Raw genomic sequence first — 72,089 nt, forward strand, 5'->3', positions numbered from 1 at the left:
CCGTGTCCTGTGGTCAGATGAGACAAAGATAAACTTGTTTGGCTCAGATGGTGTCAACATGTCTGGTGACAGCCTGGTAAGAAGTGTCTTTTCTCAATTGTGTCTTGCTTACAGTCAAGCATGGTGGTGGTAGCATCATAGTCTGGGGCTGTAGAGTGCTGCTGGTACTGGAAAGCTGCTAGTTATTGAGGGAACCATGTATTTCAGCATGTTCGGTGACATTCTGAAGTAGAACATGATGCCCTTCCTTAAAAAACTGGACCAAACGGCAGTTTTCCAACATGAAAATGACCCCAAACAACTGCCTTGCTGAAAGCAAATGTGATGAAGTGGCCAAGTATGTCTATAGACCTGAAATGAACACTGCACCTGTGGGGCATCCTCATGCGGAATCTGGAGAAAGACCATCCAGCATCACTGTGATATCATTATGGAAGAGTGGAAGGGAATCCCAGCAACAACCTGTGCAGCTCTGGTGAGCCCACTAAGGGAGTCATCTAAGGGAGTTTTTCATTGCAACACTTGCCATGGCTTGCTCATCAGGGATAAATACACATTGTTCACCTTAACTGTTAAAATCTGTAAAGCTGCTCTGAGACAATGTCCGTTGTGAAAGTGCTATAGAAATAAACTTGACTTGACTTGAGCCCAGGAGGATTAAATCCTGAAATGTGAGAGGTGTACTCACTTTTGTGAGATACTGTATAACTATACAGGGAGTGCAGAATTATTAGGCAAATGAGTATTTTGACCACATCATCCTCGTTATGCATGTTGTCTTACTCCAAGCTGTATAGGCTGGAAAGCCTACTACCAATTAAGCATATTAGGTGATGTGCATCTCTGTAATGAGAAGGGGTGTGGTCTAATGACATCAACACCCTATATCAGGTGTGCATAATTATTAGGCAACTTCCTTTCCTTTGGCAAAATGGGTCAAAAGAAGGACTTGACAGGCTCAGAAAAGTCAAAAATAGTGAGATATATTGCAGAGGGATGCAGCAGTCTTAAAATAGCCAAGCTTCTGAAGCGTGATCATCGAACAATCAAGCGTTTCATTCAAAATAGTCGACAGGGTCGCAAGAAGCGTGTGGAAAAACCAAGGCGCAAAATAACTGCCCGTGAACTGAGAAAAGTCAAGCGTGCAGCTGCCAAGATGCCACTTGCCACCAGTTTGGCCATATTTCAGAGCTGCAACATCACTGAGTGCCCAAAAGCACAAGGTGTGCAATACTCAGAGACATGGCCAAGGTAAGAAAGGCAGAAAGTCGACCACCACTGAACAAGACACACAAGCTGAAACGTCAAGACTGGGCCAAGAAATATCTCAAGACTGATTTTTCTAAGGTTTTATGGACTGATGAAATGAGAGTGAGTCTTGATGGGCCAGATGGATGGGCCCGTGGCTGGATTGGTAAAGGGCAGAGAGCTCCAGTCCGACTCAGACGCCAGCAAGGTGGAGGTGGAGTACTGGTTTGGGCTGGTATCATCAAAGATGAGCTTGTGGGGCCTTTTCGGGTTGAGGATGGAGTCAAGCTGAACTCCCAGTCCTACTGCCAGTTTCTGGAAGACACCTTCTTCAAGCAGTGGTACAGGAAGAAGTCTGCATCCTTCAAGAAAAACATGATTTTCATGCAGGACAATGCTCCATCACACACGCCCAAGTACTCCACAGCGTGGCTGGCAAGAAAGGGTATAAAAGAAGAAAATCTAATGATATGGCCTCCTTGTTCACCTGATCTGAACCCCATTGAGAACCTGTGGTCCATCATCAAATGTGCGATTTACAAGGAGGAAAACAGTACACCTCTCTGAACAGTGTCTGGGAGGTTGTGGTTGCTGCTGCACGCAATGTTGATGGTGAACAGATCAAAACACTGACAGAATCCATGGATGGCAGGCTTTTGAGTGTCCTTGCAAAGAAAGGTGGCTATATTGGTCACTGATTTGTTTTTGTTTGGTTTTGAATGTCAGAAATGTATATTTGTGAATGTTGAGATGTTATATTGGTTTCACTGGTAAAATAAATAATTGAAATGGGTATGAATTTGTTTTTGTTGTTGCCTAATAATTATGCACAGTAATAGTCACCTGCACACACAGATATCCCCTAAAATAGCTAAAACTAAAAACTACTTCCAAAAATATTCAGCTTTGATATTAATGAGTTTTTTGTGTTCATTGAGAACATGGTTGTTGTTCAAATTAAATCCTCAAATAAAATTAATCCTCAAAATACAACTTGCCTAATAATTCTGCACTCCTGTATATATATATATATATATATATATATATATATATATATATATATATATATATATATATATATATATAACTTGGGCATCTAATCTTATCCTCAAAGATGTTCAGGGTGACTGCAGGTTTTCATGCAACTAAACATTACTTATATCTGTATTCCTTATTCTTTAATTAGGATTAATCAACCATGAATCCTTTGTCACTCTCACTAACATACAAAAGTTTTGATTCACATGAGATGCAGACCTAATGGCCTATCATGATGATAATTATTTTACCTGGAGTAATCATCATCTCATTGGATTTCATGCAGGTACTTACAAGGCCCAAAGCTATTTCACAGCCCCACAAGGTGCAATGTGTGCCTTTTTTATTTTCTGCCATTTACTAGCTCTCTCTGTGTATGTGTGGTGTGTGTTTATACAGCTTTTCATATTACTGCTGTATTGATGACAAGTAATTCATCTACCCCTTCCGACAATTTCCACATATCTCGGCGAGTCTGGCATCTTATCATCTGAAACTAAATCCCGGAAAAGCAGAGCTGCTCTATGTCCGTGGAGTTGTGTCCTCACATCAAATTCTTGCCATCCCTCTGGAGAACAGTCTGAGCACGCATGAAACCTTGACTTAGCTCTCTGCTCACATCTCTTGTCCACTTTTTCTTTTACAACATCAGCAGGTTCAGTCTTATTTTTTCTCCACAGTGTCCGTTCAGGCCCCTTGTCATTTTGAGATTAAAACTATGACAACTTGCTCCTGGCAGGTCTTCCCCTGTGCACGATCAGACCACTGCCACAGAAGGCAGCTGCATACATTCTGTCATACTCCTATATCACCCCATCACTGCAGTCCATCCAATGGTATCTCTTATCCCCTGGCAGATCATTTAAAGCAATTATGCTCACCAAAATAGACATGAACAGACTGATTTATCAAACCTCAGCCAATGGTACATTCTTACAAGTCACACATACAACTCAACTTTACTTCATCCCTTAGGAGATAATGTAGATATGCATTAGTGCTCTTCTTTGTAATATCAATTCAAATAACTGACTGGTGATCTCTGGTGATGAGATTTCTAGTAGTTCCTAGAATCGCAAAGTCCACTAAAGGTGGTGGAGCATTCTCACATTTAGCTCCTAAATTTTGGAATAGTCTTCCTGACAGTGTTTGGAGCTCAGACACACTCTCCCAGTTTAAGTGCAGATTAAAAACTCACGCATCACATATCATAACCTTGTGCTCCAGTACATCTGATGACATGCACATTATCAACTTATGCTTGTTAATATTATGAACAGCAGCTATGCTTATTCCTCTCCACTGCTTTTCTTTCTTTACCCATCCCGAGGCATCCTAAGGTTGTGCCAGTTCCAGTGGTGTCCCACCTCATGAAGATTGTGGACCTTTAAAGGAGTAGATGCCGACCCTGCAAACATCCCGAACCATCCAGAGACATTCCAGCAATATTTGGATCCCACTTCATTTAGAGTTTGTACATTGGACCTCTTTGACTGTTTAAAGGCTCTGGAATAGAGAAGCTGGTGTTGGATTTTTGATGATTGCAAATGTTAAGCTAGTTTGTGAGGTGCTTAGGAGCTCCTGATTCTATAATCTCAAATGACTTTATAAGACTGTAGAAAGGACATTACTCATAATATTACATTTCAGTGCCCATGTTAGTTCTCACTCCCCAGTGTTCTGTATTGTTTAAAGACTATAATCACACTCTTGGGGATGAGTTCCCCTTTTGAGTCTGGTTTCCTCTCAAACTGCCTTATAACATCTAAGGCAGTTTTTCCTTGCCACACTTGCCATGTCTGCTCATCAGGGATAAATTCACATCATTCATCTTAATTCAATAAATATGTAAAGCTGCTTTGAGACAATGTTCGTTGTGAAAAGCGCTATAGAAATAAACTTGACTTGATCTTCAAATGAAAACTGAATTACCACCTTTTCACCAATCCTTAAACATATTGTAAATAAATGTGTTTCTGTACTTTCTTCAAATTTTTCTGCAAGGTTTTGTTTTGTTTTTGTTCATGGTGCCTTCCAAACCCTTCAGTTTCAGCCACTTGAGCTAAATATGTCTGCAGTAATGCTGATGTAAACACACTTGGCTTTGTTTGGCCAAGTATATGTGATCATTGCTACAGTACAGTGTTCATCCATACATGAAATAGCTTTGCTCTCGTTTCCATGCACTCACAGTGACCCAGAACTGATGTGACCTATATAAAGAATCTTTGTCACAGACACTTTCAAAAGTCAGGCAGTGGAATTTGATGGGGAAAGAAAATATTATAAACATTTTCATTGTATTTGTTTCTCTTTGGCTCATAATGCAAAATGGCTTTCTCTTTTGGCTTTCAAACATGCACGCATACACACACACACACACACACACACACACACACACACAATACATTAATTGCCGTAATGGCAAGTCGCTTTGATGTAACAACAATTCTCTCGTTCCCTGTGTACCTGTAGGGATAAAATGTGAAGGATTGGAAAAACAGAGAGAATTCTCTCTTCTATAGGACAAGAGAAAAATGCAGAGAGAGAGAGAGAGAGAGAGAGAGAGAGAGAGAGAGAGAGAGAGAGAGAGAAAGAGAGAGAGAGATAGTGCGAGACATCCTAATCACTTTGTAGGATTTACAGCACTAACAGCGCTGCCCTCTTTCAGTGCAACATAATTACTATTTCACATTTCATTACAGAATCAAGCAAATAAAATGCCTGTGTGTTTGTGTGTGTGTTTGTGAATGTGTGTGTTTGTGTTTGTGTGTGTGTTTGTGTTTGTGTGTCATCGGGATGGAAAGCAGTTTCAGCTAAACGATGTAATAGGATTTCAAGAGACATGTTCACCATTAGCAGGGAAACAAGCCCTCAGGACAAGGATAACTACATAAGGGTGGAAGATGTTGCCCCAACCTATGTCCTCTAGAAAAGAGTTTTATGGCACCTCTCTGATAAGCACCAATGGTGTTATTAGATTACATTTATGGCGAAGTATCACGTTTAAAATTTATGAAAATGTTAACCTTTAAATTATAGCTTCCTAGTGAGTATAAGGGAGATGTGTGTGCATGTGTATTTAGACAAAAAGTAAAGAAAAAAAAAAAGAAACTTCTTTTACACACAATACAAATTTTCAACATTAGTGACTGATGAAACCTTAATGAAATAGACAGTAGCTGGTACTTATCATTTTTATTTTTAGTTACAAATATATTAGAGCTATTTAGTAGCTCTAATGTCCCATTTAGTGGAAATCCATTTCTCATTAAAAAGGTTATTGTGTAGCATGCATTAAGAAAATTAGCTCAGTACAAATAGTTAATTCATTACCTAATTAAATAGCAAATGTCACAAGCCTATATTTACATTTACATTTATGGCATTTAGCAGACACTTTTATGCAGAGCAACATAGAAAAAATGCTTTGAAGCCTCTATCAATGCTTAAATCACACTGGTTCAATAGGTTGCAGACTTAGGAAACTGTCAGCCTAAAACCCTTGGGAGGATTTATAGTACAAATTTTTTTTGTTAAATACATAAATGCATGAAAACAAACAGGAAAAAATATGTACTAGTTTACTAGTGTACTAGTAATAAAGTGTTTCAGGAAGGGGAAGGTCTTTACCCATCATTTAACCTTTTAGCCTTTGCCACAGATTTTGGGACTCACAGCTAAAAATGCCCTACCTAACTTTAAATGTTTTCAGTTCCTGATAAAAATGTGCTACATACACAATTTAAATGTCTTTTAAAAGAAGACACTCAAAAAGATAATACATTATAATGGCCAGTGTCTCAGCTGTTCGGACATCTAGGGGAAATTCATTCCACCACCTCTGTGCCAGAACAAGAGCCTTGATGTATAACTACCTCTCACCTTAAGGGATGTGGGACCAATTGAACAGTGCTAGAAGATCTGAGGGAGCATGGTGCAGTGCAAGGAGTGATAAAAGCTTTCAGGTTAAATGGTTTATAAGTGGGTTTATTTGATGATAAAATTTAGTGACATTTTTGGCAACATATTTTATCCTATTTTGACAAAAACTTCCAAAAATTAATAAATAAATAAAAAGCCACTCAATTTGGAATATCTAAACTCTGATCTCTGTCTTCTCAACTCCAAGTTTCACATCGACACAACATGTCTGCCTACAGCCTCAACAGTAAACAAATTAGCACTTAATTTTCCACCTCCTTTATGTGACGAGGAAGTAAAAGCTAAATCCCACTGACAGCACTATTAGTGAATGTATTAAAACATTAATGAAAGTAAGCCAACATGAAAGATGTTAAAACTAAACAGTCAATTTATAATCATTCCCAAATAAATCTATATTTGATGTTAATTATGATTCATATTATTTTTATTCTTCTTCTTCTTCCTCTACTTTTTATTCTTCTTCATCTTAGTATTATTATTATTAGTAGTAATTGTATATTTTAAGAAACCTAATACTATGATTGATATTATGTTAAGGTGCTGCAGTAATGGAACAAAAAGCTGTCTAAAAGAGGAGAGTATTTGGCAAAAGGTCCAAAGAATTCACGTAGTTACTATGACAACCTCAAGATGACTACACAATATATTTAAGCAATTAGCACAAACTGGTTAATTATTGTTATTATTACACACCTCTGTTGCAGACAAATTGGTAGATGTAGACAAAAACGGCAAATGTGATTTTATGTTACTGACTGAAGTGAGTTTCATAAACAGGCCCAATTTCATTTAAGAGCCATTTGCAATGCTACATAATGGTCTATTCAAAAAATAAAGTATATCACATTCTCTCACTCACTTTTATCACCAAACATCACAGCACATTTCATATAAGGCATTGAAAATCGATTCCAGATGACTGAAGCGGAGCACCTAGAGTAAAACAACCTTTTATTGTATTCCGTCATGTTCCATTCCACTACTACAGCTCAATTTCGAAACTACGTCTCCCAGAATGCATCGGGGAAATCAAAAAGTTTCACGTTAACACAGACTAGAGGTGAATTGCCTCACTGAGGGGGGGAAGAAATCCCAAACAGTCACAGATGGAAAATTGGAGGTCAGTCTAATAAAACAGGTTGAAAGATGCGTGAATGGACCTTTGGCTAATTAAAGGTAAAAATGTCAAGTTTTGGAAAGGAAGATAGGGATGTGTCTTTGAAGTTAAAGTGAAGGAGAAGTGATAAATCGTATCTAGAATTAAAGTGGCTCATGGGTTCTCTCTGAGAGAGAGAGAGAGAGAGAGAGAGAGAGAGAGTGAGAGAGAGAGAAGAGAATCACATATTATTGCTTGATTTCCTCTCCGTGGTTGATCCCCCCCAGACCAACAAACCCTATATGAAACCGAACAGTAAAACAGGAAGACAAATGCACACAAACACAAGTGTCATCATATACATAACCATTGTGTATAAGACCTTGCTATGCATTTAAATTAGTGCAATTTTTTATTTTGTAAGAAGAAGAAAAAAAACATTTAACCTTGGTGCTTCAGCAAGGAAATTATAAAATACCTGCATTTTTATACACGGAGGAAAATTCTAAGAAGTACACCTGAAATGAGATTTATATACTTAATTGCTACACAATACCACATTTGTAAGCACACGTGCACAATTAGCCATTTATTTGCACTTTAGACCTGATTCTTTAATACTCAATAATTTGCTTTCACTTCAGCCTCTGTTTTCCTCACATTCATGGCAAACATTGTATTTAATATTTGAAGTGATTATTCAAGAGGCAAGTTATCAGATGACACAGAGGAAGGAAGTAAAAACAATAAGATAAAGAAGGTATCTCTGTGTGTATAATTAGCTCTTCCAGGCAACTTCAGATCTCAGAGCTTCATCTGTACAGTAATTGTGAAAGAGACTTGGAGTCCTGTGGAAAGATCTGGAATGCCCTGATTATCAGTCACTCCTGATTACCAGTGCTGGCAAAGACTCTTCGATCTATCAATACTGTAGCTTTCTATTCTTCAGTAAAGAAAACAAGAAGGGCTAAAAAGAGCATCACTCCAGCTCGCCTCACATCGATGTAATAGGTGTGTAAAAGGAGGTGATCTTATAAGTACTATGTAATGAGTTGTTGCCCAGAGCAGGATGACTCAGATGTGCCTTTACAAGGTAAAATGGTACAAAATGCCCTCCCAACCCTCTTGCACAGTAAAGTAGGTTTCCAAAAAAAAAGAGGAAGCTCTTATTCAGTTCCCAACTTGTTTGCCAGTTCTGCTGGAGAGGAAGACTAGGTCACGCTGGGAATTAGTGCTGCAAAACATCCTTTTGTCTTTCATCATGTCTTTCTGCCTTTTTCTAGTCAGTCTACATTAATTAGGACAGTGATTGCAGCATCTTGGCACAGACAAACAGCTCCTCCTTCAGTTATGAACCGACAAAATGTGCTAAACCCCACTGTAGAATTTGAGTGTTATCAAGCTGCTGTCTTGACGTTAATGAAAATGTGTTTTCACATTTTAACTCTCTGAAAATCTGATTTTCAAGCATCTGTGGCTCTAGGGAGACTGACATGGCTTTCACATTTCACCAATGTAAACCTTGGGATTAATGGAAATGAGTAGGGATCAGCGAGAGGAATAGAGATGAGTGGAGATGATTCGAGATGAATGCAGACGAATGGGGAAAACATGGAGATTATTGGAGATGAGTGGATATGAGTGTGAGATGAATAGTGATAATAAGACAGGGTTAAAGAACAGTGGATATTAGTGAAGAACAATGGAGATGATGAGTAAAGGTGAGTGGAGATGTGCGGTAATGAGTTGAGAGGAATGGACATTAATGGATGAGAGTGAATTTAAATGAGAATGAACAGAGATGAGATTAAATAAGTGGAAATGATTTCAGACAAATGGAGCAGTTTCGAGATAAGGAGTTCAATGCAGATGAATAGAGGTGAATGGAGAGGAAATACGTTTACATAAATAAAGGTGATTGAAGGAAAACAATCACAGAGTTGAGGTTAATAGATATTATTGGAGATGAGTAGATTTTTAATTGAGGTGAATAGAGAAATGAGAGTGGATTTTGGTGGAAATCAGAGGATATTATTGTAGATAAAAATATATATAAATATACAGTAAGAAAAGTTTAATAGGTATAACTAGATATGAGAGGACATGTTTAGAGGTGACTGGAGAGGAGTGAAGATGAGTGGAGATTAATACAGTAGATAAGAAGTTAAATGATATGAAAAGACATGATTGACATTGGAAATGTTCAGATGATTAGTGATTGGAGATTTGTGGAGATTACTAAAAATGAACATGAGTAATTCTGCAGTTAATAGGGATGAGTGGAGCTGTGTGGAAATAAAAGATTTCTAAAGGTAGGTGGAGATAAATGGAGATAAGTGTAAATGAATGGAGTGGAGATAAACAAACATACATGCATGTGATTAAAAATGAACAAAGATGAGCTGACCTGAAAGGAGATAAGTGGCGATCAATTCTTGAGTGGTAATAGGAATGGCTCGGAAGAGTTCCCAGTGGGTCAGTCATATTCTGGGCTGATTAATGTGAGACAACATTAAACACCATTAGCAAGCATTCACAGCCTGGCTTCGCATATCAATGCAAAAACACCCTTGCAAACTGTAAACCAAGACTATATTAATACTAATTCAGTCAAATAAACCGACGGCTCCCTTGCTAAGTGCTACAGTTTTGATTTGCCTCGAATTGCAATTAGGTAGCTAATGAGTTTCACAGGCTAGAATGAAAAAGATTATAAAATCTGGCACCTGCACACATTTTACATTAGGTGGAATCATACTCCAGCCCAGTGAGAAAAATACACAAGTCCAGGATGTAAATAAAGTTCTTAAAGGGAAATACCATTAAAAAGGGAGAGAAAAAATTAAACAGACTACATTCGAGAAAGTATGGCACGCTAAAAAATTAAACCCTGAGGAACATTGCCATCATTAACTGTCATTAACTGCCATAAACATGCCCCATGTGATTTTGAATGTTATTAGTCGCTCACCAGCTTGGGTGTTACACTTTAGTAAATTAGTGAGAATAATAAAGACTTTAACAAAAAGAACATTAAACAGAATACACTGTTTAGTAAGTAATTATGACATTAATTTCTGCTAAGTTCTTTTAGCTACAGTAAAAACAAAACTACCTATTTTCAGTTTCCAAAAATGAGATATGCATAGAAAATGTGTCATACTTTGAAACTCTTCTGAGTGTGGAGCAAACCAGCTTCAACCATATGAGTTCTGGGCTATAAACAGTCCTACTCCATACAGAGATAGAGATTTAATTAAGTATGCTTAGAATTTAAAGAAAATGAGAAGCGTTTTTCATCTATCATAGAGGAATGTAATGTTCCATTAGTGCATGCTGTGATCTTCCTAAATGCTCTTCTAAAAACAGAAAATTGAATTTTAGTGAAGATGTTTTGAATCATAGCAATTAAATAACTAAAAGGTATTTAAATCGTATTGCATATTTGCATTTTTAAAACATTCTGTGACTTTCTGAGGTCTTTTTGTTTTCCTTAGGAATTAGAAATAGTTGCTGTCTTTTATTAAGTGTAAGTTAGGATCTGGTAACAGTTTTAGAAATGTTATTTTAATGGCTTTTCTCAGCCCTTGGTTAATTCTGTTCCAAGAGAGCTGGAAGTGACATTTCCACCTCCAGCTAAAGTCACATGACTCCACTCTGAGGTCTGGTACACTTACACTTTAATCCATTATTGTTTTTCTTTTTTAAATGCTAGCGAACTGACTTTAATAAGTCTGTAATAATTTGGTTGACTGATTCTGTGCTTTACACACTTCGTCGAAACAGTGTGTGTGCTTGACCTTTTTGGTTTTTTGGCAGGTTATTTCTTTGTGTTTAAGTTATATTAAATGTCATTATAAATGCTTGGCTGAAAGTGCACTCCATCACCATCCTGATGCTGTGTTGCACACCAAGCTCATGTGCAATATTAATTAAAATTGCCAGTTTCTCCATTACCAGGAATGAGCCAAAGATTGTAAAACAAGCTGTTTGTGTTAGAATTTTTACAATTTTTTGCATGTCTTTGACATTTTTCCTTCCATTTTTTTATTCTTCTGTCACAGGTAACAACTAATGCCTGAATGGCATTGACAATAAATGTCAGTTGGGCCAGTATATGTTTGGAAAGAGGACCCCCAGCTAATTTAATTGTAGTAAGGCTTTAGAGTACGTATCATTAAAACCAGTGTTGGGCAGTAACGCGTAAATAGTAATAGTAACTAATACTGTAATGTGTTACTTTTAAAAATAAAGTAACTTCGTTGCCGTTACCGTATGGTGCGTTACCCGTTACTTTTTTAAATAAATTAATTTTGGCTGAAGTGTAGACTACAGCCTAACTTACTTACAGCAGCGTCGCATTGTAGGATTGGTGGATGAACCACTGTAAACAGGAAGAAGATGCATTGTAGGATTGGTGGATGTAAGCTGTGTCTTACTGCGTACTGCGATAAACAACAACTCCAATCTGTTGAAGCTCCTCCAGGAACCACATGCTAGAAACTAGAAGCTAGAAGCTAGAAGCTAACCCGGTGTTCTGTTCTACATTGCTGATAGTTTTCATACTTCAGCTGTGAAAGGAACATTTTTAATAGCTCAACACAACAGCAGAAGCCACTTTAGTTTTTGATTGTGAATATATTATTCAGCTTGTTTTGTTATTTATTTCAGAAATCCTTGTAAATAAAATAGTGTTTAAAAATTACTTTGTGTTTAAGTCAGTATTGTGTTTGTATAGACCATAAAGCATAAAAGGGCATTAATAGGAACATTCAAGACGGTTCTTTAAAAAAGTAACTAAAAAGTTACTTTTAACAGTAACGCATTACTTTTTGGTGTAAGTAATCAACAAAGTAACTAAGTTACTTTTTGAATGAAGTAACGAGTAACTGTAACTAGTTACTATTTTTTAGTAACTAGCACAACACTGATTAAAACTCTAAACAATTCCGTTGGAACAATGATGTTTATTCCTCCAGTAGAGTTCCAGAGACGTGTAAAATCCATGTCATGTTACAGTGGCTCATTATGGTGGCAATGGCACTATATATATACAGGGAGTGCAGAATTATTAGGCAAGTTGTATTTTTGAGGATTAATTTTATTTGAGGATTTAATTTGAACAACAACCATGTTCTCAATGAACACAAAAAACTCATTAATATCAAAGCTGAATATTTTTGGAAGTAGTTTTTAGTTTTAGCTATTTTAGGGGGATATCTGTGTGTGCAGGTGACTATTACTGTGTATAATTATTAGGCAACTTAACAAAAAACAAATTTATACCCATTTCAATTATTTATTTTTACCAGTGAAACCAATATAACATCTCAACATTCACAAATATACATTTCTGACATTCAAAACCAAACAAAACAAATCAGTGACCAATATAGCCACCTTTCTTTGCAAGGACACTCAAAAGCCTGCCATCCATGGATTCTGTCAGTGTTTTGATCTGTTCACCATCAACATTGCGTGCAGCAGCAACCACAGCCTCCCAGACACTGTTCAGAGAGGTGTACTGTTTTCCTCCTTGTAAATCGCACATTTGATGATGGACCACAGGTTCTCAATGGGGTTCAGATCAGGTGAACAAGGAGGCCATATCATTAGATTTTCTTCTTTTATACCCTTTCTTGCCAGCCACGCTGTGGAGTACTTGGACGTGTGTGATGGAGCATTGTCCTGCATGAAAATCATGTTTTTCTTGAAGGATGCAGACTTCTTCCTGTACCACTGCTTGAAGAAGGTGTCTTCCAGAAACTGGCAGTAGGACTGGGAGTTCAGCTTGACTCCATCCTCAACCCGAAAAGGCCCCACAAGCTCATCTTTGATGATACCAGCCCAAACCAGTACTCCACCTCCACCTTGCTGGCGCCTGAGTCGGACTGGAGCTCTCTGCCCTTTACCAATCCAGCCACGGGCCCATCCATCTGGCCCATCAAGACTCACTCATTTCATCAGTCCATAAAACCTTAGAAAAATCAGTCTTGAGATATTTCTTGGCCCAGTCTTGACGTTTCAGCTTGTGTGTCTTGTTCAGTGGTGGTCGACTTTCTGCCTTTCTTACCTTGGCCATGTCTCTGAGTATTGCACACCTTGTGCTTTTGGGCACTCCAGTGATGTTGCAGCTCTGAAATATGGCCAAACTGGTGGCAAGTGGCATCTTGGCAGCTGCACGCTTGACTTTTCTCAGTTCACGGGCAGTTATTTTGCGCCTTGGTTTTTCCACACGCTTCTTGCGACCCTGTTGACTATTTTGAATGAAACGCTTGATTGTTCGATGATCACGCTTCAGAAGCTTGGCTATTTTAAGACTGCTGCATCCCTCTGCAATATATCTCACTATTTTTGAATTTTCTGAGCCTGTCAAGTCCTTCTTTTGACCCATTTTGCCAAAGGAAAGGAAGTTGCCTAATAATTATGCACACCTGATATAGGGTGTTGATGTCATTAGACCACACCCCTTCTCATTACAGAGATGCACATCACCTAATATGCTTAATTGGTAGTAGGCTTTCCAGCCTATACAGCTTGGAGTAAGACAACATGCATAACGAGGATGATGTGGTCAAAATACTCATTTGCCTAATAATTCTGCACTCCCTGTATTTATAAGGTAATAAACATATGCATATGGTTTACCAGAATATAACCAGTCACTGCTAGCAGTAGTATGAGCTAAAGAAATCATAAAGAAAACCACCATAGTCAAGTCAATTCGGCTTTATTGGTATTTTTCTCATCACAGGCAGAACTAATGATATGAATGACATTGGTACAGTACTGGTTCCATACATTCTTTCTAAATTCATACAGTATATCACCTTTAAATGATTTCAAACAGTCACTACATTTGTCTCCATATTGTTAAAATAATCAACTTATTTTGAGCTGTAATGCAACTCTGTTCATGCAGTTATGCTCCATATTTAATGTTTTACTTCATAAAAGTATGTACCATTTCCATGTATGTAATAAGGGAGATGCAAGTCTTGGGAAAAGAGGTCATGTAAGAAATTATGCTATTCTCCTTGTGGGCTAATTAGATCTGAGCTAAACAAACTACTGAAACTACATACTAGCTGAACATACAGCAGTTTGCGATTTTCCCTATTTTTTCTTATGTTCTTTTCATAAATGAGATGTACATAGCTCTGTCTAAGTGATCTTTAAAGACAGTGTTCAGGTTTTGACCCAATATTTCTTGATTAAAAGCACCAATCTCTTTAAACCCCTCTTTTTGGGTTCGAAATAGAAGATTGAAAATGTCTGACAATGTTCGCATACAATGACTAGCACTGGTAACTAATCAAATTTGTTTGATTATTGTTTTTAATAGGAGAGATTCATTGGTATAAATTAGGATTCAACTCATTACATGTATAAAGTGTATTAAAAATTAATACGTTTCACTTGGTGATCTCTGGTGATCGCTGACCAACATTGTTCCAAACAAGATGATATCAAAGGACTATGATAGGACTAAACGGCAATATTCTGAATTTTATGGAAATGTACTCAACACATTCAAAATAAAAAGAAACCACAACTTCTCCCCCCAATGAAAACATTTTTTTTTTCAGAGGTGAGATTTTAAAATGTTCCAAAATGCAAGTTTGGAATTCGCAGGGAAATCTGGCATGAGTTTTTGCACTGCTCACACGGTCTCTGGACAGCCAGCTGTTTCTCTGTGTGCTCTTTTCAAAGACAAGGCCGTGGGCACTGTGCCTGTACCTGCTCATTATCTGTCCCTGTTCTGTACATCTGACAGTGAGGAGATACTCAGCCAACATATCCTCCCTGTCTGAAGCCTGATAACTCTTCTTTGACTTATAGTTTCACACTGACACTGTTCCAGATATTTGACTAGGTTTTGAGCTGTTTGGTGTTTATACTGCTGATGGCATCCTTTGCATAGTTGCATGGTTGAACTCTTGAATCTAATCTCTAGGTCTGATATAAATTACACTATTTTTTAGGGCTCATTACATGCAGAAATTAAGCCCTATTTCTTTCTATATCTTTATAAAAATGTGGGAGTCACTCATGCTCTAATTAAATTACAATTTCACTTAATGTCTCATTAAAGTAAATGGCATTCTATTTATAGTGGTGTTTAATGTTATGTTTTAATCTTTCTCTTTCTCTCAACTGTACTACAGCTACAACTACTACTACTACTACTCTACTTTCCTGGCCAGGATACCAACTGTTAAAGTTCATGTCTTACTGATTACAAAGCATTGGCACTGGAGACTCCTATAAAAACTGTTAAATAATCGATAAATCTGCCCATCTATGTGTATGCATTGGTCATGTTTTTTTTTATTATTATTATTATTTTATATTTCATCTGTAAAAACCAAAGCAGTAATTAAAAAAATCTTAAATACATTTTTTGATTGTTGTTGGAATTTTGTTTTGTTTAATAAGTTTAATTTGCCTTTTTTTTGGTTCCTTCTTTTCCTGCTTTTTTTTTCTATCTGTCAATTTGTCTTTTTCTGCAGTAAAGAGGTCAAGTGCCCTAATCATGCTAGCTGAGAAGCACTTAATGTGCTATTGGGGATGTCTGATCCCCAGGGTTAACAGGTTACCCACTCAGTACAAAGAGTCCCAATTACTGTTGAAGTGGGGCTCCGGTCACCAAGACAACACAGCTAAAATTTGTAGAAGTGCTTGTAGAATGGGGGAATGACAATAATACGAAAAACCCTTGAGTTAATCAGCAGTCAAAACGTGTACTTTGGGAAACCTTAACCCTCATTTCTTAAATATATTGGTGCATCCATTCATCCTGGAGTGATGTCCCTTTTTTTTTTAGAAAATTCTGTATTTTGTGTTGTAAAACATAGCTTTTTTTTTCTTAGAATCATACAGTACTTCTGTTATTATGATGACATTTATATTTTTACCATATCTTAATCATTCTCTTTTTTTAGTAATAAGTTTATCCTGGTCAGTGGGTCTGAAGTTTATCCTAGAAACATAGGTGTGAAGAATATAACATTGATGCAGTGGCATTTTCTAATACCTATATATTTCTAAAAACTCCTGGATTTTTTGCATAGAAATAATTTTTCTTGGAAAGTTCTAGCCTTTAAAAACCATCTTACCCCCAAAAGTGTAAAAGGAAGAAAACTTCATTTAAAGATTTGTCCAAAATTTACCATATCACATTATCAGATACAGCATTTATACAGAAGCCTCATCATGGTCTCTTTACTTGACTGATCTATGTTCACTTTAATATCAGTGCTAAAATAATCAGTGATCATTAACATTATGACTGATTTATTCTTTTGGGTAAATGTCTAGTTTAGGACGATTTAAACGTGTAAGCAACTTAAACAAACTGTGTGCTTGCTAGAATGTAGACATCTTTATGCAAACTGTATTTCTAATCAAAAATACATTTTGAATAACTTTTTGATTTGATGTAATCTTTGATGTAGTTTGTCTTTTTTTTTTTTTCTTTTTCTTTTTCAGAATTAACGGTTTCAAAAACTGACCCGGTATTCATTGACCACCCAACTATTTTATCAGAACAATGTGAAAGAGTTAAATTTTGAGGAAAATTATGTTCATGCAAGAATTCAAGATATTCTCAGATAAAAACTATATCAATTTTGTTTTACATCATTGCTAAAGACTGAATTTTTAATTGAATAGGCTTGTTTGAGTGGGATTTTCTCACACTATAAATAATAACTTTTTTGTACTTGAGTAAGTAAAAGTGCCTGCCTTGTTTGTCATCAAGAACTATGGGTGTTTGCACTGTGCTATGTACACAATGTGTTATTTAAACATGTAAACTGTTTAAATAACTGGCTCAAAAATGTCACTTCATATCGTGAAGAAAAAAACAAACAAACAAAAAAAAGGTTTGCTTAGCAAATGAAATGCAAATAATTAAGAATGTGTTTTTTTTTTTTTGTTCTTCAGACCACAGACCCCGACATAGAGGCTGTGACGCCGGGAGCAAAAAGCGATTGTCGAGCTTACTGGATGGAGGGGCTTTATGCTCATCGGCTGGCCAAGCTATACCTAGTTCGTCTACGGCACCTGTCACAACCTCCAGGAGCTCCTCGCTTTCGGGTTTGTAAGGAAATTGCAAACATGTGAGCGCAATGGACATGCGAGTGCAGTGCTGACAGTTAGCTCCTTCGAAAGCCGACTTAGCGTGCTCTGCTCCCAAACAAACCTTCAAATGTACAAACCAATTCCAAAAAAGTTGGGGGACTGTACAAATTGTAAATAAAAAAGGAATGCGATAATTTACAAATCTCAAAGTTATATTTTATTTACAATAGAATATAGATAACATATCAAATGTTGAGAGTAAGAAAAGTGAGACATTTTGAAATGTCATGCCAAATATTGGCTTATTTTGGATTTCATGAGAGCTACACATTCCAGAAAAAAGTTGGGACATGTAGCAATAAGAGGCCGGAAAAGTTAAATGCACATGTAAGGAACAGCTGGAGGACCAATTTGCAATTTATTAGGTCAATTGGCAACATGATTGGGTATAAAAAGAGCCTCTCAGGGTGACAATGTCTCTCAGAAGTCAAGATGGGCAGAGGATCACCAATTCCCCAAATGCAACTTGTTTCCTCAGTCCCCAGATGTTTGCAGACTGTTATAGAAAGAAGAGGGGATGCCACACAGTGGTAAACATGGCCTTGTCCCAACTTTTTTGAGATGGGTTGATGCCATGAAATTTAAAATCAACTTATTTTTCCCTTAAAATTATACATTTTCTCAGTTTAAATATGTGATATGTCATCTATGTTGTATTCTGAATAAAATATTGAAATTTGAAATGTCCACATCATTGCATTCCTTTTTTAATTCACAATTTGTACAGTGTCCCAACTTCTTTGGAATGGGGTTTGTATATATATTTTTTAACAGACAGACAAACAACATTTAATTTCACACAGAGCACTTTGTGAACAAACATAAGATGGTGCCAGCTTTACTCCATGTGCGTTTTATACTTCCTGGTCGTGACGTCACCTCGCCGGAGAGAGCTCAAATTTTGACTAATTGCACACATTATTTCAGAGCATGGATAATGCGGCCGTGTTCCCAAAGCGTTCCGACGCAGCTTAAGTTCCTAAAAGGGAACCTACAAGGTTGCAGCTCCAAATGCATAATACTGTATATAAAGAGTGACTCACCATCATTAATCACTATACTGTCTACAATTATAATTTTAATTACATTGTAGTAAATAAATATATTTACCCCTTACTTTATCAAAGTTTATAAGTAAAAAAAAAAAACAATGATCATTAATCGTAAGCATCATTCATGTCAGTTTCTCAAATTCATTTCCTGTTATTTGACAAACCAGAGCTACATCATCACTCTTTACTCGACTGATCCATGTTTATCTTTAATGCTGACACTGCACTGGTTTTATTTCAATTTAAAAATTACAAGTAGTACCCAAATGTTGATAATTTGTTAGTTTATATAAAGCTAAAAAAATATTTTGATCATGATACTTAAACTCTTAGAGTATTCACAGTGAATACCTTGGTGGCACTCTAATCAATCACAGAGCACTATGCATATGTTCACTTATCGGCACTTTAACTTCGTCAATCCACCTAACTTTCGACATGTCTTTATAGTATCAGGATCGCATTTTGGAATGCAATTAAATATTTTAGTCTCTTTATAAAGAATAATCTCACTCTAGCCAGCCAATCACAAACACTGTGGCTATGTTCTAAGCTATTACATCAACAGATTTCCTATAAAAACCTATTTTACAATGCTCTGTATACTCTCATACCCCGCAGTGCTGAGGAGCAGAAATACAATTAATCATAGATGAAAAACAGAAAAAGATCTTGTGAGACAGCTGTTATAAAACATTCAGCTACACGGCACCTTGTTTTCTGAAAAGCTGTCTCTTGATTTGAAGGAAAATGTGGTACATGTCTAGAATTAGTGAATTTAATATGTAGTCATATTGGGACTAAATTGCCATCATGTGCAAAACATTTTTAATTATCTTATCATTACAAACATGCCCTCGTGCACACACACACACAAACAGTAAATTGCCTACCCCCTGGCAAACTTAGAGATATTTGTTAAAACAACAATTTTACATAATAAAAGAACGAAATGCACCATGAGGATTTCCATCTTTCTTTTTCTTCTTTCTCTCTAACATTCTGTGGGGTGTGTTCATGTATGTTGTTGAGTCAGCATTAAGAAGCTAGAAGGAAACAGAGCAAAATCTGCTGAGCGAGCATGTGTGACCCTACACTTTCATTATACCTCAAAATATGGTCCAGCTGTAGGTTCTGTAGCAACATATCGAGACACAAATACACACATGCACTTTCCCTTGATACATTTGTTCATGCAGCTAATCTGTTATACAACAGCTAAATCCAACCCTAATAATGCATAAATAAATCAATTAATAGCATCATATGAACAGGTCAGAATGAAGCATTGTGAACTGTGATACAGCAGAGTGATAATAGCTGTAAATGACAGTTTATTAGTTGGAGAAATGCAGAAAATTAGCAGGGTAGGGTTAGGGTTCCCCTTCAGAAACTGGAACTGCATCAACAACGCTTTGGGAACGCTTCCAGAGTCCACACTCTGAATTAATTGTGAAATTAGTCCAATGGAAAGCGGGCCTTCACCGGCTGGGTGACGTCACGAACAGGAAGCTGTAAAACGCACATGGAATAAAACCAGTGCTAGCTTCTGCTTGTTCATGAAGGGCTCTATATTTGTATGTGTCTATGGTAAGTGGTTAATGTCAGAAGAAAAAAAAATACAAATAAAAAGTAAATAAATTAAAATAAAAGCAAGCATGAAGTGTAAGCACTCAGTGTGTTGCTTGCTTGGGAGCGGAGCATGGAGGTTGGTGAGGTTAGCGAGACATCAGCCAGGAGCTGTTCAGGGTGGTGACCCAAGTTATAGCCAAGCTTGATATAGATAGGCTGGCCAATCAGCAGAAAGCTTGTCCGTCTAGTAAGCTTGACGATGGCTTTCTGCGACCCTGCACACCGAGGTTTCCAGGTCTTGGGCTAAGGCGTACTCTGCCCGCCTCTTCAGTCTTAAGGTGTCGCTATATGCTATTATAGTTGGACTTATAGAGTGTGGTTATGGGACGTTTCCCTGGGGTGCAGAGATGCTGGCTAGCTATCTCTCCCTGGGTGCTCCATCATCTCAAAAACCCCAACGCTACCCACCAAGCCCCATTGAACTACCATAGTGCTGGTGGCATAGCTTATGCTGCAGGTTGTGGTTGTGTTTTAAGCCTATCAGACCGACCTGCTACTGGAGCAAGACGTGGGAGACACGTTCGGCAGTCAGGAACGTCGAGAGCTCCACTGTGCGACAGACCTGGCTCTCAGTGTGCACTTCAGTATACATTGCCCGCCTCACCCCGGCACCCTCAAAGAGCTGGTTTGTTAACCCTGCCACTTTCATACCTCCTGGTGGCATCATGGTGGCCAGGCAGACCATGGTTTGTGGACCTAGTAGCCCATCTCAAACACCTTCCCTAGGGGGTTCCTCTAAAGTGGAATCTTCTCTCTCCGGCAGGGGACACAATAGTTCACCTCCCCCCAGAGCTGGTGAAACTGTTGCTGTGGCCCCTGAGGGGCCTCCGGTCTTTCCACTGAGGTGGTAGAGACCATTTTCCAATCCAGAGCTCCCTCCATGAGGAGGTTGTACGCTGAGATCTGCGATCTGCACCATTTGGATCCAGTTAACTGCCCGGTTGGCACAGCGCTGGAATTTCTTCAAGAACAGTTCCCAAACGAATTGGCTCCTTTCACCCTGAAGGTTTACATGTCTGCTATTGCAGCCTGTCATGCCCCCCTTGTGGGGTAGTCGCTGGGTAAGAACCCATTGGAGACATGTTTTCTCCACGGTATGATCTAGGGCCCTGTCTGAGCCTCCGTTTCAGCCATTGACCAAGGTGCCTTTGAGGTACCTTACAGTTAAGATTGTGTTTCTCTTGGAAATCTCCTCTCTCAGGAGAGTAGGGGATCTTCTGGCTTGGAATTTACTCCAGGCATAGAGGGAAGCTATTTCATCCTTATGGGTCCTCTGGTCTCCCTGTTACTTTTGGGGTCACTCGACTCGGAATGTGGCAGCCTCTAAGGCTTTGTTTTTTGGAGTTTCCCTCTAAGACATCTGCAACGCTGCGAGCTGGTCCACCCTGCTGAACGATGCACTGTGTCTCCATGCCACACTGCTGGCATCCATGCAGGGCTTCCTTCTATTTTCAGAAGTTAGCGCTGGTTTTACTTCATGTGTGGTTTATAGCGTCCTGGTTGTGACTTCGCCCTGCTGGTGATGTTACACTTTCCATTGTACTATTTACACATGTGATTCAGAACGTGGGCATCGTGGAAGCGTTCTCAAAGCATTGTTGAATCAGCATCTTGTTCCCTCTGGGAACCGTGGTTACTTACGTAACCTGGAGACGTTTTCTCATTTCTCTTAATAATTCTGAAATAGGTGCTTAATATTGTATATACAATGGTATGCATTATCTATTATCTCATCAATTTAACTTGTTTGCCTTGCTCTAGTTTTATAAACCACACTAAATGTTGTAGATTTAATACTGAATTAATATGCTATACTAATTTTAAAAAAACAATATTTATGATAGCATAGTATCTCCCTTTCCATCCTGACTCTACCATATTATAACATATGCTTAAGACTCAAGCTGGGTTTTCTTTTTAATTTGTTTCTTCATGATGCTATGAAGACCTAACACACTCACACTTTTGAGCCAATAATGTAATTTGGGCTACCAACTCAAAAGCCATTTTCTATCTAATAACTCCTTATTTACAACATCTTCATTTTTTTCTTGGTGTTAACAAGCTTGAAGAAGAAGCATATGCAATCTTTCCAAGTTACATAATTGGACCTAAAGGAACACTGATACCTTTAAAGCATTGCCAGAGAAGATAATTAAAGATACATAGCATTCCCTTTTCTGCACTACTGAAGGTGCAAAAGATTTACCCTTGATGGCACCACCCCAAGGACAAGTGGAGTTTAATGCTTTTATTTTTGAGAGTACACAGTGACATAGATAACAGGTTTCCCAATGGTACTGGGAGAATACAAAGCCCAGATCAATTTAAAAAGCATCTGCTTCTATAATAAAAGGTAGTAGGGGACCTGAAAGTGAATGTAAGCCATGGCATTATTTATTAATTATAGTTTTGTGGCTACATATATGGAATCAGATACATAAATTTAACACCTATAAAATTTTTACAGCATAATCTTTAAATTCTTTAACCATTTCTCCTCGCTTCTCTTCTCTTTCCCATATGTGGCACATGTTCCTAAAGGTTTGGGATTAAGGCAAGACATTTATATAGACAATCACCCCCTTGTTAAGCATATTTTCTGAAAGAGGGACAGGATTTTAATTAGCCTCTACATATGCATAATTTATAGTGCCCCAAATGGTCTTCCATTTATTCCCCTCTCAAAGCCATTTATTTCCCCTCTCAAAGCCTAATCAATGTATAGGATCTCTGTGAGTCTACTGCAATTCAATAGCAGTGTGTATTAAAGAAAACAGGTGAAAATACTTTACTCTTACAACACATCAATAATCAGCACATAATAATCTGTGTTCAGCAACTATTTCAATGTAATCAATTATGTTTGACGGTCCATAATCCGTGTATGTATTTACACTGATAAAGTGCGTGTTTCATAAGGGAAAAAACAACTGCTGTCTACAAAAATACGGGTATATTTTGACAAGCAGATTATTGTTATCTTAATTAACAATAGACATGTATAAAATAAATACTGCAATTATGTTATAATGGTTCTTCAATACAATCTGCATAATGAGCAACATCTCTTCAGGAACTTCAGGTACATACTGTAACTTGATTGAAATATAATTGTTAAATGTATTTAAAAATTACCAACAGTAATAGACCTTCAAAAGTCCATGTGCTCGCTATGCTCACAGCTCTTTCTAATAGTAGCTAATAGTTAAAAATAAGAAATGCAAGACTTCACAACCAAAGATATTTCTATAAGAAAATATATCTTCTTAGGTCAAAAGGAAGAGGGTGCCATTTTTTTCATTGTTGTTAAAGTTCTTGAAACTTGTTTTATAGTCTAAACTGTTTAATTCTCAGAGCTGGCTCTAGCGTTTTGGGTGCAACCAGCTATTTTTTTGTTGTGGCTTTTACATGCCCTATATTCCCCCTTGACTTAACATTGTAAACGGCCATTATTACACATTGCGTTTCCTATAACCTTGCTGCATGTTAATGTTAATCTAAGATTTCCACTTTCACTGTCCGCCTCCTTCCTGCTCTTGTCTCTGGAAGCTGTTATTTGTGTGTGTGTGTGTGTGTGTGTGTGTGTGTGTGTGTGTGTGTGTAGGACATTAATACAGGAAAGAGAATTAAATCGATGTGTCTCTTTGTGTTTGAGCTCTTGTTACTTCCTGCAGGATGAATTTGCCATTATACCATTAAATGCACTGTGTGTGTGTGTGTGTGTGTGTGGGTGTGTGTGTGTGTGTGTGTGTGTGTGTGTGTGTGTGTGTGTGTGTGTGTGTGTGTGTGTGTGTGTGTGTGTGTGCTAATAGCAACTGCTATTAATTATTCTTGGGTATTAAAATAGTGAACTCTCTTTTGTTTTTGATACTCTAAATTTGTGTGACCTTAATTTAATTTGGAGTTGTCATTGTTTAGGCTTCTCCTTTGTTGTTTTTGCTGTTGATTTTTTTTTCTTTCTTTCTCTTTTTTATAAAAATGCTATTCCATCCATCTGCCTCTTACTATCAACACACAGCTTTAAACATATGGTGTGAGCATTTGAGAAAAAATAATTTGGGAAGCTATTTATTCTATTTATTCTATGTGTATGCATGTTTTTCATTATGTGTGTCTACATTCTGTAATGTACAAGACAAAATAAATGGGAACAGGTAGGCAAATATCAGGATATCGCTGACATTTAAAGGCTGCACATTTTTATAATAAACTGCCTATTGGTTCAATCAACATCTAGAATAAAGAGAAGTAGCCACAGAAAGACAAATAGAAAAACAAAAAGGATAAACTGTAACCATGAAACATGGCAAAATTTCCACGAGTGTGTGTGTTTATCATATTACGGAGGAGAGCTGGTTGGATACAGTACATCTAGTCTTGATCTCTTACAGCTTTCTGTGTATACAGTATGTTTCTCGCATAAAGAGAAGGGAATTGGTAGCCCAGTGGTTAAGATGTTGGACCTCAAAATCTGAATACTTGAGAATACATTAACCTTCTGATTGGAAGGTTGTGAGTTTCATTCCTAGCACCACCAACCTGCCACTGCTGGGCCTTTATGATCAAAAGCTGTAAACCCCAAAAGGAAATCTGCCAAATACCATAAATGCAATATCCTAAATGTAATGTAAATGAGGTGCAAAATGTCCTGCTCAAGTGTGTGTGCATGTGTATGTTCAGATAAAAATTTCTCTATGCACAATTAATCTTACTTAGTTATCATTCTAATTAATATTAACTAATAGAATTTGTCTTTGAACCTGCAAAGATAAATCTATTTTTTTTTCAAAAACTCTGAGAAACTTTAATGAACTCTGACCAATTAAATAACAAATCTGAAACAAAACACTTTGCAACTTAAATTATCTGACTAGCTTCTTATTAAACATGTCAAATGACAGCTATCTCGTAAAGTAATTGGAATTAATGGAACAGGATGTGCTCAAGTATTGACAGGAAGGGCAATCAGTTCATTGCCAAATGAACAATCATGTAGCAGTGGCTGGACTAAAAATATTAGCCAATTTGATCTTTTTGCTTGTGTTTAAATTCATCATTTGCGTGCATTAGGCTTGTCTTGCTCAGTCACAAAGAGAAAAGGTAAATTAATGGGATCTTTTGGAACGTGTATACACAAACACAACCATTCTTCTTACTCTTGTAACAAACTCCGTTGGTTGAGTGGCTTTGGCATTGTTATTTCACTGACAAATAATAAAAAAAAAGACTTGAAAGGAAGAGAAATTGGTCTCTGCATGCACGTTTTCCACAGGCAAAGAAAAGCAAATTTATGTGTGAATGCATTCAGTTTTGTGAGCAAGACGAATCTGTGCTCAAGCAGGACAATTTTGTAAGAGAGAGAATCGTTATTGAAGATTAAAATATAGTGCTCTCAACTCAAGCAGAAAAGCAACACCTCAGAACAAAACTTGCTTCACCATGAAGGTATTCCGATTATCATTACATACCAAATAAAACGTTTAGTTTTTGTGAATCATCAATATAATTAATACAAACATTTTTTTTTCTTTTTTGTTTGAGGTATTTTGCTACAAGAGAGGAAACCAATCAAATTAAACAACAAAAAAATAAATAGATTAATAAATGAATAAGGGTACAACTCAATCAATTGATCCATCAATCAATCTGCTAGCCCTCCTGTGGTAGATGTACTCAATTCCTTGACCATTAAATGTAAAGAAAATATATGTTCCCCTGATATACTGTCAGTCAAACTATTTATTTTCTGCTCATAGTCTGGTTCAACTGACATTTATTTACATCCATAATTTTTCAATTACAGTGATGATCTCCGAATTCTCCAACTGCACCAAGCATCACTGCATCCTTTTGATTTCCTCTCCTTGTAAAAAAAAAAATCTGTCATTTTTCCCTTCAATTATAGGTATAGTAATTCTTAGCCTTACTTGATGATTACAGCAGAACTGTTTGACTGTTCATATTTTTAGATGTTGCTGACATACAGTGCTACAGCATCTCTGTGTTCTCATGACAGCATCTCTTAAGACCAACCTCATGTTCCTCTTGGGGAAGACAAATCTAGGACAAAGTCTCCACATTCCCAGCATTTGAGTGCTTTAATGAGAGCAGATATGTCGACTTCATTAGAGCCAGAAGCTGCAGAACATTTGTGAGTGAAGTAGTTTGCAAGCATGTTCTTTCATCGGTCTGCGTTTCAGGTCCTCACCTCCGCATTTGTTTGCCTCAATTTCTTTCTCAATTTGCACTTTTGTTATGCCTATATCCAAAGATCACTTTTATTTCTATTAAAACACATTGCACATGAATGCATTAATGGAATGAAAGGTATATTATTATAGCCTTCAATCTTTTTAATGCGGTTTCATTTCCTATCTGATGGTTTTATCTGTTATCATACAGTGGGTCATTAAGAAGCTATTTGCTCTTCTATTTCATTTTACATCATTTTTTTATTACCTTGTACTACATTTATGCACCTAATACAAAGTGAGTGAGTGTGTATATGTGTGTTCAGACACAGGCCTGAGAAAGGTTATAAAATTATAATCATGACTGGTCAACTATGGGGATCAAAAAGAGCAACATAAATCTCAATAAATTCTTTAAACCACAAACAAGACAAGGGAAGAGATTAGGAAAGGAGAGGTGAAGACAGGATAGAGAATTTACAGAGAAGAGAAGGAGGATGGAGAACAGAGCTGGAGAGTGTAACACAGGATGATCCTGACAGCGAGAGATTGATAGGCGCTCATGTTCAAGGCCTGGAGGGCGATGCCAGATTAGGCACCTGAGTCTCTTGCCTTTGCTCATAGTCATAAAACACATGTGCGTGCGCACACACACACGCACGCACACACACACACACACACACACACACACACACACACACACACACACACACACACACACAGTCTGTAACATTTGAGACATATTTTCACTGACTGTTTTCGAAGACAAAAAATGCAATATAATCCTTAACGCTTTTGTTCATATTTACATACTCAATCCAAGGGTTCATTCTATGTGCATTACTTGATTTATTTATTTTTTGTCAACTATTTGACATGATGGATTGTTTAGCTTTTAAAATATTTTTCTGGAATTGCTGTCATAACAAAGCTTACTAATATCAGGTCCTTCCGTTCAGCCTTGCACTCTCACCCCGCATCTTCACAAAGTGTGTGGATGTGGCTCTGGCTCCTCTGAGGCTCCGGGGTATCTACATACTGAACTATATCAACGACTGTTGATATTAGCTTGATCAGAGCATCTGGCAACCTGATATCGAGATGTTGTTCTCGTCCATATGAAGGAAATGGGGGGAAGACTAAACGCCATGAATAGTGTACTTTCTTTGGTACAGAGAACCACCTATCTAGACGTAGTGTGGGATTTGGACGTTATGCAGGCACAGCTGTCTCCTGCATGAGTGGAGTCTATCTACACGACCGTTAAGAATGTAAGAGAAGGCCAGCTACTCACCATGAAGCAGTTTCAAAGGCTGCTAGGTCTGGTGGCAGCTGCATCTAATGTGGTGCCACTTGGCCCCCTATACATGCGACCCCTACAGTGGTGTCTCAGGAACAGCGGGTTCTCCTGAAAGGGCAACCTACTCCACACAATCAAGGTCACGCGGCGAGCATTTCGGTTCTCAGACATTTGAAAAGATCCCGGGTTCCTGTTACAGGGCCCCGTGTTGGGGGCTCTGTGTCGCTGCATAATGCTAATGACGGATGCCTACCTTACGGTTTGGGGGGTGGTCATGAGGGTCCACTCCGCTCAAGGTCTATGGAAAGGGCACCTTCTCTTATGGCACATCAACTGCCTGGAGATGCTGGCCGTGCTAGCATTTAAGTATTTCCTCTCAGACATAAGGGACCATCATTTGCTGGGCCATAACAACAACACATCGGTGGTCTCCTACATCAACCACAAGGGGCATCTGCGCTTTTGCCTCCTTTACAAGCTGGCATGACAGATTCTTGTGCTGGATACAATGGTACAGGTGTGGCCGAGGCTCCACTTGTTTGCCTTTTCCCCTGTGGCGCTGCTCCTGGGAGTTATGAAGAAAAGGTAAACCTTCTCAAACACCCTCCCTGGGAGATTCCTCCCAGGGGGAACCTTCTCTCTTTGAAGCTTTGCTTCCCCCTCAACCTAAGTTGTGGAGGCTGTGGCCCCTGAGGGGGCACAGCTCTTAGCCACTGGTCTCTTGGCCGAGGTTGCAGAGACCATTCTTCAATCCAGAGCTCCCTCCACAAGGTGGTTGAATGCCGCAAAGTGGTGCCTGTTCACTACATGGTGTGTAGTGAACTTAGACCCAGTTAATTGCCCGGTTGACCCAGTGCTGGGATTTATCTTAGAACAGTTCATCAAAGGGCTGTCTCCTTCCACCTAAAGGTTTATGTGTCCGCTATTGCGGCTTATCTGGCTCCGCTTGCTGAGAAGTAAGGAAAAAACCTGTTAGTGACACATTTCCTCTGTGGTACCCTGAGGCCTTGGGTGCGACCCAGAGTGCCTGTATGGGACCTGGCCATTGTTCTGGAGGCCTTGTCTAAGCCTCCTTTCGAGCCCCTGTCCGAAGTGCCCTTAAGATTTTTAACAGTCAAGATTGTTTTTCTACTGGCAAACTCCTATTTAAGGAGGGTTGGGACCTTCATGCCCTTTCCGTGAGCCTTTCCTGTCTCGAGTTTAACCCAGGCATGGCTAGTGCCTTACACTTCCCCAGACCGGGTAGGGCAAGGACTGGACATATACGTCCGCAGAACAGAACTGTGGAGGAAGTTGGAGCAGCTGTTTGTCTGCTATGGCCCTCTGAGGAGAGGTCTCCCTGCGAATAGGCAGACCCTTGGCAGATAAATTGTGGATGCTATTTCTTCCTCTTATGGGACCTCTGGTCTGCCCGCTTCCTTCGAGGTCAGAGTGCACTCCACTCGAAATGTGGCAGCCACTAAGGCCTTGTCCTCTGGAGTTTCCCTCCAAGACATTTACAATGCTGTGGGCTGGTCCACCCCACTGACCCTTGCAGGTTCTATAGCCTCGACCTCTGTGCCACTCCTGACCCCTCTGTCCTTTGACCTAGCTGTGCCCATCCACACTAGGTATGGCTTGGTCAGTCTGTCATGATTGAACACTTGTTCCCAAAGCAGTGTTGATGCAGCTGAAGAAAGTGTTCATATGTAACCCTGTTTTCCTGAGTGAACAAGATGCTGAATCTTCAGGCCACACTCCCTGCATCCCTGTGAGCACTTCTTACGCTATCGAAGATAGCGACATCTCCACCACGTTTCCTTATAGCCTCCTGTTCATGATGTCACTGTACGTACTGTACACAGTCACATAATTAAGGTGGAGGTGCAAAACATGGAAAGGAAAAAAAAAGAAAAAAGAACATTAATCAACAAGGCAAATAAACAATAAATAAAACCTGGAACATGGAATGTGACACAAGATTGTGATACAAAGAGTGTGATGCAAAGTAAGTTTTTAAACAAGTGCTAATTAGATGTAAATGTGAATCAGGAACACAATCACATGACACATTGCAGTGAGGTGCTGTGGCTAATGGGAAACATAAAAATATTTCAGACACTTTTGGTACTAACTAGCCTTTTTTCTTTATACCAATATGCACTGTTATTATAAGTTAAACAGTTATTTTGCAGTTAATACATGTAGAATATCAAGAGTCATTAAAAATAAAATAACTAGCACAAATTCACCAAACTGAAAAAACAAATGCATTCTGAATAAACTTCTCCTGCATTGATCCAAGGTTTGGCATCAACATATTTGAGGACATGCAAATCTTTTCATAAGGTAATTTTTTTTACTGGAATTCTAAGTGTCAGAATAAACAGCCTGGGTAAACATGTAGGATCAGATGTACACATTAGAAAATCAACCTATTAGATATATTCAAAGGTTGACTTGACATATACTCTACAGTACACACTGGTTGAATTGTGACTGAGCATGTGTTTGTATGTGTGTGTACTGTAGGTAGAGCATGGTTGCATTGAATGTGTATCGTATCGCTCCACTGCCTGGGTTCGCAATGTGTTTCCAAGGAAACAGACTTTGGTTAGAATCAACCAGCATACTGGCATACTGACAGATTGCACACACACTCAAACACACTACACCAGAAGCCATGCCTTCGAATACAAGAAGTGGGATTTTATTTTAAGACATGCTTCACCAGTAACATGCCCGAACACTGGGGACAATCTGACAGAGCCCTGTTCAGATTGCTAACAAGAACAATAAAGTGTTCAGTCAAAAATCAGGAATCAAAATCCCTATAAGATGTAATTGAGTTAAGAATTGAAAAAAATCAGATGCATTTCTTTAATTTCTATGTAGTCCAAGTCTAGTCATATGTCCCTACACTCGGAAAGATAGATCATTTTATACATCAATTCATGAGAAACGAGTACCTAGCTGCCCTTAGCTTTAGTATCCGTGTGGGATCAATGTGTTTTTTTTTTTGTGCTTTAGGAAATTACCCTTAAAATCCAATTGGGGATACTGCAGAAAGTGTCAGAGTGTGGAGAGCTTTATTGAGTTCAAACATTGCATAATAGCAGTTAGGTTAAATACCAAGTCACTCGCCAGGAACACCAAATATTCTTATAACACATCAGTGTGTAGAATGCCTATTCAACCTGGATTCTTGCAGCTAACAACCCAATCAAATAAAATTTTATTTGTCACATACACATACATACAGAGTACGACATGCAGTGAAATGCTTTTTACGACGGTCCGGCATGAGGGAATAGGATGAGGAGGGGAAAAAATAGCAGTCATTCAAAAAAGCAAACCCATTCAAAATTCCTATCTATTCTGTCTTTAAATTATTTTTTTTCAACATGTTGTAATGTTATAGGCACAAATGACACATATATTGCCAAATCCCAGTTAAATAAATAAATAAATGAATAAAAACTGAAGAGATACCCCTGACACAACAAAACACGACAATAAAGACATTCAGATTGGGACAGACTACGCCAATGTTTGGATTAAACTGTGCCAGATGTCTGTATCACCCCATTTATAATTGTCTAGTGGAAGTTAGATGTCCACATGCCAGGTGGAATGTGAGGAGTAGAAGACAAAAGTTGTCCCATAATTGCCATATGTCTGTCCCCTACAGCAGCAGTTAAACTTAATGAATTAAAAAAAATCGTATCATTGTCCATCTGTCCGAACAATAAAAAGACAAGCTCAACAGATTGATTAGAGAAATGCATCACCTAGATGCACTTATTTCCAGTTGACCTTTGATGAGCTTACTTTATCAAATTCAGTATTATTTGAAAAAGTTTCCAAACTTTGGTATTTTCATAGCTGGCTTGTTATAGACTGAGACATCTGTAATACACAGGAATATACTAATTAAAAGCACTCTTTGCATACACATGGATTTTTAGAAATATCTTCAAACAAACAGCTCTAAACATCTGTATACAATGCAGATGTCTTGCAGCCAATGTGCCCTATAATGAGTTTGAGTGATTCTAATTCTTTTTAAAGCACAGGATCTACACTGTCATTATGACTTTGTTATATATTCTCCACTAGTTATGAAAAAATGTCCTGGTGGTCAGGATTTAAAGTAGAATGGAAGAGAGAACAAAGCAGAGTATCAGGTGACTAATCAAGTGTGGCACTGTTGATTACAATTCTAACCCCCATTAGCTATTTCACAGGTGTATCTGACTCAGTAGCTTTTTGAACACATACATATACATCTGTCATTAAAGAAACATTAAGTGATTTAATGTTTTAAATCCATAATAAGGTGGCTGTATTTAACTTTTTTCCCCCAAAATATAGTAATTAATTTAACAATTAGCTCACAGTGAACAAGCAGCACCTAGGATAGTTATTTATTAATGTATCTATTTATTTATATCAAATAAATGTGTATATGAAATAAAAATGTCTGTGGTGAGGGACAGTAATATGACCAATTTGGATTATTAAGGAACATTGAGAGAAAATTGGATGCGATTTTTTCTTCTTTTTTTTTGGACATAAATCAATCTGACTTTTAGACTTTTTATTTCTAACAGCACACAAGTGATACTAAAAGGATATACTAAATTGTGCCTGTAATGTATGTATGTATTGTCCTTTACTGCAGTTCGGATAATGTATCTGCTGAGTAACTGATAAGAAAGTAGCAGGAACCCTTCCTGACCTCTTCAATCCTCTTCTTGATTCTATCTCTGTCTTAGGCAGCATTAGTGAAAAGGGACTGAAAATCCTTAGAAGGTGGCTTGAGGTCAGATTCCTGTGAATGTTAAAAGGTTTCATATGGGATTGTGTGTTTGATAAATGCATGTCTCCTGCAGGATAGAGAAGACTGATACAGCCCTATAGCACTGCAGGTCACATATGATCTGTCACTCAGCTGAAACCTGAGTGTATTGTGATGTATGTGTATGTGTGGTGTATGTGGGTATGTACCTGAACCTGTCCATATTTATCTCTCAGTTGATTCCTCTTGATTATGAGGACCTATCCTTATCATGTAAGTTGCTGAATGACTCTAAATAATGGCTGTCACTCAGTTCTCAGCATGCTGTCTATGATTTAGATTTTAAAATCACAGTTTCTTCTACAGATTGGCATGCATTTTTTGCTAAATGTTTCAGTCATTTGATTCTGATGTACTTTATATTTGCAGTATATGACAAAACCTTTCAGGCACTTGACCATAACACCCATATGTGTCTCTTTACAAACTGCTGGCACAAAGTTGGAGACACAGTATTGTTTAGAAAGTCTTTTCAATAAGTTTTCTCCTTGCTGGAACTAAGAAGCCCAAACCTGTTCTAGTATAACAGAAATGATGTGCACAATTTGAGGTCCATGAAAACATGATGTGTCATGGTGTGCCCTGGAACAACCTTTGTTATAAACTGAATTGCTGGCTAAACCCCAGACTGCTCAATCATACTTAAGGATAAGATGGTTAGACTATCGTATATACTAAGGTAAATATTTCAAAAGAAGCACACTAAAGTATTTTCAAAATGCTGGTCTAAGCATTTCAGGTGAAATATGAAAGCATGCTTTTCATATATTGTTTCAAAAACTTTAAGAAAAGTACATTACTGTATTTTCAGTATGCTCATCTAAGCATTTTAGGTGAAATACACTAGCGTACACTAAATGCACAAAAGTACTGAGACACTGGACTTTTCCAGCCAGATGTGTTTTTTCCTGAAACTGTAATCATAAAGATGAGGGCAAACTGTATAGTATGTCTTTAGATGAAGAAGCATAAAATTTTGCAATCACTTGAACAAGGAGACTCAAACTTGTAAGAGCATGTCAATGCCCCTGTGCACAATGCCAGCTTCTTGAGGATATGGTTTACATGGTTTGAAGTGGAAGATCTAGCTATAGCTTTCTGAACCCAACCCTATTGAACACCTTTAGGTTGAATTGGAATGCTGAATGCACTCCAGGCCTTCTCACTCTACATCAGTACCTGACTGTACTAACACCTTTTTGGATAAATGAGTCCCCACAAATCTCCACAAGCACACTCCTAATTCAAGTGGAACATCTTCCAAGAAGAATGAAGGCTATTATACAATAACAGCAAATGAGGAGTAAATGTGAAGTGGGATGTTCAAAAAGCACAAACAAATATTATGGTAGTGTGTACAAAAACGTGTGTCCATATACCTGTAGTGTATTTCTAAGATGCTGGTGTTTTAAAAAAAGTATACCAGAGATTTATTTGAAATATTCTAGCCCAGCCATTTCAGGCAAATTTCAATGTGTATTTTTCATATGTTAGTTTGAATCTAACCTTTTTTCCTCCAAATTATGCAGTCCTGTCTGTGCTACATTTAAGGTGGACTGTTAGGAAAAATGGCAGTAAAGATCTTTACTGAAACTGTGACAAACTTTTACTGATTGTTCTTGTGTTTTCTGGAGAGCTGTAAGGCAATAGAATTACACCTGTCTACATCTTAGTGACTAGGTCTCTGTCAATGCCCGTGTGCCAAAATAAGTAACACACACACACACTTAACTGAAGTAAAGAGAAATATAAAATAATATTTATTATTTAAAGGACTAACAGAATTAAGTAACAGCTTTATGTGCAATTTTGTTTCCTTTGTTTCCTTATTATAAATCCTGTTTAATTTTTGTAAGCTGTCAAGAAGTGTGTGGGTGTGTGTGTGCGTTTGTGTGTCCAGAAATGGCATTTAGTTCAGTAGAGGCTTGGAGAAGCATTAACAAAAAATTAATTACACTCAAATCCAACTCTATCTTTTTTTTTATTTGTTCTATTCCTCTCTGAGGATTTTCTAACCCTATACACACCAACTACTTTTACTGCTCTACAGAGAGACAAAAAGTGTCAGTGGTGAGAAAAAATGAGAGAAATGAATTGTACTGCATTGAGATGATGTTATAGAGTCTCTTGTTGGATGTTTTTTTCATCATTTAGTTTTAGTGCTGATCTTTAGTTTCACAAATGGCTTACATCATCATGTCCAACACGTCCCCACACTCCTTTTCCTACAGCCTTGTTCAGCCTTACAACCTGGAACTAAAGTGGATTGGTGTTGATATATGATGAAATTACTGTGGGGGAAATAATTATTTGATCCCCTGCTGATGTGAGTTTACCCCCTTACAAAGAAATGAACAGTCTAGAATTTTTTAATAGTAGGTTCATTTTAACAGAAAGAGACAGAATATAAAAAACATTAAAAAAAAAATCCATAAAGAAAGGTTATACATCAATTTGTATTTAATCAAGTAAAATAAGTATTTGACTCCCACAGACCCAAATTGTCCCTTTAGGAAAGTACTCCTAATATCAACTTGTCATGTGTATAAAAGTCTCCAGTCACAGAATGAACCTCTTCCATTCAAACCTATCCATCATGATGGGCAAGACCAAAGAGCTGTCAAAGGACATCAGGAACAAGATTGTAGACCTGCACAAGGCTGGAATGGGCTACAAGAGCATCAGATTTTTGGTTTGGACATATGTTTTGGGTCATTGTCATATTGGAAGACCAATCCATGACCCAGAAGGTATTACAGAAGGTTCTCATCTAAGATTCTGCAGTGCATGGCCCCGTTCATGTGGTGAAGTCTTCCTTGTACCCTTAGCAGAGAAACAGCCCCAAAACAGAATGTTTCCTTCTCCTCTGTTTGACAGTGGGGATAATGTTCTTGGGGTGATATTCAGCATTTCTCTGTCTACAAACATGGGGAGTCGAGTTGATGCCACAGAGCACAATTTTAGTATCTTCCAACCACATCACATTCTTCCAAACCCTCTCTGAATCATGTTTATCAGCAAACTTCAGACGAGCCTGTTCAGGTGCATTCTTGAGCAGATAGAGCTTGGTGTGTTACCAATGGTTTTCTTGGTGACTGTGGTCCCAGCTCCCTTCAAATCATTAACAAATCATTAAAAAGCTTTCTCAGAATCATCCTTACCCCATGAGCTGAAATTTTGCATGGAGCTTCAGAGTGAGGGCGAATGACTTATCTTGTATTTCTTCCATTTTTTAAGTATTGCACCAACAGTGGTCTCTTTCTCACCAAGCCTTTTGCTGATGGTCTTGTAGCCCATTCCAACCTTGTGCAGATCTACAATCTTGTCCCTGGCATCCTTTGACAGCTCCTTGCTGGGGGTAGGGGATCAAATACTTATTTCACTTGATCAAAAACAAAATCATTTATATATAATATGAATGTATTTTTGAGGGGGATTATTTTTTAAATTCTTTTTTTTTTTGTTAAAATAAAACTACCATAACATTCTACACTGTTAATTTCTTTATGTGAGGGTAAATTCACAAAATAATTATTTTCCCCACTATACACAAACATTGCATATAATACTAAACTAAGAAAATCTATCTATCATCTATCAATGTTTACATGCAAATCTCTTGGCAAAGCTGGCCTAATTATGTATTTTGTTTATGTAAAATGACTCAAAACCAGGATAGTAAACATACCTCTAAATTTACTGAGGTCTACTTTAAGAAACAAAACTTGAAGCTTTTAGAATGTATCTCAACAAAATATTATTTAGATAGACCTCAAGCTTTTACAATGGTCCAAAACTCAGAACCAGAAACATTCAACTATGGTTTTTTTTTTCCCTAATACAGAATTTGAAAATGTACATCATATACATGAGGGCTGTTTAAAGCTTTGCTTACATTTGAAGGTACTTCCCACAATTCTCACCATAGTGTTAAATAATATACAATTATAAATATAATGAAATAAGAATAATTAGAGTCATGTGATCCCATCTAAATACACCAGGTTCTGGAAAGTCCATTGTTTTAGACAACTATTTCAGGACAATGTATTGAAAAATCAGTAATCTGTCAGGGAACCACCAGCCAAGCTTCCCCTCTGCACTTAGCACACTCGCAGCACCTCGCCTTCATACTAATCAACTTCACCTGTCTCCAATCTACACCCTTGCTTTATAAGGACACCGTTCTCACTCACTCACTGTCCGATCTACAGTTAATTCTGGCAATCATCCCTGGACTACCAGTGTTTCGGAGTATACTCGTGATTGCATAACCCAGCCATTAGGGTTGCACAAGCTAGTGCACTCTTAGTGTAGGTCCTAAGCCCAGATATATAGTGAGGGTTGCATTAGGAAGAGCATAAAACATGTGCCAAATCAAATATGCAGATCACAATTCAAGAATTCATACCAGATCGGTCAAGGCCCGGGTTACCAATGACTGCCACAGGTACTGTTAGCCAACAGGGTACCGATGGAAATTGGGCTACTGTCTACAGAGACAACATATGTTGATATGTTGTGTGTTCAGGTGACCAAGTGGAAAGGGAGAAAGGCCAGGAACATTGGAGGTGGGTTTAAACTGTTCTATCATGGTGATCATAAAGGCAAAGTACAGTAAGAGTGAAGTGGAGGTGAAGAGAGTTTCTGATGATGAACGCAAAGCTGGAAGTTGAAGGGGTGACGATAATTGATGTGGAGGTGATGGGTAGGTATGGCCTTAAGGAGAGGAATGGGAAGGGGAGATTGGGGTAGATTTTGTTAAAACAATGGAAATGGCAGTGGTAAATACTTATTTTAAGAAGAAGGAGGCGCATAGGGTGACGTGTAAGAGTGGAGGATTGTGCACACAGGTGGACTATGTTCTATGTAGGAGATGCAACCTGAAGGAGATTGGAGATTGTAAAATTGTGGCATGGGACAGTGTAGCTAGACAGCATCAGATGGTGGTCTGTAGGAGGACTGTAGAGTAAGGTCCAGGGAAGAGGTCAGACAGGGGCTTGGTGGTGGTGAAGAGGTGCTGGATGATTGGGTAACTACTGTGGAAGTAATAAGGAAGACAGCTAAAAAGGTAATTGGTGTGACATCTGAAAATAGAAAGAAAGACAAAGAGGTGTGGTGGAAAGAGTAAGTGCCTGAAAACATAAGGAGAAAGAGGATGGCAAAACAGAATTGGTATCGGCAGAGAGATGAAAAAAGTAGGCAGGAGTACAATGTGATGAGGCAGCAGGTGAAGAGAGATGTGGCGAAAGCCAAAGAAAAGGCCAATGAGGAGCTGTATGAAAATATGGACACTAAGGAAGGAGAAATTGATTTAGGAAGAGCACCACAGACGCATCATTTGCTTTGAGCATGTTGATGGAGAAGTATAGAGAAGGACAGAAGGAGTTGCATTGTGTGTTTGTGGATTTAGAGAAAGCGTACGACAGGTTGCTGAGAGAGAAGTTGTGGTATTGTATTAGGAAGTCAGGTGTGTCAGAGGGTGTAAGTGGGAGTATGTGAGGGTGGTAGAGGACAGGTATGAGGACAGTGTGACAGCAGTGAAGTGTGCAGTAGGAACGACAGATTGGTTCAAGGTGGAGATTGGATTGCATCAAGGATTGGCTCTGACCTCTTTCCTGTTTGCTGTAGTAATGGACAGGTTGACAACGGGGTCAGACAGGAGTCCCCATGGAATATGATGTTTGCAGATGATATTGTGATTTGTGGTGAGAGTAGGGAGCAGGTTGAGAAGAGCCTGGATAGGTGGATGTATGAGCTGGAGAGAAGGGGAATAAAAGTCAGTAGGAGTAAGACAGAGTACATGTGTGTAAATGACAGGGAGGGCAGTGGACTGGTGTGGTTACAGGAAGAAGACTAAAATTCAACCCCAGCAATACAGAACTGCTGGTCATTCCAGGTGATTCATCTCCAGGTCAAGATCTCCAAATAACACTTCATGACTTTCTGCTCTCCCCTTCAGCCATGCTCGTAACCTTGGGGTAACTATGGACAATGAACTGTCCTTCTTCCCACATGTCGTTAATGTAGCTCGCTCCTGTCGATTTCTTCTCTACAACATCAGAAGGTTTCGACCATTTCTGTCCACACAGGCTGCCCAGGTGCATGTTCAGTCTCTTGTCATTTCAAGACTCGACTACTGCAACTCTCTGCTGGCAGGTCTTCCCCTGAACGCTATTCATCCACTGCAAATGATCCAAAATGCAGCTGCACGACTTGTGTATAATCTGCCTAAGTTCTCCCACACCACCACACTGCTGCGCTCCCTTCACTGGCTTCCAGTAGCTGCATGTATCAGATGCAAAACACTGATGCTTGCCAAAAATGGACCAGCACCATCTTACCTCAGAGACCTCATCCCATCTCACACTGCACCACGCTGTCTGAGATCCTCCAGCACTGCTCGACTGGTACCACCTTCTCTCTGAATGAGAGGTAAGTATACTTGAAGGCTCTTCTTTGTTCTGGCACCAAGGTGGTGGAATGAACTTTCCCTAGATGTCCGTACAGCACAGTCCCTGACTATCTTGAAGCGACGATTGAAGACCTACCTCTCCCTGAAACACTTAAATGTATTCATTGCTAGAGACTCAAAGCACTTTTTTACGTCGCTCTGGATAAGGGCGTCTGCTAAATGCCGCAAATGTAAATGAGAAGAGGTGGAGAAGGTGGATGAGTTTAGGTACCTGTGGTCAACAGTGCAAAGTATTGGAGAGTGTGCTAGAGAAGAAAAAGAAAAGAGTGCAGGCAGGGTGTAGTGGGTGGAGAAGTGTGGTAGGAGTGATTTGTGAGAGAAGCCTGGTTGAGATGGTTTGGACATGTGCAGAAGATGGACATGGGGTATATCAGTAGGAGAATGCTGAGGATGGAGCCACCAGGAAGTAGGAAAAGAGGAAGTCCAAAAAGCAGGTTTATGGATGTGGTGAAGGAAGACATGCAGGTAGCTGGTTTGAAAGAGGCAGATGTAGATGACAGAGTAGTATGGAGACGGATAATCCTCTTTGGCGACCCCTAATGGGAGCAGCCAAAAGAAAAAACAAGAATGAAAGAGTCAGTGATTGCATAAAGATGGAATTAATCAAATCAGCCACCTTAGCCTGGATAATCCTTAAAGCTAGGCTTTATGAAAAAAAAATTAATGATTGTGTAATCCTAATTAATAATACCAAATTATTTGTTTATTTTTTACTGTTTAGAGCAGGGGGCTTCAACTAAAATTGCTTGAGATACAGTAAATAAACCTTCCTCGCCAGCTGAGGTCCGGACAATTATATACCTAAAAACATAAATTGCTTTTTGCCAGACTAAATAGTTTAGACAACATTTTTTTATTGGACACATTATAAATAAATAAAAAGTATAAATAAAAGAAATCAAAGAAAAAATCTAAAGTGCTTTTGTTTCTGCTGAACTGAGATTTACAGACCATAAGTAATGAACACATACCTCACTGGTTCAGAAAATCACATTTAAACTCCACACTTATTGTCTCTACCTAACTAAATGTATCTAATATTTAACATAGCTCTCTTCTATGCTTCAAGTTGCATTGGTAAAAATATCATCAGCAATATCATTCAGAAACACAAACAAAATAAAATAAAATAAAGTTCCAGTGTTAAAAAAATTAAAAAGTTGAAGAAACCTTTTCTCTGTTCATTTGTACAGTTCCTTTAAGTCCATAAAAATGTAAATAACACGCCTCTCGATTCAGCTCGATGCAGAACGAAAAAATACGTATTTTTTCCACCCAATCATCTTGAAAAACTTGGTTTTCAGCACAAACTTTCCTAATTTTTGAGAATTTTTGTTTTTCACTCACTGAAAGTTTGCGCGTCGCTTTCTGCTGCCTTTACTGCACGTGCAACTGTACGTCTGATCGTAGCAACAGTGAGCATAGTAACTGTAGTAGCGGCTCTACTGCTTTACTAAGCTGACCTTGATGTGCCTGATATAAATGTGATTTTATTACAAAATAGCGGTTGGCATATATTCAATTTATTATGTGAAAAGGTTTCGTGGTCCGGCTGGACGCACCTTGGGTTCCGGGTTTGGACCGGAGTCCGCCAGTTGGCGACCCCTTGTTTAAAGGTACCCCTTCACTGCTCACCACCCAAAAAAAACTGTATCCACAATAAAACATGGTGGGTGCATCATTTTTGGAGATGTCTTTCTTTCTTTTCATTCTTATTTCATATTTTAAAAGGAAACTGGTCAGGCTTAAAAAACGCAATAAAACTGGGGTGATGGATTACCTTCATACACAACAACAAATCAAATAATGCTGCTAAGAACCTAAATGTGTTTTAATGGCTCAGTCAAAGCCCATACCTTAGTAATTAAGTACGTTTGACACAAAGAATGGACAAAAATAAGAGAAAGCAGAAATGCAAAGCTGATTGGGACAGTTCCCAGAGGACTTGCAGCTCCCATTGCAGCATAAGGAAGTTCTATCAAGTAGTAACTAACCACAATATTAAAAAATGAACTTTAGTACTAGTTGGGTCTCTCAAGTCCAGCTAAATATCTATACAACAAAAAAAATCTACTTTCTATAATAATCAGGAACAAACTCTACAAGCAGACTGTCCACAAACAACAACGGCATGTGAGCAATAAAACGTGATTATTGCTTGTGTGTGTGTGTGTGTGTGTGTGTGTGTGTTTTCTTAGGTCACGAACATGCAAGCTGAATATAAATCGAATATTCATTAGGTGCCAAAGTGTGTTTCAATAGTTCACAATAAGTATATTAAAAAAAAATGAAGCAAAGGAGAGTGGGTCAGCATGGAAGAAAGGGAGAAAGATGGATTGAAAGAATTGAGAGAATAAGCAGGTGACTCATGTTGCGTCTGCCTGAGATAAACTAGGCCAAGCCTGACTACAGGCTCACAGCTGAGAGCAACAAAGAATTGTGGGTGAAAATAGGACTTTTTATTTTTCATCAGACACTGAATTCAAAGTTGGAAAACCTTTTCCAATCAGTCTTTTAAGACTCGGGTGTAATTTTACACTCTTCTCTCTGTTCCCTTTTCCCTGCTTACACATAAATAATGCATTTAGCATGTACAGTATAGATTTAATATTCAACTTTCTTCAAAGCACCTCAAAATATCTGCTCTACAAAAATATATACAGTTCTTTTTCTTGTTTCTCACAGGCCTCCGCTGAAAAATGGATGTCACATGATTCAGTATTTTAATGACAGAACAACAATAGCAGCACTTTTATTTTTACTTATTTATTTATTTAGCATGGAGCAGTAAATCACAACTTTGTTCAGCTTCCTGGATTTACTCTAAAGACAGAAGATGCAGAGCTGGCCATTTCTGTAAACATCAGAGTCAACATTACAGTGTTCCTCCAGAATAACAGCTATTATCCCAAGCGCGGACAGTGTTCTTGTGCACCATAAAGAATAGGGCAACAACAACAACAAACGCCTATCTGAAAAGTCTTCTGACTTACATGAGATCTTAATCTTCTGCTTCTTCTTCTTCTACTTCTTTCGGCTTCTCCCATTAGGGGTCGCCACAGCAGATCATCTGTCTTCATATCCCCTGTCCTCTACATCTGCCTCTTTCAACCCATCTTTGGAAATTGTAATGTGTGTGTAAGTATTTTCTACATTTGTGCTGTCTCTTCTTTCTGTCTTGTGTGTGGATGGGGTGGATGGTTGAGTGTGTGAGGTGGGAAGTACTGGAAAGAAATTTACGCCATACTTACACCTCACATTAGTCCTTTAGGTGAAACATACTCATACAAGCTGCAGTGGTGTCTATCCATCCATCCATGAGAGTTTGGCGCAGCATATGGGATCCTAATACTGCAGCCACAGACCAGGTCAACTGTAGGAATTCCCCAAACACACAGAAGCAAAGATATGCTATATGAAAGAAACTGTTGATTATCCCTACAAACATGTATTTGTCAAATGGGGATTTCACTGTAGCACTAATATTATATTTGCAATGTACCTTTAATGTGTAAAGGTGAAAGACATTTGAAAATTGAGCTTGAACAAAAGGCTTACAACAACATGGATGCAAATTTAAAATCAAGGTCACCAAAAACAACAGCATTTTTGCCTGAGCTGGCCCATTCAATTAATAAAAATAACAAATATATAGTTATAAATTTTTTTTTTTTTTATAAAAATCCCATAGAGAAATAAGAGCTACTATGCTGTAGTTTCACTCCCAACCATAGGGGGCGTTAGGGGAATGACCCCTTTTTGCTTTTTCTTCTCCTCGTGAATGCCAGCAGAAATAACACTTCTAGAATTCTAAAACCAGCAGAAATAACACTTCTAAAATTCTAAAACCAGCAGGAAGCAGAGGAAATAATTCCAAGTAGAAACAATTGAAACTCCTGTGAGTGGAAGCACATTTTGCTAAGTATGATGCTACTGATCATGGTGCTAAAATGTTATTGGGAATTACCTTAAAACTAAAAACTAGTCTGAGTATTATCTCGTTAGCATCGGTGTGCTAGCATGTAAGTGGAACAGAATGGTTTAGGATAGCATGTAAAAATTTATTTTGTAGTTGCTGTTTATGCAAAATGAGTAAATACAACATGTTTATTATATCCAAGGTACATGGTTAATGTAATTGATTGTGTTAAGTTCCATTTTTCTTGCTTATTGCTTATGCTAATTAATTTCCATGTTAAACCTGTGTTAAACAGGGTCATTTTGAATGTATGATGGAGTTTAAAGGAATTAATGTGTAACTAGAAATACTGTACCAGAAATATTATTACAAATAATTAAATTGTAAGTGTGAATATTTGATGTAACTTGACTAATAGATTGAAGTGTATTCCTAAATATTGGTAACATGCACTTTAAAAGAAAAAGAAGTCAGTGGGGTCTCATGTTGGAAAAGGAAAAGAGAACTGAATTGTTTTTGTCTGTACCGTTTGTGCAGATTGTTTTTTTTTTTTTTTTTGGAGTACTAGAAAGTCTGGATGAACCGAGATGGCGAGCCTAGCCCAGCGAGACTGGTAGATGATCTTAAGGAGTGGCCAGCCGTTGATTTGTCACCAGAGGAATCCTGATTTACGTCGAGAGGGCGGGGGCGTGGCCGAGCGGCGGTTTGTGAATGGAGGGAGGGTACGGGAGCAGATAAGCAGGGGATTCACCTGAAGTTAATGTGACCTAATGATTGTTCTCTCTTTTCAAGTGATCGGAGGGTGCATTTAAGGAGGAGAGCGTGTGTGTGTATGTATGTGTGTGTGTGTGTGTGTGTGTGTGCGCGCGCGCGTGCGCCAGAGACGTGCTGCGTGGGGCACTAAGCAGACCGACACAAAAAAAAAACCCAAATAAAAGTGCCTCCCGTATTCATACGCTCTCCCACATTAACTTTTTTTAGTTTTATATTTTTATTTCACTAGAAATCTTGAAAAATGTATCCCAAGAAAATCAGTGATGGTGCTGTGAAAACGAAAGTAAATAGAATTACCATGGAAACCGAGGAGTTTACGAGCGTGGTGCGCGTCTCACACTCGCAATCAACCACTACCACATGAGTAAGTGTTAAATTATGTTTATATTACGGTAATTTGCGGTGTATTTGTTTTTAAAAATAGGCTACAAATACTTTTTAAGTGCAGAAATAAGCGACCGAATGACATCTCGGAACTCACTTTTACATTCATTCTTATGGGGAAAATGAGTTCGAACATACGAGCAAATGGACACACGAGCAATTTTCAAGAACGAATTATGCTCGTACAACGGGTTTCCACTGTATTTGAACACCCTGCTATTTTGCAAGTTCTCCCACTGCTTCACAGTAGGGATGGTGTTCTTGGGATGGTACTCATCATTCTTCTTCCTCCAAACACGTTTAGTGGAATTATGACAAAAAGTTTTATTTTGGTCTCATCCGACCACATGACTTTCTCCCATGACTCCTCTGGAATATTCAAATGGTCATTGGCAAACTTAAGACATGCCTGGACATGTGTTGGTTTAAGCAGGGGAACCTTCCGTGCCATGCATGATTTCAAACCATGACGTCTTAGTGTATTACCAATAGTAACCTTGGAAAAGGTGCTCCTAGCTCTTTTCAGGTCATTGACCAGCTCCTCCTGTGTAGTTCTGGGCTGATTTCTCACCTTCCTTAGGATCATTGAGACCCCACAAGGTGAGATCTTGCATGGAGCCCCAGTCCGAGGAAGATTGACAGTCATGTTTAGCTTCTTCCATTTTCTAATGATTGCTCCAACAGTGGACCTTTTTTCACCAAGCTGTTTGGAAATTTCCCCGTAGCCCTTTCCAGCCTTGTGGAGGTGTACAGTTTTTTCTCTAGTGTCTTTGGACAGCTTTTTGGTCTTGGCCATATTAGTAGTTGGATTCTTACTGATTGTATGGGGTGGACAGGTATCTTTATGCAGCTAACAACCTCAAACAGGTGCATCTAATTTAGGATAATAAATGTAGTGGAGGTGGACATTTTAAAGGCAGACTAACAGGTCTTTGAGGGTCAGAATTCTAGCTGATAGACAGGTGTGCAAATACTTATTTGCCGCTGTATCATACAAATAAATAGTTAAAAAATCATACATTGTGATTTCTGGATTTTTTTTTTTTTTTTTTTTAGATTATGTCTCTCACAGTGGACATGCACCTACGATGACAATTTCAGACCCCTCCATGATTTCTCAGTGGGAGAACTTGCAAAATAGCAGGGTGTTCAAATACTTATTTTCCTCACTGTATGTGTGTGTGTGTGTGTGTGTGTCTCTACATAAATAATAAATAATAGTATTCATAATTATGAATTGTATTTCTTATTATGAAATAACTAAAATTTTTTGTATTACATTGTGGTACTCAGGGGAAAAATTTACCTATTTAAAAGCAAAGAAACTTTGTTGTTTGAGTTATCAGAGAAATAAAAGTTAAAAAAAAGAACATGTGAGGAATCGACAGCACTCATTAGCTCACTCTCTGGTGTAGCACTGTTATATTTATGTTCCAGTCCTCGGTCACCTAAATATACAAGTATCCTGTGATGTCCTATTTCATCACCACAGCAGAAGTAATTAATATTGCTCATCAGCAGAGAATGTGGTAAAGTTCACGGCTGGCACGTTGATCACATTCAGACTTTGCTGCTGTTGCCAGGGTTGTTCGATTTCCTATGAAGTGCTGTGAGCTTTTAACAAATTCACATTTGCACGTTTCGATTTCCTACTAAGTGTGACACATTTGATAAGAGCCCCATTATCAACACTGACATTACGAACCATTAAACTCTGATTATCCACACTCTCCATTTCTTTCTCACAAAAACATTGCACATGGTCCATCCAGCTTTAGCTCTGGACCATCGTTTTAAACAATCATTAGATTTTCTGCTTATGTCTCTTTCAAATAAGATTAGGAAAAAAAAATCCTTTCTTGCTTTCTCTGGAAATGTCTGTCCTGTTACAGCCATTAGCAATTAGATGTGCAGAACAAACCCACATGTAACACAGATCCAAATTGAGGCATAATTAAAACAGCCATGGTTTCAGGAAATTAACCAATAAAACGTTAGTTGGTCAAATAATATGTTGTATTCTTATGAAATACAATAATAATTACTGATCCTTCCAGTTCCACCAAGACTGAAAGTTCGTTGATTGAGGTTTGGACATCTAAAATTGTAACCACTGTTTAATCAATGTGGGTTTTTTTTCTTTTTTATTAATGTTCTGCAATTGATTTAACTGATTGTCTTTTTGTTTTATGTGTGGTATTTACCGGAGTCTTTTATGGTGAAAGGGTGAAATATGAAACCTGTTCTCTAAGAAAAGTTATTACATAGTCAGGAAAGAAATCCTCAAACAAACTGCTTGGCATATTATCTATCGTAATTTCCGGACTATAAAACGCACCCTTATATAAGCCGCACTCAATGAAAGATTTTTATTTTTAACATAAATGAGCCGCAGTGTCTACACTGAAACTAATGAACTTTACACAGGCTTTAACGAATGCAATATGTTGCACTTCTATTAGGAGCATAGCGGTATTTTGGGAATACAGCATGCCACTGCATTCTTCCGGGATTACTGCGTGTGTAGAGACAGAGGATTATGTCCTTATTATTTTCTGATGCTCATTTTTAAGTTTCTTTGACTAAACATAACGCTGTTGCCAAGAAAAATAAAAAAGCACGAGTTTTGGAAACCTGTCTGTGCTTATATGATTTCTGTTGCAGTTTTAGTGAGCTATCCCTTGACACAGACTCAACGCGTTACAATGGCTTGTATCTAAACAGTAGCCTACCAAGTAATTAGTGCATTAATGTAAGACTTTTCCGAGGTACGTGCGGTCACTTGGTCGATTTTTTTTGCTTTGTTACGCGAGCAAAAAATTGAGGTACAAGCTCGAGACGCCGCTGCTAGATGGCGAAGCAAAGCCAGAAAGCGAAGACTGTGACGAGAATTAAGATAAGCAAAGAAGAAAAAGTAAACATTTTTAAGTTCAGGGATACGTAGTGTACAGAAGTGATAGTAAAAAAACTAGTTTTCCCTCCGCCGCCGCTTATCGCCTCTACCCCACCTCCACACACACACACACACACACACACACCCCACCGGCGTTTTCGTTAGCTCAAGTCGTCTCATCTCCAAGGAAAATACTTTGAATAAAACCTTATTATATCTTTACATACTCTTACTATTATGTTTTTATAATAGATTTGTTATTTAGAAATGTATTTTCCAATTTAATAACATGAAACATAAAAACATCATTTTGAGGGTTGGAACGGATTAATGCCAAATTTAAGTATTTTCAATATGGAAAACTGATTTGATGTGCGAGCAAATTGAGATACGAGCTCGTGCACGGAACGAATTAAACTTGTAAGTCAAGGTACCACTGTATTTCTCTCGGAAGTTTATCTTTTGGCATCGTTGTGCGCCACCGGTGGAAGTTTCCGTTTGGAAATTTCATTGGTCTAATGTTATGTCGCTCAGTTGTTTGGCTCGAAGTTTGTGAAACCGGGAAAAACCCAGGAAAAATCTATATATTAGCCGCTTTGTTGTTTAAGCCACCGGGTTCAAAACGTGGAAAAAAGTAGCGGCTTATAGTCAGAAAAATACGGTATGTACTATTTGAGTTCCAAATAGTACATACTATTGACATGGCAATTAATGTCATATTTAATTTTTTTTCTCAGTGCATTGAAATTCCTATTATCTTTCTCTTGCCACACAACTATATAAATTTACATTTCTCGAGATTTGTGTGTTTTTTCCTGCCTTCTGTGACACCAACATTTTCTGAGGGCCCTGTGATTGGGTAAAGTCAAAACATTACTATCTGTTACTTACCTTAATTGTATTATTGTATCACAGGTGTTACACGCATCTCTATGAGTTGGGACAGAAGCAGATCACTAGTAATGTGCAATTGATAGTTATATAATATAATTATAAATATAAACACCACTGTGATGCTTTTTTTTCCTGCAGTGTTAATATTTAGAGACAGCAAATTGTCTCATGTAGCAATAGTGATTTTTATTCTCTCTTGCATTGTTTCTCTGGCTATAATACAAGCATACATTCTACATTAATCATTTAATCGGCCCCATGAGTCACCACCAGCCTGTTTTAGCCACAAGCTTTCCATTTGGACAAGATTCTCTTGCGAATGCTGATGAAAGTGTGTTGTTTACTCGTTTCTCATCCCTATTTTATGGTAATGTGCAAGCTTTTAAGTGAACAAGCAAGGAGTGAGATGAGAGAGTGAAAGAGTCGCTGGCAGTGCTGCTTTGAATTCAAGCATTTGTTCAATGGCGCACACAGTTTTCTCCCTGGAAAACATTTTGTTGTCTGATTTTCACTCTTCTGTCCATAGTGGTGCAGATTAAACACTGCAGTTCTGGATTTGTTTGCAGATTACATGGTTGTTAACAGTTGGGAACTGACAACAACACAAGCATTTTTTATAGATTAACTTTGTGTATGTGTGTATAATTGTGCATGTGTTTGGCTTTAGGGTGTTTACCTTGGTCCAGTGGACATTTTCGGGTTCATTACAGTTCATCGTTTACAAGCAGTAATGACATTAAAACTACTGAAAGGTGAAGTAAATAACAGTGACTATTTTGTTCTTAAAATTGATATGTTAGAAGCAGTAGAAATGGGCAGGCATAAGGATCTGAACAACTTTGACAAGGGCCAAACTGTAGTTGGTGCATGAATGTCGATTAGCTGGGAAAGAGATAGCACCAGTATATACTATGATGGAGAAGATTAGTCTGTCAGAAGCATTGTGGAGATCTGGGCAATGTTTTGCAGGAAACTTTGTGAAAAATCATAGTTACACACAGAGTAAACCCTTTCATCAGCATCAGTATTCCCTTATGGCAGTGGCCTCTTTAAGCAATAGAATATTCCCTGCTGCATGGAAATTTTTTTTTTCCATAACATAAAATGTCTACACTATTAATAAATAGATACATTGTGGCATTTTATCTATGATGTATTCTTGCCTCCTGCAACTTTTTTTGGGATATTACTTCAGAGATCTTCTGTGACCCTGAGCAAGATAAATTGCTTACTGAAAATGAGTGATTGAGGTTTTCAAGTAGGATCAGGCAGAATGTATACAGAATACAATTTTGAGTAAGTTACTATTAATAATGCATGGAAGGAAAGGTTGAAGAATTGCTTTCTGATATTTGTACTTCAAGCTCAGCATACTCAATACAATAGAAAAAAATATATAAATGTAATACATAAATAAATAAATAAATAAATAAATAAACCTCTTTGGATGCAGTAGAATAAATTCCCCCCCCTTACCTGAACTAGGAGACCCAAACACAATGCTTCTGTGAAGGTCTCCAGGTTACCATGGTTCCCAGAGGGAACGAGACACTGCATTAACAACCGTGAATCATGTGTGTAATCAGTCCAATTTAAGGTGCGGCATCACTGGCAGGGTGACATCATGACCAGGAAGCTATAAAAGCACATGGAGTGAAACCAGCACTAGCTTGTGAAAGGGAAGGAAGCGCTGCAGGAATGCATGGATGCAGGCAGTTCATTTAATTGTATTGGAAATGCAGCATCTTGTTCCCTTGGGGAACCATAGTTACATATGTAAGCTGGAGACGTTCTACTTTAGAAACTTGAGCTGCGTCAACAACGTTTTGGGAACGTAATAATGCCAGGCTGACCAATTCCTGACTCCGTCCCAGCGAGCCCTTTTCACAACTCTAGGGAACTGCGTGACAGGAGAAAGGAGTACAGGTGTGGCCGAGGCTACGCCATGGCATCTGGCCCTAAAGGGGCTGGAGTAGTAAGGGAAAACCAGAGGGGACAGTGCAATGTCTATTGAGTCGCAAACAGGTCTACCTATACTCTGTAAAATTTCTCCCAAATTTGCTCCACCACATCCAGATGGAGACACCATTCCCCGGGCCTTGGCCCGTGCCTCAAGAGGGCGTCTGCTCCCTTGTTTAAGTGGCCTGGGATATACGCTGCCCTCAAGGTAAGCAGCTTCCCTTAGGCCCACAGGAGAATCTGACGTGCCAGCTTGTACAGGAGGCGAGATTGCAGACCCCCCCTTGTGGTTGATATAAGAGACCACAGAAGTGTTGTCCGAATGGACTAACACATGGTAACTTTTGAGTTCTGGAAGGAAATGCTTCAGAGCTGGATGCACGGCCATTATCTCTAGGCAATTGATATGCCACCCTGGATGGGCCCTTCCCCATAGACTTTGGGTGGAGCATCCACTCATGACCACCCCCCCACTCTGTGAGTAAAGCATCTGCCAAAAGAATACATGATGACCAGGAACTTCCAACACGGGGCGAAGAGACAGGAACCTGGGATCTCTCCACACATCTAAGGCACCTAGGGCTTGCCACGTGACCTTGATTGTAATGGATTGCCCCTCTGAGAGAACTCTCAGGTCCTGAGCCATCACTGGAGGGGTCTCATGTGCAGGAGGCCAAGAGGAACCACATTGGACGCTGCTGCCATCAGACCCAGCAATCGTTGAAATTGCTTCACAGTGAGTGACTGGCCTTCTCTCTCTTTCTTGACGGTCATGGGGATGGATTTGATACGAGCAGGGGACAACTGCACCCACATAAGGGTTGAATCCTATACTACGCCTAAATATGTGGTTCTCTGTGATGAAGAAAGCACCTCTTTTTTTTTTGGTATTCAGCCTTACCCCAGCTCCTTTATGTGTGCGAGAATGACATCTTGATGCCAGACCACCAGCTGCTCTGATTGAGCCAATATTATCCAATCGTCGATATAATTTAAAATGCAAAAGCCCCAAAGTCTCCGCGGGACCAGTGCCACATCCACACATTTTATGAAGGTGTGGGTGAGAGGGCAAGACCTGGTATTGTAAGCTTTGGCCCCAAAAGCAAACCTCAGAAACTTCCTGTGAGCTGGAAGGATGGATACTTAAAAATATGCATCCTTCAGATCTATCGTAAAAAAACAAGTCCTCTGACCTGATTCAGGGCCAGCATCCTGAACCTGACTCTCAAAAGTGAGCGGTGCAGCTGACATAGATCCAGTATAATATGCAACCCTTCGTCCTTTTTGGGAACTATGAAGTACCAGCTGTAGAACCCAGACTCTCTGTATGAAGGAAGGACCACCTCAATGGCCTTCTTTTTTAAGAGAGAATCTACTTCCTGTTCTATGACCAGATACTGCTTTGCCCCCACCAGGGTGGGGCACACCCTGTTGAAACGAGGCGGACGAGACCCAAACTGAATCGTATAGCCTTTGTCTACAGTGTGCAGGCCCCACGAAGATACGTCTGGCAGAACCTCCCAGGCTGCTAGATAGTGTCTAAGAGAATCAGTCTCTCGATACTGATCTCTAGTATGCCTAGAGCCGGAGCTACACCCCGGTGCAGTGCTAGGGGCCTCCTGAGAGGCTGGAGCTGGCCGTGCCTGAAGCACTGAAAGTGGAAGGGTTAATAAACCAGTTCCCTGAGGGCACCGTATACTGAGGTGCACAGCACCCCTTCCCAGCAGGGTCCCCAGGTGGTCCTGTATCAGGACTTTTTTCCAAAGCCCTTTTATTGAAGACGACAGTTCTCCGATCCGTCAGCTCCCGGGGAACTTAGCGAACTTAGGCCTAGCGCATCGCACAGGATCCCTAGCAGGGGGAGTGCATATCATGATGCTCTGCCTTTGCACCTCACAATGTCTGAAGGTGCTGGGTTGCGGTTGGGGCTGTGCCCTCCGAGCATCCCCATGTGGGAGAAATTGCTAGAACTCTACCTATCGCTTTTTGGCCTCCTGGAACCTATTCATGACTGTATAAACAGTGTCGCCGAACAGGCCAGTCAGCGCCAGAGACTAGATTAGACTAGACTAAGTAAAGCTTTACTGTCTGGGTGTTCGAGTAAGTGCATAAATAAGCTTCAGTTAGTTCAGAATACAGCAGCAAGGGTACTAGATCTAGAAAATATGACCACATCACCCCTGTTGTAATCAGTCTACACTGGCTCCCAATTAAATCTCGCATTAATTATAAAATACTACTACAGACGTATAAAGCACTTAACGGTCTCGCACCGCAGTATCTGAGTGAACTTCTGTACCGATATGATCCTTCACGCCTACAAAAATCAAAAAGTGCAGGCTATTTGTTGGTACCTCAAATAATGCAGACTACAGCAGAGGGCATATCTTTCTCTTTTAAAGCCCCACAGATATGGAGCAGCCTTCCAATCAGTGTTCGGGACTCAGCCACAGTCTCAGTGTTCAAGTCTTTTATCAGTAGATTTTTTTCAGGTAAAGGAGCTATAATGGATATAGAGTGTTAGGTGAACTGGGATATTTGTATGCTGTTGTCCTCTAACTCTCACACGTTCACTCAGGTTTGTTGATGGTGGTGTGGTGGGTTGTCTCTTATCCCAGAGATCCCTCATACCTGTGTTACCTTCTGATTCTCCCTTTTAGTTGCCATATTGAGTCTTGCCAGAGTCCCCAACTGCACAGTGTCCTTAACTTTCATACAACAATAAGGACACATAATAATCCATGTCCTTCTCTTGTCACCCTGCTTCTCTCTCTCTCTCTCTCTCTCTCTCTCTCTCTCTCTCACATTAAACATGCTCCTGAGGTTCCAGTGACCACTGTTCCTGCCCCTCTTCCCAGCTCGGATCTCCCACTTAGTCTTGGCCTGCCTCTGGATAGTGTTTTCTTCGATTGGAGGCCACTCTGTGCAGCTGTGGGATGGTTTATCATAAACGCCTTGGGTGGTTCCATTAAATTCTGAAGTAGTAATGGGAGCTTTGAGAATGGATTTTGACTGTAGTTAATGTCAACGGTCTGCTACACTGACTCAGGACTACAGTTGCTCGGATCAACGTCACTGTACCCCGCTACATTGTTTATCTGTAATAAATGGACAGTCGGTGCAACCCAAGTGAAAATGGATTCCCTCTTGATTCTGGTTCCTTTTAAGGTTTCTTCCTTGTGCCATCTCTGCAAGTTTTGGCTTGCTAATCAGGGACAAACTTACACTAATAAAGAACATCTTATCAATTTTTATCACCACATTATCTGTGTCAAGTTGCTTTGAGACAAAAATCATATCAACCATATTACAAAAACAGCCTTCTTCCATCTTAGAAATGAAAAAGCTAAGAAAGCTAAGAAACATGTTGTCTATATCTGATGCAGAAAAGCTCGTCCATGCATTTATGACCTACAGACTGGACAATTATAATGCATTACTAGGTGGATGTCCTGCATCATTAATAAACAAGCTACAGTTAGTCCAGATTGCAGCAGCCAGAGTCCTCACAGAGTAGAAAAAAGTTTTGAATCGAGTACAAACTGCTGCTACTTACTTAAAAAGTCCTAAATGGTTTGGCTCCCATGTATCTATCCAGTCTTCTAACACGCTCCTTGAGATCTCAAAACACCGGAATTTTAGTAGTTCCTAGAATAGCAAAGTCCACTAGTCCATTGGACCTCTTTGTGTTTAAAAGCTCTGGCATGGAGAAGCTGGTGTTGGATCTACTGTATGAAAATGTTGATCTATTTTATGAGCTGCTCAGTAGCTTCTGGTTCCATAATCACAAATGACTTTATAAGAGAGTAAAGGACATTACTTATAATCTTACATTCAGGTGCTCATGTTAGTTCTCACTCTTCAGTGTTCTGTATTGTTTAAAGATTTATTATCACATTTCTGATATTACCCAAATGATGATGGGTTCCCCTTTTGAGTAGGGGTTCCTCTCAAGGCTTCTTCCTCATAACATCTAAGGGTTTTTTTCTTTGCCACAGGCTTGCTCATCAGGGATAAATACACATTGTTCACCTTAACTGTTAAATTCTGTAAAGCTGCTAAAGCACTATAGAAATAAACTTAACCTGACCTGGCAGGTTGCAGGAAGTACTCGTCAAGCTTGCAGAACGGGTGTGCTTTCTGCTGATCGGCAGGCTACTCAATGTCGAGTTTGGCGATGGTTTGGGTCCAATAATTCCTCATACAGGAATGGCTAAGGGGTGTGTCTGAGGGCTGCTCAGAGGAAGAGAGTCAGAGCAGCACGCTCTTGTCGCAAAGGAAAGAAACCGCCGAAAGGAATGCTTTCGAACCATGCGAAAGAATGCTGGACATAGCAGGTGAGGAAGGGGAAAAAAGGCAACCCTGCAGGAGCGGAGCGCTCGCATCGACATGTGAGCGCAATGTGTGCAGTTGGCTCCCTCAAGAACCGACCTAGCATGCTTCACTCCCAAACAAGCAACACATAGGCTGTGTGTATCCTCCCCCATAATATAGTGTCGGCAAGGAGGAATACACAGCCAAAAGTTTTTTTTTTTTTTTTGCTAGTCGCTTTCATTTTCTTAATTTCTTTTTATGGATATACACACACACATAGCACTTCCTGAACAAACAGTAGCTAGTGCCGGTTTCACTCAATGTTTTTTTTTTTTTTTATAGCTCCTGGTCATGACGTCACCTCGTTGCTGACACCACGCTTTCCATTCGACCGATTGCACACGTGATTCAGAGCGTGGACAACCCAGAAGAATGCAGCTCGAGTTTCTGAAGGGGAACAAAGAAAGCTCCATGAAGATATAATTTACTTGGGTTATAGTGGAAGATGTTAAGTGGCCTGTTATAGAGCTCTGACCTCAAGTCTAACATCTTTGGGATTAATTGAAATGCTGACTGCACTCTATAGTATACTTTGCACTATGTTCCCAGAGAGCGGAGGTTATTATAATAAGTAGGAAGCAAATGGCAATATCATTGCAAATGGGAAATAAATGTGGAATTGGATGTTCAAAAAGCACATGCCCACAAACCTTTGTCCATTTAATGTATTTAAACTGTCATTTTCTTGCTATGCAGCCAAACCTCTAGACCTAGAACTGTCTAGTGTAGCAAATTTAGCTTGCAAAAAAGGAAATATTTATGAGAAATTATAACAGGTTATAATTACTCCTAAATATTTAAATTAAGTTAAATTAACGGTAATAGAATTAACGTTACAATTATTTGGTCTGTTTCACAAAACAAACAGTATAATCTTTTATTAATTCTATAAAAGGGGTATCTTCCTGGCCAAGAAAGATGTGACCCCCCTTTACTTTAAACAATACAATTAATAGAGCATGTGGTTAAGATCAAATTTCGCAGGAACTTTGAAAGGTGAGCGGCATTCAGATACAATCACTTATGACAAACACAGCATAAAAACTAACTACACAAACATACAAAAGAAAGGGAAAAAAATAAAATAAAAATCAAGGAAACAAAAAGTTAAGAATAGGTAAAAGGAGAAAGAGAAGGAAAAAGAAGAAAGAGAGAGAAAGAAAGAAAAGGAATGGCAAGCTTAACTTCAAAATAACCACAACCTAAACGAGAATCATCAAGAAATTTCAATTCACCTTAAAAATAAGGGGCTTGAGCTTAATCACGCATTTAGACTGGTTGCTAAAATGATTACTTGCATTAGTTACTTTGTTGCTGCACAAGAGGCCAGATGTGGTAGACAAAGGGAATTCTTGAAGAGTCTGTTAGGAGGCAGTTAGATGTTCTTCAAGGTTCTCCTGAAGATCAAAAAAGGAGAGGTTCTTGAAGGTAAAGCTTGCTGGACGATCTGCCTCAAAGGGTTTGGGTCCCGTCTCAGAGAAGAGGTTCTAAACAACAATTGGTGGGGTTCATGACATTTTGAAGGGTACCGAGCCACACCATCTTTGGTAGAATGGCCAATGCCAGGCATGATTTTTTCTCAGGGAGAAACTTCCTTTGTTCATTTGTGGGGGGTATTACGTGTTCATGCTTGTTTTGGAGAACTTAAAGTTGTATCCAAAGTGTATTAAAACAGTATGGTACACTTATGATTATATAAAATGTTTGAAAAATAATAAACAAATAATTTTGTGATCATTTTGATATTAAGCATGAAAAGAAAAGACAACATTAAAGCAGAGGTACATTAATATACCAGGATATGAGCATTTAAGGTATAACGTGTGTGTGTTTGTGAGTTTTGAGAGTGGATTGTTTTATGGTTTGAGGGTCCCTGTGAAGTCAACCAGCGAAACAAAGGGAGGTTATCTGGCTTTACGTCTTCTGGGATGGTGGGGAGAGGTATAGAGACTGGCTTGTGTAATCATTTGAATGCTCCTTTTAAGATAGCTAGAGAGGTCAGGGATTATCTTGTTTTGACACTGTGGTACGAAGACCCTCCCAATAGAGGTGTAAACCATGGTGCTTGTACTTTGAGTGAACTGCAAATGTTAAAGGTTAAAAGGAATACCTGGGACATGAAATCTAAAAGACACTAGCCAGACCTTACACTAGAATGGCAGAATATCCAGAACTCTTATACAGAAGATAATTCAAACTGTTTATATATTTAACATCTGTGGGATGATAAATATAATATAAATTATTGGGAAAATAAATAAGGAAGTTATAAATAATGGCTTCATGCAAGCAGAATGTGCTTAAAGTTTTTACAAACTTAAACAGGAGATAATAAATTCAGCAGAGCATTAGACCTTTACTGCAACTCCCCTGTTAGGCAAAACAGAGAAAAAATAAATAAGCTGAAATGCTGAAGTTAATAAAAACATTTTCACATTTAGTGTATGTGTGTTTGTGTTTTTGTGAGAGAGAGAGAGAGAGAGAGAACCCAAATTAAGCCACTCACTGCTGCTTATCTCAACAAACACCACAGTCTACCGGAACAACAGAAAAGTGTTCATTAGTAGTACAATCTAAATTAGTTAAATTAATTTAGACACCACATGAACAAAAGTTTTGGGACACCTGATGTTTCCAGCCATATGTGGTTCTTCCCCAAACTGTCACTAACAAGCAGGAGGCACAAGATTGTATAGCATGTCTGTGGATACAGTAGAATTAAATTTTCCCTTTGCTTGAACTAGGAGGCGCAAACATGTTCCAGCTTGGCAGTCTCCCTGTGCACAAAGCCAGCTCCATTAAGATATGGTTTAAATGCTGTAAATTAAGAATGCTTTTAAAAACAGAAGTGGTAATAGTTTATTTTTTTTATCAGTTAACAACATGGAAAGCAAATGAATAGAAGAGAATCCGAATAAAATAAAATCAATATTTGTTGTGACCACTGTTTCTCTGCAAGACAGCATCAATTCTTCTAGGTACAGTTGTATACAGGTTGTTGAGTAAAACACAATACACTTCAAACTGCGTTATTTCCGCCTAGTGTTTATTCATTTTCCAGCTATTCATGGCAATGTTGAGAAAAGAAAATAAAACGTGTAATCATTTGAATGCTCCTTTTAAGATAGCTAGAGAGGTCAGGGATTATCTTGTTTTGACACTGTGGTACGAAGACCCTCCCAATAGAGGTGTAAACCATGGTGCTTGTACTTTGAGTGAACTGCAAATGTTAAAGGTTAAAAGGAATACCTGGGACATGAAATCTAAAAGACACTAGCCAGACCTTACACTAGAATGGCAGAATATCCAGAACTCTTATACAGAAGATAATTCAAACTGTTTATATATTTAACATCTGTGGGATGATAAATATAATATAAATTATTGGGAAAATAAATAAGGAAGTTATAAATAATGGCTTCATGCAAGCAGAATGTGCTTAAAGTTTTTACAAACTTAAACAGGAGATAATAAATTCAGCAGAGCATTAGACCTTTACTGCAACTCCCCTGTTAGGCAAAACAGAGAAAAAATAAATAAGCTGAAATGCTGAAGTTAATAAAAACATTTTCACATTTAGTGTATGTGTGTTTGTGTTTTTGTGAGAGAGAGAGAGAGAGAGAGAGAGAACCCAAATTAAGCCACTCACTGCTGCTTATCTCAACAAACACCACAGTCTACCGGAACAACAGAAAAGTGTTCATTAGTAGTACAATCTAAATTAGTTAAATTAATTTAGACACCACATGAACAAAAGTTTTGGGACACCTGATGTTTCCAGCCATATGTGGTTCTTCCCCAAACTGTCACTAACAAGCAGGAGGCACAAGATTGTATAGCATGTCTGTGGATACAGTAGAATTAAATTTTCCCTTTGCTTGAACTAGGAGGCGCAAACATGTTCCAGCTTGGCAGTCTCCCTGTGCACAAAGCCAGCTCCATTAAGATATGGTTTAAATGCTGTAAATTAAGAATGCTTTTAAAAACAGAAGTGGTAATAGTTTATTTTTTTTATCAGTTAACAACATGGAAAGCAAATGAATAGAAGAGAAATCCGAATAAAATAAAATCAATATTTGTTGTGACCACTGTTTCTCTGCAAGACAGCATCAATTCTTCTAGGTACAGTTGTATACAGGTTGTTGAGTAAAACACAATACACTTCAAACTGCGTTATTTCCGCCTAGTGTTTATTCATTTTCCAGCTATTCATGGCAATGTTGAGAAAAGAAAATAAAAACGTGTCACCATTTTTTAAATTCCTTTTTCACAATCCACACTGTCACACAAAAACAGCATTTTAAAATGTATCCATTTTTGGAAAGGATTTTTAAAAAGCTACATTTTCTACACAGCTGTTTTTGTTTCAGTTAAAGGCTGTGTTTCCACCTACATATGAAAATGATACCTGTTTGGTATAATATTGGTTATCATACACCTGACACTGATCCTACAAAATCCCTGACTGTAGGAACTGTTGTAGGAACTGATAGTCAAAAGGTTGGCCATATATTGATTTGGTTCAGTTTTTCTATTGTTTGCTCACAGCAATATGTAAAATATAAAAATAATCAATTAAAAATATATTTTTGCAAGACTTCTTACTTTACAGCATTTCTTCACATCTGCCTATAACTTCTGCACAGTATTATATATAGAAACACATGATGAATGGATGGATTAGTGGCTGAAAAGTGATTAACTTAAAATACAATCATAAACTAAACCAAACATGATGTAATAAAGATTTAGAAATGCATTATTTCACTGTGCAAAATCTTATTGTTCATTTTAGATGAATCCCAACGGAGTGTTTTCTGAACACATGCTTCATTAGAACAGATTAGGTATGAGATAATTGTGACCTTTTCTACAAAGCAGTTAACACCATCATGTTATGTAAAGAGCTAAATGCAAGTGCAGGACATTTTTATTTCATTAAACATGAAGCAAAACCTGGTATAATAATTCAACAAAGAACCTACTGAATAGTGTAGTTATATTCACAAGTGCTAATTAATGTGAACATGAATCAGGTGAGAAAACTGACATATGATGTGGTCGTATGGTGAGCAGTGACTGATGGGAAGTGTAGTTTGTGACACAACCCTGACAGATCAATAATTATACATATACTTATATTGAAATTGATGAAACTTAAAATAGTGTAAAATCTTGAAATGAATTATAAAAAAAAAACATATCAAGCATTTATTTTATTTGTATTATATATATGTAAAAAATTCTGAAACTGTTTTATTATTTCCAAATTCAAATTTTCCCTTAGATCTTTTGACTCTATTTTGCATTTGTAATACACCACATACTTTGTGTTCTAGGTAACTCACTTGAAAGTTATCTTTCAGCAGAGTTCAAATCTACAAAGTTGTTGAAAATCTCGATTTACTCCTGTATCCCAAAAAGGATGTCACATCCATAAAGTAATGACCCGGAGCATAGCTTTAATATATATGAATAACTTACTCATTAGTACTCAACAGCATGCTTCCTAGAACGTCGCACAGATATGCAAGGCTTGTGCAGGAAATGAGGCACTTTGCAAGTCAATAGAAATATGAGTGCCACATGACTGTGAAAATGCCCAACTTTTTTTAATAGTCATTTATTCTGCAGGGTGATTGACTGGCACCTCAGGTGCTTCAGCGGATGCCATCTTGGCAGCCGAGAGACAGGCTGTTACAGTGGATGGTAAATTAGTATCTCAGACACAGTCCTGAAAGATAATTGGTGGAATGTTGGCTGTTACGGATATGATGATGGAGGGGATTCTGGCCTTCTTTCTGCCCTATTAATTCTATTTCCTGAGGTTCTTTTTTTTTCAATCTTATATCCAGTAATACAGAAAGTAACTGGAGCTTAGAATCAAAACCCAGAATATATGTACAACACTACCTGCTAATTAAAAGCAAGTCTTTTTGACAATATACTTTTTTGCTGTATGTTGATGTAGTGGGCTACATGCACAATTTAAACATCTTTAAAAAGAAGACACTTTGAGCTTTACTGTCTATTATTCAAAGTTGATATTGTTTAAAAAGACAATTTAGAAAGTTATAGAAAGTTATAAATAAAGTACCAAAAAAAATTTCTGAATTCTGAATTCCCTTTAAGAAATTCTTGAAGCAGTCCAGAAAAGTAATGGGTTAAAAGCCACATGTTGCTGAGCTGAGACTCAACCTAAGATTTCGCCTTTTTTTCTTTTTTTTTTCTTTTATATTTTTTTATTTTGTGGTCTCAAGCATTTTTTAACACTATATTCTACCAGCTATATTTGTTTTGTTTTTTTTTACTAGCAAGATGTCGTTTTTTATGCGAAAGTTATTCCGAAATATATACACACAAACAGCAGCTGAAGTTGTGTGACATAAACAAAGGAATAACCATCTAAATTACAACATTATTGTGTTTATCTTTCCTAATAAACCAGGATAAGCAGCAGTGGATGTGTCTGTGACTCGCAATTACAATAATATTGTAAGTAGTGCATTTGTTATGCATGTTGTTGTTGTGTACTGCTTACACAAAGTCAGTGAATACATTCGGTAAACATTTTTCATTGAAAAACACTGATCTGAAATCACTGCTTGAGGCTTAGACCTTTACAATGATGTATAGTTAGTCATGGTTACTCTTCTCCCTTTTTATTGAACCTGTTACTAAACATTAACACCTGAGAACAATGGGATATCGGTTGCGCTGGCGCAACCCCGACTACTAAGAGGTTAAAAACTTGAATCAAGAGTCTGACCTGGAAACTGTGGGCACAAGGCAAGAAGACACACCACCTAGATGCAAGATAATCACATGACACCATGCACTTATGTTCAAACATGTATTTGCACAGATGACCTGGAGGAACAGTAAAAAAATATTAAATCATAAGCCATGGAATCTTAATTGGGGAGAGATAGAGAAAGAAAAAGTAAAAGCAAGCAGGCCTTTATATGCAGTCCTTTTTAAATGATTTGTCTTAAGCATACTAAAATGTTTTACCATGATTAGACAATAAGGTATAAGCATGATCATCTCTTGTATTAAGACACAGCTGAAAAAAAAAAAGATTTTAATTAGCCAAACTGAAAGTGAGCCCTTGGATCAGGTGTTGCAGTGAATATGACACCTGGTCGAAAATGGGATACACTGTATGTCCATAGGTTTGTCATAATTTGCATGCATGATCTGATGGATAGATGAAACCCTTTAAAGTGAGAAATCACCTTCAGTATTCGTCTTACTTTTATTACTCACTTATAAAGATATAGTAATACACACATTCAGTCACTGGAAGAAAATCTCACAGCTATTCCAGATGTAAGCAGTAGTGACTCTGCACACAAGCAAATTAAAAACAGAAAAGATAATGGTTAACAGAAAGTAAGAGAAACATATTGAGAAGTGCTGAGAAGGCCTGATGGAATAAAATAAAAAAGTAATGTGTTTTATCTGGCTTAATTTATTATTCTGAGCTGCCAAGGTTAGCTTTCGGGGTGTGACCCTCCTAAAAGCACAGCTGTCTCTCAGACCAGTGAAGGAGGGGATAAGCACTCATCACACCAATGGTCCAATACACACGCTATTTGTGTGTCTCCAAGCAGTGGAGGTGCAGTGTTTGGTTTATATCAGCTGAGTTACTAATACTGAGAGTTAGAAGGTCCTTACAAGAAGAGTAAAACAGGGTAAAAAAAAATATTTTCTCTGACTGCAAAGTGTAAACAGCTTTGGCTTTAATTCACTCACACTGATGAAGAAGTTTGTGATGAAGAGAGAGAGTAAATTAGGAATTAAATGCTGGGAAGTAGTAATGCAAATTTGTTATCTAAGCTTATAAATGTGCCATATATGATATTTTTTATCTAGCGCAAGACTGACCACTGACAAAAAGGATAAAATTAGACAAGTGCATGCCATTAGTTACTTCTTTACACACACACACACACACACACACACACACACACACACACATTAACACCTTCCCCATTGTTCTGTTACACACAGCTACAGTAACATGCTAGTATACAGAGCCTGCATGTGTAAGTGGATATGGTTAATAAAAACCAAAGCTGGGATTATTTAATTGAGATACATTCTTTAGTAGGAACGTTTATATTTCTTAAAAAAACTTTTTACTCACTCAATATTTTTTCTTCTTTTACTGTACTTTACTTGTCCTCCCATTGTTGAGTTTGTACACAGTATTGCATGTCTAATTTCTTGCTGACAGCAGGGTAGCAGATGGACGAAATGTTAATGTCCCAAAAAGTAGGCATGGGCTCTTACAATCTCTACAACAACTCACAAATCACTTAAAAGATGCTGTGCAAATAAAAGAGCACTGAAGTCTCTCCTGAGAACACAGGTTTCATGATAGAACTAAAAATATTCACACAAAACACACTTGAGAGAGCACAAAGAAATTGCAGCGATATGCTAATATTTTTGCAAAAGAGAAAAAAAAATGAGTTTACATGTCTCTCCATCTCATACATATTTTTGCCATTGCCTTGTCCCCTTAGGGTACCGTAATAGTGTACTAACAAGGACAAAATGCAGTGCTCATAATACAGATAACCTACAGGTAACCAGGCACTTCCACTTAGATGGACTGTGATGCAATGTAGAACTTTTTAAAGAACTGTTAAATAATACCTATAAATGGCTAATTTACTATTTTCTTTTTTGAAAATTGTAAATTAGAGACAAAATCATTGCATGACCAGTTTAGCAAGACAGAACTCCATCAACCCTGACTTTTTACTCTTATAATACTGTATAATATCAAGCTCAGTCATTCTTGTCTTATGCTGTCAGATCTGACCCATGTTTATCCCTGAGGCTATAAAAAAATGTCAGATAAACCAGTTGATCTTACTGAACAACATCCAATCAATCAGGACACAGACTCAGTGCTCCTTCACTGTCAATCATGTGACATGTCAGTTCAGCTCAGCTCAGTTTTTTGCACTAGCTGGCCTAGCCTCAGCAGTTTTTATGATCTTCCCCATCAACTTTATGAGCAAGTCAATTACAGGACCTCACCCAGAATGAGCATGCTAACCCCACAAAAAAACAAACAAACAAACAAACGAAAGAAGCTGTGGCGGATAGATAGATAGATAGATAGATATAGATAGATAGATAGATAGATAGATAGATAGATAGATAGATAGATAGATAGATAGATAGATAGATAGATAGATAGATAGATAGATAGATAGATAGATCTGCCATTTTAATACATTACAATACATGTTTAAATAAATTTGGAATAAATTGACACTTGTTTTAGAGAATTACTAACTAATCCTTATTGCATTATATTATTATTGCCTTCAAATCAACATTTCTCTGCTGATGACATAAAATGTTGGAAATACACCTTATTGCAAACTAAAAAAAGACTAAGTGCCAAAAGAAAATAAACTTGCTGCATAAAAAATGGTAAAAACCCTGTAACAGAATAGAATTTATAGACTTTGTAACAGTTTGAGTGGCTAAAAGTAAAATTGCATCGGTTTCAAAGAAATGGTAATGATGCAAACCTGTGACTCTGTACAGGTAATGTCAATTGGATGTAATTAACAACTATTTTGCGCACATGTTGGTACAGTATTCACTGGACACCAATAGAGACCATAAGAACTTCATTACACATCCAGATTGCAATAAGTTACTACAATGGTTTCTTAAGTTTGATAATAATTATTTAATAATGCACACACAACACAAAAAATCATGAAAACCAGATAGTAATGGACTGCTGGTTATCACAGGTGATTCATCTCCAGGTCAGGATCTTATGATCTCTCTACATGACTCTCTGATCTCCCCTTCAGCCACCGTTCACAACCTTGGGGTATACATGTGACAATCAACTGTTGTTTTCCTGACATGTTACTAATGTGACACACTCTTGTCGGTTCTCCCACACCACCCCACTGCTGCGCTCCCTCCACTGGCTTCCTGACTAGCTGCACGCATCAGATTTAAAACACTGATGCTTGACTACAAAGCAGAAAATGGACCAGCACACTCTTGCCTCTGCATCATGCTGCCTGAGATTGTCTAGCACTACTTAACTAGTCCCACCAACTCTCAGGGTAAATGGTAGGTATACATTTAGACTCTTCTCCTGGCACTGAGGTGGTGAAATGAACTTCCCCTAGATGTCCGAACAGCTGAGTCAGTGTCTATCTTTAAACAATGGGAGAAGACCTGGAGAAGTGTTTTCCTGAAACACTTTAACTAGCACTTCTTTTCTGTTTTCTGTCTGTTAATTTTTTTTTTAAACAAAAGGTTTGCTATATAATTCCAGTTAACAGAATTTAGGCTGATGGTATCCTAAGTCTGCAACCTAGTGAACCAGTGTTGATTTATTCATTGATAGAGAGTCAAAGCACTTTTTTTTACGTCGCTCTGGATAGGGGCATCTGCTAAATGTCGTAAATTTAAATGGTTTTAATGGTCAACAGCTAATGCTTTGTAATGGTGTTTATATTGGAATTCATTAGAGTTTTTATGGTGGGTTCTATTGTTTTATAAAAAAAAAAAATTAAAGCAGAGGAAAGAATATATATTCTTTCCTCTGCTTTATATATATATTCTTTCCTCTGCTATATATATATATAAAAGAAGACGATGCAATCTAACTGAAAAGCACACAATATTAAATAAAGTCTTTTTAACACCCTGATGGTACTGTATTTTGTTTAGTGTAATTATTTGGAATAATTAGTGAATCTGTAGATCCACCCACATTACTTTTGGGGCTAGCACAAAATGGGCCAAATTTACAAATATCCCAGATGAGCTCAAGCTGCCAGCATACTTTTACTTTATTATGTATTCTGCTGTGTTTTTTGGCTTGCATAAGGATAGTATGTATAGTTCTGTGTGTATCTATCTGAGAACTGTGTGTTTGTGTTTGTGTGTGTGTGTGTGTGTGTGTGTGTGTGTGTGTGTGTGTGTGTACGAAGTAATGAGGCCATTATCCGAGTGAACAGCTAATCTGGTCCCTCACAGAGAGTAAACACAATTAATCATTCATATCATCCGTCATCCCTCCCTTGCTCTCGCTCCCTCCCAATTCAATTTCTCTATACTTTCTCTTCACTCTCTCCTGGATTCTCTCCATTTCTCCCTCTAAAACATTGTCTAAAATGAAACCAGTCAGCATTAGTTATGAGCTTATTTTAAGGCTTGTGCTTGCAGTTTGGTTCATTAGATTCACGCTTTACAAATACTGTTTTTTTTTTATGCTGAAAGACTTTTAAAAACCTGCTTAAAATTCTCTAGCGGTCACAGAATTATTAGGACATGAAAAACAGGATGTAGCCTGAAAGAAAATAAACAAAAACACATATGGGTAAATAAACTGTAGTAAAAGCTCCTTCTGTTATCTCTCTGAGAAAAAAAAATAGTTCTAATTCATGAAATAAAAGCTGCTTTCTGGAATCTCCTGAAAACCTTTAATTCTATTGTGTTCTTTTAACACAAAGTTGTTGATTTGTACTAAGCACTATGACCAACTGTACAGCTCTGGCAGTGATGCCTTGCAATCTGACAATCACTTAAAAGGTCATTTCTGCCTAATGAAGCAAAGTGCAACAGAAAAGCCCTTTTAAAAAGCCTTAATTCAAAGTTCAGGTCACTGTAAGAAAAAGGTCACATTTTCTCCATTTCCTGTGCATGATGCTTCAAATGCCATAAAAATCACGAGAGGTCAGGGCATGCTACAGGCTATAGCTCAAGAGTTGCTCCACATATGATAAGTTTACATGGTAATACACACTGAACTCTGACCCAATAACACTAGTTACACTAGTAACATGAGCAGACAACAGGGTTAATTGTATGCTAAAGATCTTATGTTACGATTAAATATGTACAGAATTGTACATTAAAATGTCTGCTTACATGCACAGTCCAGGCAATGAATAACTAAATTCCATCCATGGTTTGTGTTTGTGCTGATTGTTTCTCATATAATTTACATGATTGATTATGTACAAGTGCCGTTAAAGTCAAACCATGACTTTTGAGTGTATAACATAAGGGAATGAGTGGAAACTGCATTTAACATACTCCCCTGCTACATTTATACACTTATCCCAGCATTTAACTAATGCCTGAAAAAATTTGGCATAGAAAGCCTGCTTTACTTCATCGTCACAGAACCACCACTACCTGGGAACATCACCCTCGGACATCTTTGAAACATTTACACCGTTTAAACAATATTCTGCAGCTAAGCGTCTCATCACCGTATTGTGCTTAAAGTCTTCTTTAAATATCTGTGGGTTTTAGGCCTTTGTTCACAAGAAACCTCATCACCACATGCCCTTCCGTGCACACACTAACATGATGTTGTATGCCATCTTCATTAAAGGTCTGTAGACTGGCCCGCGACATGTGAGCCACCTATCAGTAATAGGACACACTAGCAACTTACTACTGCATGTAGTACCGCCAGGCTAGCATAAATATTTTTTACCTGTAAAATTAAAAGTTCCGAGTTGACTTGAACGCCCCTCGTATTAGTAAAGCATGTTCGTACAGCAGACAAAAGATTTGATTGAAGTTAAATTTTGTGGTTTAATTCATATTCAGAGCTTAAGGCCTTTGGTCTGGAAGGTCATGAATTAAAATCCCAGTATCATCAAGCTTCCACCTCTGGGGCCCTCAACAGTTTAGTTTACATACATAAGAAAATAATGTGTGATATATTATTTTATAAAATAACATACTACATGTAAGCTGCTCTGAAAAAGGGTGTCAGCCAAATGCCATAAATGCAAATGTACTGACTCTCAGATGTGTCTTATTGGCTGCATGACTTTTCAGGGATTCAGAGACCTTCTAACTTAAAGATTTCAAAGACTCATTGGTTCTCTGATTCATATTCAAGCCTCATTTATTTTATATTTTATATTTAGAGCCTCATTGACTACATGATTAAGAGTCTCATTCACACTAGAATTCAAAGATGCATAGATATTCATACTTCACCTTTGAGCCTCATCAGTTATAAGATTTAAATTCTGACAAGATTCATTTGACTATATGATTTAAATTTTTAGACGTATTGCTGTATGACTCAATATCATGATTTATTGAATATAATATTTGTATTTAGATATTCTTTATCTAAATGGCTCATATTCCACATTTATTGCCCATATGGTTTAATTCAGAAATGTATCGGCTTAAGAATCAGACACTCTGGCTCTTAATCCATTTCAAGTTTCATTTCAACTACATAAGTCATAACAGATAAGTACTAAAAAACTTCAGAGCAATGGGCGCTAATATTTTCAGGTCCTCATAAAAGAAATTTCCATTTATATTTCATATTGTTACACATTGCCATGAAGGATGACATTTTAAAATAGCAGTGAGTGTTAGGCTCTTTTTTCAGATTAACACTATATGTGGCTGAGGTATATGTCAACGGATATTCAGATATCTATTTGTCTGTCTCATTGACAGTGCTGAGGTTGTTGATATTTATTAGTTCTCAGGCTTTTACCAATATCTATCACTCACTTCCACTCTTTCTTCCTTTAACACTCCTGTGCTCATTCTGAGATGGAAACAGCCACAGATAATTGGTTAGTGAGAAGAGAGATGGTTCTTTGTGTTTTTTTGTCTTATTTCATCTGTATGATTGACTTTTCATTATCTGGTACAGATGCACCACTATATACAGCTTGGGGAAATGTTTATAGATTCAAATCCTTAAAAGCAAAAAAGTATGTCACCAATTTAGGTGAGAGAGAGAGAGAGAGAGAGAGAGAGAGAGAGAGAGAGAGAGAGAGAGAGAGAGAGAGATTATTTTTAAATACATATATACAGGGAGTGCAGAATTATTAGGCAAATGAGTATTTTGACCACATCATCCTCGTTATGCATGTTGTCTTACTCCAAGCTGTATAGGCTGGAAAGCCTACTACCAATTAAGCATATTAGGTGATGTGCATCTCTGTAATGAGAAGGGGTGTGGTCTAATGACATCAACACCCTATATCAGGTGTGCATAATTATTAGGCAACTTCCTTTCCTTTGGCAAAATGGGTCAAAAGAAGGACTTGACAGGCTCAGAAAAGCCAAAAATAGTGAGATATATTGCAGAGGGATGCAGCAGTCTTAAAATAGCCAAGCTTCTGAAGCGTGATCATCGAACAATCAAGCGTTTCATTCAAAATAGTCAACAGGGTCGCAAGAAGCGTGTGGAAAAACCAAGGCGCAAAATAACTGCCCGTGAACTGAGAAAAGTCAAGCGTGCAGCTGCCAAGATGCCACTTGCCACCAGTTTGGCCATATTTCAGAGCTGCAACATCACTGAGTGCCCAAAAGCACAAGGTGTGCAATACTCAGAGACATGGCCAAGGTAAGAAAGGCAGAAAGTCGACCACCACTGAACAAGACACACAAGCTGAAACGTCAAGACTGGGCCAAGAAATATCTCAAGACTGATTTTTCTAAGGTTTTATGGACTGATGAAATGAGAGTGAGTCTTGATGGGCCAGATGGATGGGCCCGTGGCTGGATTGGTAAAGGGCAGAGAGCTCCAGTCCGACTCAGACGCCAGCAAGGTGGAGGTGGAGTACTGGTTTGGGCTGGTATCATCAAAGATGAGCTTGTGGGGCCTTTTCGGGTTGAGGATGGAGTCAAGCTGAACTCCCAGTCCTACTGCCAGTTTCTGGAAGACACCTTCTTCAAGCAGTGGTACAGGAAGAAGTCTGCATCCTTCAAGAAAAACATGATTTTCATGCAGGACAATGCTCCATCACACACGCCCAAGTACTCCACAGCGTGGCTGGCAAGAAAGGGTATAAAAGAAGAAAATCTAATGATATGGCCTCCTTGTTCACCTGATCTGAACCCCATTGAGAACCTGTGGTCCATCATCAAATGTGCGATTTACAAGGAGGGAAAACAGTACACCTCTCTGAACAGTGTCTGGGAGGCTGTGGTTGCTGCTGCACGCAATGTTGATGGTGAACAGATCAAAACACTGACAGAATCCATGGATGGCAGGCTTTTGAGTGTCCTTGCAAAGAAAGGTGGCTATATTGGTCACTGATTTGTTTTTGTTTGGTTTTGAATGTCAGAAATGTATATTTGTGAATGTTGAGATGTTATATTGGTTTCACTGGTAAAAATAATTAATTGAAATGGGTATGAATTTGTTTTTGTTGTTGCCTAATAATTATGCACAGTAATAGTCACCTGCACACACAGATATCCCCTAAAATAGCTAAAACTAAAAACTACTTCCAAAAATATTCAGCTTTGATATTAATGAGTTTTTTGTGTTCATTGAGAACATGGTTGTTGTTCAAATTAAATCCTCAAATAAAATTAATCCTCAAAAATACAACTTGCCTAATAATTCTGCACTCCCTGTATAAAATAAAATAGAAATAGAAAGCTATGGTAAATGAAACCACACTTTGTAACCATAGTGAAGCATTTCACAAAAAATACATAAATAAATAAATAAAACACACAACATATTAAATACTGAGGCATATGCACCATAATCACATCAGGTTCCACTTCTGAGGACAGAAATTTAAGGCTACATTAGCTATTTGAAACAAATTCAGGCCATATATATGAGTGTATTTGGACAGTTCAGGCAAATTGCTCTTACAGGACCTTAAAGGTGAAAACACTTTTTCTGAGAGCCCTCAGACTATAAAATGCATTAAACCTAAGCAAAAATTCCCCCAAAAGGGTCAAAATGCAGATATTAGACAAAGGTCACACATATTAGGAATTTAGAGTTTTGTATAAACCTTAGAAAAGACTTAGAAAACTTCACATACAAAATCTCATAATTGTGCCTTATAAAATGTTAGCCCCATCGTATAAGCATTTGTACTTTATTAAGGCATATCTGATTTGCATTCAGATCCTCTTTCCCAGGCAAAAAAATTGAATCAGTCAAATTGGAGATCTGATTAATTGAAACGGACAGTTGGGACAAAGTAAATTGAATCGATCTTTCCATTGCTACCATGCTTCACTGCACATATTCTGCACAAGGACAGAGAGGAGATGACTGTATTGGATACTGCATCAGCAAATCTGGGCACACCTCTTAATAAAGTGATCATTCAAATCCAAACAGATTTTATAATTGGGTTGCTTTGTGCCATGTCACCTTTCACAACAAGAAGGCAAAGAAAGAGTTCAAAATCTTTTCAACGATTATTTTAAAATTAATTTCCATTACTATCACAAACCAATAAGTAGGGTCATACCCCCTTTTTTTTTTTTTTTTTTGAGTGCTGACTAGACCACATTATTATTCATATATTAATCACAATAAAAATGCCCTCTAAGGTGCAATTACACAGAGGAAAACTGAAGAATTTGCTTTAATAGCTGCCCTTGAAATAGAAAAGAAAAAAAACATTTTGATTAAGCTTGGTAGAGGCCTACTATATATATGTATATATTAGTATGTGCACAAAAATTTACCCGGTGGGGTTTTTGTAGGGTGGAGGAAGTTTATAAAAGCCATTCCACCTACTTGCATGATTTTGGAAGGTTGAAGTTCAGCTCTACTGCATAAAAAGGGACATCAAAGAATAAGCAGAGATGCGAACAGACTTTATGCTTACATGGTACAGGTGATCATACACAGAGGAGGACTGTTTCCTCTGATGCGGAAGGACTATTAGCACCTCAGCTAATGTCTGATTCTTAATACATTTGCAGGTATGTGTACTGGCTTACAAGCTTTAAAATATCAACAGGGGAGATGTGTTGGGGTCGAGTTGAAGTATAGCTGATGGAAATTTCAAAATATATTGTATAATCTTTATACTGTGAAGTCAACCTCACGTCCCACATGCGCAAAAGGCAAGCGCTCCAAACACAACTGCCAGACTGGTGCTGAATGGACAGCGACACTGTCCACACGGTATTGTGGAGAGTTGCGGTGCACATAGCAGGAGGGCAGGAGCCCCGATCAGCGGACTAAAAAGAATCCTCTTGCACAGCTTTACTTTTTCCTTTCCCCAATCACTCCTGTACACTGTGAATAAATACCATGTAAACTATTCAGATCCACTCTCCTGGTGCATGTGTTCCACCCTTCTCACGAGCGAGTGGCTACACTGGTGAAGAAATGCGGGTTCTGGAACACAAAACGGGAAATCCCCATCCCGCCCCAAACCTTTGACCCCATATTGAAACACCTGTTGGAAACAAACATTAAGAAACAGATGGTTGTATACAGGAAATGGTGAAAGAAATCCACGCAGCTACTCAAGCTGCAAAAAAAGTAAGAGGATGACGGCAAACCCGTCCTTAGCCCAGCACAGAAAGCGCAATGCCTACTCGCTAAAATGACTGCGAGGGACAATCCACAAACATTTTTACACACGTTCGAGTGCATTGGAACACGCAAGGGCTGGCCAAAAACGTGGATGGGTGCAGCTCATAGCTCCCTACCTCACAGGGGATGCCCAACTTGCGTACTAAAGTCTCCCTATAAGGTCAGCAGAAAATTACAATATACTAAAGGAAGAAATCCTAGACTATGACTCACCTGGTTCAGCACAAGATAAATACGCTGCCAGGGGTGGTAGTCCGTCAGCGTCCCTACAGGGTCCCGGAGGCCCGTCGCCATGCTATCGAGGAAGAGGTGGACCAAATGTTGCATGATGGAATAATTGAGCAGTCAGCCAGCCCACTTTCCAGCCCCATAGTGGTGGTGCCGAAGCCAGACGGGAGTCTAAGACCCTGTAATAACTTCCACAAGCTCAACCAGATTTCAGAGGTTGACAGCTACCCACTACCCTGAGTGGACGATCTGGTGGAAGGCTTGGGAAGGGCCAGATTCATTATCACGTTGGAGAGGCCAGGGCTAGGACAGCGTTCAGCACCG

General features: G+C 38.3%; 2 long non-coding RNA genes across 3 annotated transcripts; one reads left to right on the plus strand and one right to left on the minus strand.

Moving 5' to 3' along the window:
* Positions 1 to 9,759: 9,759 nt before the first annotated feature.
* Positions 9,760 to 43,698, minus strand: LOC124392040. Of its 2 annotated transcripts, none has more exons than XR_006927093.1 (3): positions 43,415 to 43,698; positions 42,221 to 42,342; positions 9,760 to 9,822 (listed from the first exon to the last, which is right to left on the minus strand). It is a non-coding gene; the product is annotated as an uncharacterized LOC124392040 (long non-coding RNA). The 2 variants fall into 2 exon arrangements; XR_006927094.1 differs by lacking the exon at positions 9,760 to 9,822 and adding an exon at positions 29,072 to 29,488.
* On the plus strand, positions 42,756 to 54,803 carry LOC124392039. The gene is made up of 2 exons (XR_006927092.1): positions 42,756 to 42,867; positions 54,449 to 54,803. It is a non-coding gene; the product is annotated as an uncharacterized LOC124392039 (long non-coding RNA).
* The last annotated feature ends 17,286 nt before the right edge of the window (positions 54,804 to 72,089 follow it).

The sequence above is a fragment of the Silurus meridionalis genome, chromosome 10 (assembly GCF_014805685.1).
Source record: "Silurus meridionalis isolate SWU-2019-XX chromosome 10, ASM1480568v1, whole genome shotgun sequence".
NCBI lineage: Eukaryota > Metazoa > Chordata > Actinopteri > Siluriformes > Siluridae > Silurus > Silurus meridionalis.